This window comes from Protomyctophum parallelum (genome assembly GCF_964188405.1).
Source record: "Protomyctophum parallelum genome assembly, chromosome: 5".
Taxonomy (NCBI): domain Eukaryota; kingdom Metazoa; phylum Chordata; class Actinopteri; order Myctophiformes; family Myctophidae; genus Protomyctophum; species Protomyctophum parallelum.
This window is the reverse complement of record NC_139702.1, coordinates 15428707-15500795: the sequence shown is the minus strand read 5'-3', so window position 1 is coordinate 15500795 and position 72089 is coordinate 15428707. Positions and strand designations below refer to the sequence as shown.

The 72089-nt window shown below is 45.9% G+C and overlaps 3 protein-coding genes across 5 annotated transcripts in view; 1 reads left to right on the top strand and 2 right to left on the bottom strand.

Annotated features, from left to right (window-relative positions):
• Window positions 1-6960, bottom strand: part of eif4a3 (eukaryotic translation initiation factor 4A3) — a 17520-nt gene extending 10560 nt beyond the window's left edge. The window contains exons 1-6 of the mRNA XM_083766005.1: window positions 6674-6960; window positions 4955-5027; window positions 2886-2952; window positions 1658-1720; window positions 1043-1175; window positions 11-91 (exon numbers count right to left, since the gene is read on the bottom strand). Of these exons, the coding sequence (XP_083622131.1) occupies window positions 11-91; window positions 1043-1175; window positions 1658-1720; window positions 2886-2952; window positions 4955-5027; window positions 6674-6821 (565 nt within the window). The 5' untranslated portion in view covers window positions 6822-6960. The remainder of the gene's footprint in view (window positions 1-10; window positions 92-1042; window positions 1176-1657; window positions 1721-2885; window positions 2953-4954; window positions 5028-6673) is intronic.
• A 34196-nt stretch (window positions 6961-41156) lies between these two features.
• LOC310859453 (BTB/POZ domain-containing protein 3-like) lies at window positions 41157-64660 on the top strand. 2 transcript variants are annotated; one of them, XM_083766001.1, is made up of 10 exons: window positions 41157-41314; window positions 44059-44271; window positions 46044-46170; window positions 51404-51497; window positions 53886-54004; window positions 57462-57678; window positions 60487-60673; window positions 61308-61561; window positions 62280-62552; window positions 63009-64660. In XM_083766001.1, the coding sequence occupies exons 2-10, from the start codon at window positions 44205-44207 to the stop codon at window positions 63111-63113; spliced, it is 1443 nt and encodes a 480-aa protein (XP_083622127.1). In that variant the 5' UTR covers window positions 41157-41314; window positions 44059-44204; the 3' UTR covers window positions 63114-64660. The 2 variants fall into 2 exon arrangements, with proteins under 2 accessions (XP_083622127.1, XP_083622128.1); XM_083766002.1 differs by having other exon boundaries at window positions 44056-44271.
• Window positions 64661-68414: 3754 nt separating this feature from the next.
• The window catches only part of LOC310859448 (calpain-1 catalytic subunit-like), a 27283-nt gene continuing 23608 nt past the window's right edge, over window positions 68415-72089 (bottom strand). For both annotated transcript variants that reach the window (XM_083765990.1, XM_083765991.1), the window contains 3 exons: window positions 70814-70927; window positions 69616-69674; window positions 68415-69076 (listed from right to left, as the gene is read on the bottom strand). In XM_083765990.1, the coding sequence (XP_083622116.1) occupies window positions 69050-69076; window positions 69616-69674; window positions 70814-70927 (200 nt within the window). In that variant the 3' untranslated portion in view covers window positions 68415-69049. The remainder of the gene's footprint in view (window positions 69077-69615; window positions 69675-70813; window positions 70928-72089) is intronic.

Sequence of the window (72089 nt, the reverse complement as noted above, 5' to 3'; positions counted from 1 at the left end):
GACCTCTGACCTTTGTTGAGCATCTCGTCAGCCTCGTCCAGAACCAGCATCTTAATGGCTCTGGTCCTTAGGCTCCGCCTCCTGATCATATCTGCACACACGCGCGCGCACACAAACACACACACACACACACACACACACACACACACAGAGTAAAGTTAAACACTCTCTCTCTCTCTCATATATATATATATATATATATATATATATACACACACACACACACACACACACACATTCATTTAATAAATAGCAGATCTACAAGCTCATAGCACGGCACTCTAAACACTAAAACATTCCAGGTGACTAAAACTAAATGAAAACTATTCAAGGGAATAATGACTAAAACTAAAATCTAAATCTGCTGCCAAAAACAACACTGGTAACCAAACACCCTCCCGGTCGTTCATCGACATTTAGAAAATATCTTCTAAATCCTGACAGTTTTCTGAAATACCTCATGTTTCTGTATCAGTAGTGCTCAATATTTCATGTCAAGGACCCCAAAAAAATTATATGTAATATGCCGCCGACCCCCCCATCTGAAAACATGTTCCAGGGACCCCTCCAGAAGCAAAGATTTGAGTTAAAAACGTTCGCTCTGAAAAAATAATAATATATATATTCAAAGATTTTCACATTTTTTTCAAAAATAGACCTACAAGCTCGTAGCACGCCACTTGGTGGCCCGCTATGAGCTTGTAGATCTGCTATTTTTCAATAGCTAAAGCATAACATAACACCAAAAGGGGTTCCAACCCAAAATGGGTTTACCCATTCTGAACGGGAACCCATTTTGGTGTTAGCATCATGTTATGCTTTAGCTATTGAAAAATAGCAGATCTACAAGCTCATAGCGCGCCACCGAGTGGCGCGCTACGAGCTTGTAGGTCTGCTATTTTTGAAAAATCGAAGAGCGACTGACATTTTTAGAATCTGATCTCAGGTCAGAATGGGTTAATCAGACCAGTGTGTGTCCAGTGGAAACCTCGTATGAATCTGATCTCAGGTCAGAATGGGTTAAAAGGTGAAAGGTACTGACCAAACACCCTCCCGGGCGTTCCAGACACCACGTGCTGGCCGTAGTCCAGCTTCCTGATGTCCTCGCCCACGTTGGTGCCCCCGATGCAGGCGTGGCATTGGACGTTCATGTAGTCCCCGAGAGCCAATAGGACCTGGAGGAGGAAACGAAAAACACATGACTGACAGGCCCCGCTCGACCAATCAAACACCACGTACAAAACGTACGACGCGATAGGCTGTTTTCAGTTTAAAATCTACTGGATCTCTTCTCCACTAGTCCCTCCCTGACATTTAGTTCTACTGGATCTCTTCTCCACTAGTCCCTCCCTGACATTTAGTTCTACTGGATCTCTTCTCCACTAGTCCCTCCCTGACATTTAGTTCTACTGGATCTCTTCTCCACTAGTCCACGTCAGCGAGCTAATGGATATAGAGGTTTTGTCTTACAACATTCATGGCAAACGATCAAATGTTTTCCAAATGGTGTAGATGGAACTGTACGTGTGTGTGTGTGTGTGTGTGCGCGTGCGTGCAGGGTTGTGTGCGTGTCTGCAGGGTTGCGTGTGTGTGTGTGCGGGGTTGCGTGCGTGTGTGTGTGTGTGTGTGTGTGTGTGTGTGTGTGTGTGCGTCTAACCTTTTGGATCTGACCGGCCAGCTCTCTGGTTGGTGCGAGGATGAGAGCCTGAGTCTCTCTGACCTGAAAAACATTGATATTATTATTATTGGAGTAACATTAAAAACATTTATATTATTATTAACCATGGATTAACATGTTAAAAACATATTTATTAAGATTAAGATTAACACGTTAAAACAACAACACGTCTCTTTAGAAGCATTAATATTCCTTGTAGATCTGCTATTTTTGAAAAATCGTTCAATCGTCAAATCTTTGCTTCTGGGGGGGGGGGGTCCTGGAACTACATATTTTCAGATCGGCGGCCAATTACAGATAATGTTTGGGGCTCCCTGACCACTGATAGAGAAACATGAGGTTTTCAGAAAACATGATTTAGAAGGCATTTGTGACTAAATTTGACTGAGGGACTGCCATTGGATTTTTTTGATTTTCTTTTTTTTTTCATGTCATGTGAAAGCAGGGAACCATAGCTTCAAATCGACATATTGGTTGTTCAGTTTGACCCACAAGTTTTGGAGATATGGCTTATAGAGTAACGTCTTGCAGAAAACAGCGAGTTGAGAAAACAGGCTTGAAAGGTTCACTTCTGTGGTCTCTAACATTACACCTAGCTACATGTTTAAGCATTTATTTCATATTTACATGTCTTCTCTGGACTCTAACATTACACCTAGCTACATGTTTAAGCATTTATTTCATATTTATATGTCTTCTGTGGTCTCTAACATTACACCTAGCTTGCTACATGTTTAAGCATTTATTTTATATTTACATGTCTTCTGTGGTCTCTAACATTACACCTAGCTACATGTTTAAGCATTTATTTCATATTTACATGTCTTCTCTGGACTCTAACATTACACCTAGCTACATGTTTAAGCATTTATTTCATATTTACATGTCTTCTGTGGTCTCTAACATTACACCTAGCTACATGTTTGGGCATTTATTTCATATTTACATGACTTCTGTGGACTCTAACATTACACCTAGCTACATGTTTAAGCATTTATTTCATATTTACATGTTGATTTCAGCTCTGACACTTATTTCAGACATGCTCTAGTATGTGACGAGTCTGCCTGTGCTATTAACTCATTTAAAAAAGTTTTTCTCCTCTGGGGAAAAACTGTAATTTGCGCGATGGCAGTCTCTCAGTCAAATCTGGTCACATTTGTAGAATCGTTCAGGTCTAAATGTGTTAAAGGTCAAAGGTCGTCACCTGGATGTCCAGACACTGCAGAACAGACACGCAGAATGTGGCCGTCTTTCCTGTTCCTGACTGAGACCTGTGGACAGTGACATCATAATTACATCATCACATGTTCCTGACGTAGACCAGTGGACAGTGACATCATCAATACATCATCACATGTTCCTGACGTAGACCTTCCACAGCCTCTGTAGTTTAATTAGCCTCGATACCCAGGCTTTCATTTCGTCCGCGCGGAAAATTAAAGCCTGGATTTACGCATTGGCTGCACTGGTCTAAAAGTGGGATCGCTCAAAATAACACCGTGAGGACATTATTACCAGTGGAATTCAAACGAGGCTATGCGAGGAAAAGGAGGAGAATGGCTGAAGAACCCACCACACCGTCTAAGAAAAAAAACCAACGTTTGCCGACTCTGTGGAAATAACTTTGACAGTCTGTTAGAATGGTATACTCCAGCAAACAGTGGTTTCTGCTTCTGGTCGACACAATAGAGCGTCGCAGTCCCTCCCCCTTTCAGAACAACGAGTGGCCCAGGAAATAAATCCCAATGCATTTTTCCCATAGGCATTTCTTAAAGTATTTATTTAAAGACGGTTACGCCGCGGACAAAGCCAACTCGGATCGTGACAAATCATGACAATGAACACAATGTTTTGGGCCGATCAAATAATTTATAAGAAGAAAAACAAAACAAATAGTGTTGTCTCCTGCCTTTATTTTCTTCTTTCTAATGATTTGATCGGCCCAAAATATTGTGTTCATTGTCATGATTTGTCACGATCCGAGTTGGCTTTGTCCGCGGCGTAACCGTCTTTAAATAAATACTTTAAGAAATGCCTATGAGGAAAATGAACGGCGATTTCTTCTCCGGGTCTCTCGAGGGGGGAGGGACTGCGACGCTCTATAACAGTGGTGCACTGGATGGGGGGAGACCGGGGCTGACGGACAGATCGGTGAACCAATCAGGGTGCGCGTTTTTCTGAGCTTTTCCATCAGTCCAAAGACTATGACTAAACTAAAATAGAAATTTGCTGCCAAAAACAACACTGCTCTAGACTAGAGCTGTTTGGAGAAAGAGTGACGACAATGGAGTGATCAGTGACGCTCGCAGCCCGTTGCAGCCCCACCAATAAGCAGTGAGCGGAGAGTCACAACTCTCTCAGCTAAACGGCGCTGCCTCCGACAGAAAGATTCAGGGGAACATGTTTTAGCGTGACGAGCAGGCCCGATTCACAATAACACAGGCCAATACTGTTGTGTTTCTGTTGCGTGTGTGCATGTTGTGGTGCCACCACACATTAAAATGGCACCAAAGAAATTTCCAGAATCCAACTGCAGGGCAGCAGAAAATATCAGCAACGCTATTTTCTAAACCTAAATCTAAACCCAAGTCAACTGCTAATGACATCAACATTGATGCACTGTCAACAAACCATTTATTTTGGACTATGAGTCACTTTAATTGAGCTGTGCAGCAGTGCATTATAAATGCACCATACTTTAGCTCACTGATTGCACCACAAAGTTATTAACTTATTTTACATTATTTTGGTGCCATTATATTTACTGTTCTACCTACTTTGCACTGTTGTTCTGTTTGCATACTGTTGCAAACATCTTTGCAAATATTAAAGTTTTCAGATTTGGAATTGTGTTCACTTCTTTCATACATTTCTACATGAATATAACCACATTCAAAAATGAAATGAGAGTTAAATGCTGCAATTTGTAAAAATGACAAAATGTGACTCTTAACGTCGCTGAAGTGGGACTCGTCAAATGTCCCTGGGACTCATCTACAAAATCTAACTTCGGAGTCTGCATCACACTGTACTTGGTCAGGTCTTTTTCAGTCTACACCAAATCTCTTCGTCAAAAATACAATACATGGAGAGAGAGGAGATGGAGAGGGGAGAGGAGAGGAGAGGACCCGTCCCATTGGGTTTAATACATGGAGAGAGAGGAGAGGAGATGGGGTTTTTGGAGAGGAGAGGAGAGGAGAGGAGAGGAGAGGAGAGGAGAGGAGAGGAGAGGAGAGGAGAGGAGAGGAGAGGAGAGGAGAGGAGAGGACTTACTGTGCGATGACGTCTCTTCCTTTAATGATCTGTTTGATGGCTCTCTGCTGGATGGCTGAAGGTTTCTCAAAGCCTGGACACACACACACACACACACACACACACACACACACACACACACACACACACACAGTTTAGTTACAGCGGGGAAGAAAAAGGGGGGGGGGGGGGGCAGCTCGCAATGCATTTTCAATGGGAGGCTCAGAGGTTTAAAAAACAAGACCAAATAAACAACTACACTTTAGAAACAAGACCAAATAAACAACTACACTTTAGAAACAAGACCAAATAAACAACTACACTTTAGAAACAAGACCAAATAAACAACTACACTTTAGAAACAAGACCAAATAAACAACTACACTTTAGAAACAAGACCAAATAAACAACTACACTTTAGAAACAAGACCAAATAAACAACTACACTTTAGCAACAAGACCAAATAAACAACTACACTTTAGAAACAAGACCAAATAAACAACTACACTTTAGCAACAAGCCCAAATAAACAACTACACTTTAGAAACAAGACCAAATAAGAAAATAACTACACTTTAGAGACAAATCTAAAATCAGAGCTTCATGTCTACACTGTACACAGTGTACTATAAGAGCTGTTCCATTTATACAAATATAAATATCATTCAGTCATTCGTTTATGGACAGAAAACAATGCAAGCTAAGCTTTATAACTAGCATCACAAAGCTGCTCCAAAACAAGCCATCATCATCTACATTCACACCGTGTTGAAACTATACGACATAAACGCTGTTATTATTATTATTACGAATGTTTAAAGTACATCTCCGGCTCTATTAGCTGGTATATCAACACCAACAAGACACACAGTTCGACGGGTCACCAGTGTCGGTGCAACGCGACGCCGCCGGAGCCGCGGCTTCTCGCTGCAGCGCGGACATTGGTGACCTATCGAAGTGTGTGCCTCCAGAGGGAGGGACATCATGTTATATTATTATTCCTCCTGTTTGTTGTATTAATAGTCCTTATTGATTCACGTTAAATTCTGACACAAAGAGTTAAAAACCACAAGAGAACAACAACAACAACAACAACACACTTCTACACGGGTCACCAATGTCGGCGCAACACAAACTACGATTAAAATAGGCACCCAAGTTCCAACGTTGAAAATCCCAGAGAGGAGAGGTGCAGAACGGAACCAAACGGACCCGTACGGCTCTAGTCTCTCCATAGGATGTAAATCTATAGTTTCAACACTGTTTCTACACTGTTATTCTAAGAGTTGAGTTCCAGTTCCACCGCCCTAATGTAGATCTGGTCCATACTAGCTATTAAACGCATTAGAGCTATGGATCAGAGCTAGCCCTAGCATGAATCATGGCTAAGCTAGCCCTAATGCTCATCCCCGGCCTCACCGTAGGCATAGATCCCGCCCAGGAGGTCCTCTCTCCGGCATAGAGCCCTGACTCCTAACCCTACCCCGGCCGCTACCCATCCAGAAGGCCTCGGCCTGATCCCCGGCCTCACCGTAAGCATAGATCCCGCCCAGGAGGTCCTCTCTCCGGCATGGATACCTGACTCCTAACCCTACCCCGCTACCCATCCAGAAGGCCCCGGCCTCACCGTAGGCATAGATCCCCCGTAGGAGGTCCTCCCTCCGGCATAGCGCCCTATCCCTACCCCGCTACCACTCCAGGAGGAGACCCAGAGGGCCCCGGCACATCCCCGGCCTCACCGTAGGCATAGATCCCCCGCAGGAGGTCCTCTCTCAGGCCCATGGTGTCGAAGGTCGGCGTGACGTCCACCTCCTCGGAGGTCTCGAACTCCACCTTGGTCATGTCTTCCTCCTTCAGCAGCCTCTTCCTGACGGGGACTCCCTCCATCCTTAAACTAAAACTCCTAACGTTGGTTTATTTAGTAATTATTATTATTATTATTAGCGACGAAAGCAAAGCGGCGGAGACGAAAACAAACACGACGGATATTATCCTGGAGAAAGGAAGGAAGGAAGAAAGAAAGCGCCGGGGCCGCGTGTGTCGCGTTCCTATGACGTCATCGTCGGTGTTGCCAGGTTTTGCGAGAGAAAAAAGGCAGCCCCAGACTGTAATAATACATATTAAAATACAACGTTTTTATGAAACTTTAATATGAAATTGATTTTAATTGTGTTTTTTTCATGATTTACGTTACAGTCAGTTAATCACTGGTTTAAACAACAATAAGCAAACAACTACACTTTATAAACAAGACCAAATAAACAACTACACTTTAAAAACAAGACCAAATAAACAACTTCACTTTAGAAACAAGACCAAATAAACAACTACACTTTAGAAACAAGACCAAATAAACAACTACACTTTAGAAACAAGACCAAATAAACAACTACACTTTAGAAACAAGACCAAATAAACAGTTACACTTTAGAAACAAGACCAAATAAACAACTACACTTTAGAAACAAGACCAAATAAACATTTACACTTTAGAAACAAGCCCAAACAAGCAAATAACTACACTTTAGACTTTAGAGACAAGCAAAACAAATATGTCCAAAGTTGCTTATAATAAGCGGACTTGGCAACACTAGACATCATCGTCGTCGTATTGTCGTCGTCATTGTCGTCGTCACCAGGCAGCGTCTAGTGAGCTAATCTAGTGAGCTAATTTAAGACTTCCGGTGGACGATCTCTTCAAAATAAGAGTACCCTCTAGAGTATTGAAAAAAAGTTGCACATTAAAACTACAAATTAAGCATTTAAATGATGCTATATGATGCTATAAGACACACATTATGTTTCTGTGTAAGAATAAGTAATTAAATCATTATAATAATAATAATAAAGTTATCTAAATGGATAAATGCTATTCACTGGAGTGCATGGACTTTATAAAGTGGACACTGGACAAAAGACGGCTCTGCGAGGCAACTATCTGGACATACCCACGCGTTCGGGGAGATGTCCTGTACCACACCCCACTCTCCGCTAAGCGGGAGAGGTGTAAAATTCACAGCAGCAGACCTTCTACTGGGGTCAAGGCTGACAAAAAGTACCGTTTCCGGACCCAGAATGGACACTGGACAAAAGACGGCTCCGCGAGGCAACTATCTGGACATACCCACGCGTTCGGGGAGATGTCCTGTACCACACCCCACTCTCCGCTAAGCGGGAGAGGTGTAAAATTCACAGCAGCAGACCTTCTACTGTGGTCAACGCTGAAAAAAGTACCGTTTCCGGACCCAGAATGGACACTGGACAAAGAGGCCTCCGCGAGGCAACTATCTGGACATACCCACACGTTCGGGGAGATGTCCTGTACCACACCCCACTCTCCGCTAAGCGGGAGAGGTGTAAAATTCACAGCAGCAGACCTTCTACTGTGGTCAACGCTGAAAAAAGTACCGTTTCCGGACCCAGAATGGACACTGGACAAAGAGGCCTCCGCGAGGCAACTATCTGGACATACCCACACGTTCGGGGAGATGTCCTCTAACACACGACACTCTCCGCTAAGCGGGAGAGGTGTAACATTCACAGCAGCAGACCTTCTACTGGGGTCAATGCTGACAAAAAGTACCGTTTCCGGACCCAGAATGGACAGTGGACAAAGAGGCCTCCGCGAGGTAACTATCTGGACATACCCACGCGTTCAGGGAGATGTCCTCTACCACACCCCACTCTCCGCTAAGCGGGAGAGGTGTAAAATTCACAGCAGCAGACCTTCTACTGTGGTCAATGCTGAAAAAAGTACCGTTTCCGGACCCAGAATGGACACTGGACAAAAGACGGCTCCGCGAGGCAACTATCTGGACATACCCACGCGTTCGGGGAGATGTCCTGTACCACACCCCACTCTCCGCTAAGCAGGAGAGGTGTAAAATTCACAGCAGCAGACCTTCTACTGTGGTCAATGCTGAAAAAAGTACCGTTTCCGGACCCAGAATGGACACTGGACAAAAGACGGCTCCGCGAGGCAACTATCTGGACATACCCACGCGTTCGGGGAGATGTCCTCTACCACACCCCACTCTCCGCTAAGCGGGAGAGGTGTAAAATTCACAGCAGCAGACCTTCTACTGTGGTCAATGCTGAAAAAAGTACCGTTTCCGGACCCAGAATGGACACTGGACAAAAGACGGCTCCGCGAGGCAACTATCTGGACATACCCACGCGTTCGGGGAGATGTCCTGTACCACACCCCACTCTCCGCTAAGCGGGAGAGGTGTAAAATTCACAGCAGCAGACCTTCTACTGGGGTCAATGCTGACAAAAAGTACCGTTTCCGGACCCAGAATGGACACTGGACAAAGAGGCCTCCGCGAGGCAACTATCTGGACATACCCACACGTTCGGGGAGATGTCCTCTACCACACGACACTCTCCGCTAAGCGGGAGAGGTGTAAAAATCACACCAGCAGCCCTACTGGGGTCAATGCTGACAAAAAGTACCGTTTCCGGACCCAGAATGGACACTGGACAAAGAGGCCTCCGCGAGGCAACTATCTGGACATACCCACACGTTCGGGGAGATGTCCTCTACCACACAACACTCTCCGCTAAGCGGGAGAGGTGTAAAATTCACAGCAGCAGACCTTCTACTGGGGTCAAGGCTGACAAAAAGTACCGTTTCCGGACCCAGAATGGACACTGGACAAAAGACGGCTCCGCGAGGCAACTATCTGGACATACCCACGCGTTCGGGGAGATGTCCTCTACCACACCCCACTCTCCGCTAAGCGGGAGAGGTGTAAAATTCACAGCAGCAGACCTTCTACTGGGGTCAATGCTCAAAAAAGTACCGTTTCCGGACCCAGAATGGACACTGGACAAAGAGGCCTCCGCGAGGCAACTATCTGGACATACCCACGTGTTCGGGGAGATGTCCTCTACCACACCCCACTCTCCGCTAAGCGAGAGAGGTGTAAAATTCACAGCAGCAGACCTTCTACTGGGGTCAACGCTCAAAAAAGTGCTGTGCCTTGGGGCATTGACATGAAATCACTTTCTCTATGCAAGCTAAGTCAGGTCAAGGAGTTACCTCTAGCTTTGGAATGGGTGTCACTTGTGTGCGTTGATTGCATCTGTCTGTGCATTTATGCATTTGTTTGTCCTGACGAAACTTGATTCTTTCTCGACTGTTTATTTTCTCGTATGACACGACATAGAAACTACTTGTGACTACTGTCTTTGTGTGCTGTCGAGCGGATGTTCTTTGCATCAGCTCAAAGGTATAGCCTGCTGTGTCATTCGATTCATTTGTCCAGATATGCCATTTATGATCTTTAAGGATGTACAATGACGCATATGGTGGCCTGTCGAAAAATACACACATACTGGTCAAAGCATACTCATTTTGGTGGTACAGACAGGATAAATTGAACGTTTTTGGAATTTTTGTGCCAGCTCTTAACAGGAGAAGTAAGGTCTGTGGGCTGTTAATTACTTCATATGTTGATAAGCTCTTTTCCTGCTGACATGTTTCACATTGTTCAGATTGAGCAGGTAATATTTGTGCAATAGTGTCTAAGATGCCTTTTTGTGACACGTCAAGTGGCTGCACTATGAATTGTGACATGTTCTTTGTAGATGGTAAGGCCTTGTCACCACATTGAGTACAACTATACAGACTAAGACTTTTCAGGCAAAGCAGGTCATCTCCAAGGAAAGGAGACCGAAGTGTGTATTCTACAAAGCTGTTTAATATGGTGCATACTTCTGTCCTAGAACATTTCTGAGACACTAATGACACTGATGTGTTGGCTAGATTGAATTTCTCAAGTTTCCGTCTAAATGTTGAGTCCTGCGCTGCTGCTTCTTCAAGCCGTGTGTGACATTTTTTGATAGCAGATGTCTGTTGTAGAAATGTTAGAATTGGTAATGGTATAGCTTCACACATATTGTCATTTAGACTTTCATTGCATAAAACCACATCATCATCATCTTCTTCCAAATTGTCCTCCGTTATTGTTCTGTTAATTCCTTTCAACTGTCCAGGCACAGAATGTACAGATGTCTGTATGTTTTGCTTGAACAACTGTGTGGACACCACACATACTCAACCAAACTACTAGTTTGTGTATAAAATCTAATGGGTCATTGTGCACTCCTAAAGCCAAGTAAGATGCTATTCACTAGTTGTTGAGTGACACCACAGATTGTTTTGCAATCAAATGTGTGACCTGGATTTTGAAAAAACGCTTGAATGAGAGCTGCTAAATTCCCCGGCATAGATGACAACCGAACCATCGAAGTAGGTGTCAATGGTTTCAATTTATCTTGTACTACTTGTAGATGCAGTATACCCACGCGTTCGGGGAGATGTCCTGTACCACACCCCACTCTCCGCTAAGCGGGAGAGGTGTAAAATTCACGGCAGCAGACCTTCTACTGAGGTCAACGCTCAAAAAAGTGCTGTGCCTTGGGGCATTGACAATTATTTAATTAACGAATTAAATAACCTTATTTTATTCTGAAGACAACCGGATGTCTTAAATTAGCTAGCTCTCAGACAGGAAGTTCTAAATTAGCTCATAAGACGGAGCCAAATATCTGTCTGAGAGTGGAGCCTGCCTGGCAAATGACATGGGGGGTCCTTTTTGTGGGCTTGGCCGAAAGTGGGCGTTACCAAAAGGTGAGCGTGGCCATGGCCGCCAGAAGTCTGTCAGATTTTGACAGCTTCAAATTAGTGTTAAACATAATATAATATAATTGACTCCAGTCCTCTCTGTTTAATATATCTATAATGAAACTATATAAACTATGCATATACCATGAAGTGCTATGACTACTAGCTCTGGTCCATAGCTCTAATGCGTTTCATTGTCTCCACCAGGCCGAAGGCCTAGGGGGAGAGTATGTTTTGCACTCCGTCCGTCCGTGTGTCCGTCCGTCCGTGAGCAGCTAATCTCGGCCACCGTTAACCCGGTCGATGCCAAATTTTGCACACACACTCCCTGGATGCCAACGATGAACCTCTGCCCCAAACTTTCCAGAACGGCCTGTTATAGCGCCACCAGGAGGCCGCTTTGTGCAAAACACGTTTTTGCACAGTACACCTACAGATTTTGTCCAAACATCACGCAAATTGGTACACAGTCTCTCTAGAGCCATTCAACGAAACCAGTCTTTCAGATTTCTCAGACTCCATCCTGATTGGTTAAGATTGGCTTCCAAAGTTCACAGGAGTGCTCAGTTTCAAACAAAATGCTGCAAATCATGAACACATCGCGTGATTTCCGTGAAATTGTGCACGCACATTCCCACTAGGCCGAGGAAGAAATGCCACATGAACAATTTCAACTCAGCCTCAAGGTGGCGCTATAACTGGCCAAAAAGTGTTTTTACCTCTAACTGCACGGATCTGTGGATAACTTTGTATGCCAACTCCCTAGAGGCCAAGGAAAAACCTTTGTCTGGAATTTTTCACATCTGCTCTTTATAGCGCCACCAGGAGGCCGACATATGTAAAACACATTTTCTATTATTACTCCTTCAGATTTTATCCAAATTTCACGCAAATCAGTACACATGATCTCCATAGTCATGTGATCAAGACAGGTTTGTTTGATTTCTCATATTCCATCCTGATTGGCCACGATTGGCTCCTACAGTTTTCAGGAGTAGCAAATGGCCACAACTCCTCAACGCAGCGTCCGATTGCGATGAAACTGTGCACGCATATTCCCACTAGGCTGAGGAAGAATCCTGGTGGAGACCTGTGCCGATTGGCACTTTATCTAGTTTAGAGCTATGTTACTCTAAACTTCCCCGCTCGCATGAATGCAGACCAGCCTCTACTCTTTGGCGTAAATAAAAAGAACGTTTTTGCTACACATAAAAACAAAGGCGAGTTGTGTCATTAGAAAGCCTACTTTGGTAATTGGTTCTAGTTCTAGTGAACAGAAATAATAAATAAATAGACTTGGTAACCTAACTGTAGGGAGTGCAAACACATTAAAGAACCTGGGGGTTATCATCTATGAAAAGGCAACACAATGAGCAGAAAATAAAAATGAACCATGTAAATACAACAAATTGAGCAGAGCACTGCAGGGAGTTGAACCCCATTCCGGTAAACCAGAAGTACCACAACCAGTGCCTTGGTTTTTGTTTTGTTTTACGAGGTCCATTCGTTGAAATGTAAATTTTGCATTGCAACGGTAAAGTAATTTCACAATTGACATTGTAGGCAATAATTAATAACGGTATGGCACCAGGCCAAAGCCATGGGGACAGAGTATGTTTTGCACTCTGAGTGAGTGTGTGTGTGTGTGTGTGTGTGTGTGTCCGTCAGTTTGTTAACAGCTAATCTCCAGCACCATTAACCCGGTCGATGCCAAATTTTGCACACACTCCCCCTGGATGCCAACGATGAACCTCTGTCCCAAATTTTCCAGAACGGCCTGTATAGCACCACACATTTTTGTATGACCAGTATAAATGACCTTGACAAGTACAAATGACCTTGACCAGTATAAATGACCGTGACCAGTATATGACTGACCAGTATAAATTACCTTCATGAGACTAGTAAATGACCTTGACCAGTATAAATGACCTTCATAAGACTAGTAAATGATCTTCACCAGTATAAATTACCTTGACCAGTATGCGGTCCGTGACCATGGACTATAGCCTTTCGCTTTTCCTTGATTTTCACCTTTTTTTTAAATCCTCAACAATGATGAAGAATCGCACACAATAACGCTCAATGACCTGAGACCATGGACCAATGAACCATGTAAATATAACACATTGAGCAGGGCACTGCAGGGAGTTGAACCCCGTTCCGGTAAACCAGAAGTCCGACACCAGTGCCTTAGTTTTTGTGTTGTTGTTCATTTACAGGTCCAGGTGTGCATACGCATGTGCGCCTGTGCGTGTGTAGGTGCATTTGTGCATGTGTGTGCACGCTTCAATGACCACTGTTGGACCCCATGGGGATCAAGGACCTCAGGGAGCCACCCATAATTCACAACGGTCACAGCGAACTCTGTTGCATCACAACTGGTGGCCAACAGTCGTAACCAACACCGCCACCGACCCACAGGAGAATACCATCGCACAGTGGTATCAGACCAACCACAATCAGCCAGCCCTCAAACCAAACCCTTCGACCTAGAAGAACTCAAAACTGCAATGGGAAAGTTGAAACCCGGAAAAGCAGCAGGGATTGATGACATACTGGCAGAAATTATACAGCACCTGGAACCTAACGCAAAGACCTGGCTCGTAGGGATGCTGAATACATGCATGGCAAAGAAAACCATCCCTTCTGTCTGGAGAACGGCCAAAGTGGTTGCAATCCCTAAACCTGGCAAAGACCCATCATCCCCAAAGAGCTACCGACCCATTTCCCTCCTCTGCATCACCTACAAGAGAGGCTGCTACTCCAACGCCTCATGCCACTCATAGACACCAAGCTGACTAAAGACCAAGCTGGTTTCCGTCCCGGCCGCTCCTGTGCTGGACAGAGCTCAACCTCACCCAACACATTGAGGATGGGTTTGAGGGAAAACAAATAACTGGAGCAGCAACTGGAGGGCGAAGCAAGCACGCAGGCAGCTTGTGCCTGCCTGCGTGCCTGCCTGCCTGCCTTCCTCATGTGGAAGCTGCGTAGTTGAGTTTGTGTGTGTCTTTCTTTTTCTGTCTTTCTTTCTTAGGACGAAGATCAAGGTAGACGCCGTTGGAAGGCTCAACACAAGCCGATGCCCCTAGAGATCCATCCCAAAGCTTCCCTCAGGGAGCCCAGCAAGCCAGCTAGCCAGCAAGCCCGCCCAGTCAGCCAACGCAGCCAGCCAGCTCCGCCAGTCAGCCAGTGTAGAAAGTCAGGCTGCCAAGCCAGCGCACATCAGCCCTTGCAGTCAACCATTGTAGCCATACCAGCCTTGCTCAGTCAGCTCAGCCAGGCCTCTCTCGAGGCCTGGCTCTCTGTCTGCCTGGCCCGGTCTGCCCCGCCCTGCCTTGCAGCAACAGAACCAGCCTTGCTGGCAAGCCAGCCAGCTCAGAATACGAGCTCAGCAAGCCAGCGCAGCTGGCAAGCACGCAGTTAGTCTAAACCAGTTTCAGACTGGCAGGCCAAGGCAGACAGACAGGAAGACCGAGGCGCCTAGGCAGGCAGACAGGCCAGGAAGGCAACAAAGTGCAGGCAGGGGGACTATCCGGCCTACGGCTGCGCTGCAAGGGTTGGAGCCTGGCCAGCTCCTGCTGGTCTAGACTGAGTGGCTGTGGCTGCACAGTAAGGCTGCGGTAACCTAGTCTGGGCTTGCTGCTGCACTGGCTTGCTCAGCTCGCATTCTGAGCTGGCTGGCTTTCCAGCAAGGCTGGTTCTGTTGCTGCAAGGCAGGGTAGGGCAGACCGGGCCAGGCAGACAGAGAGCCAGGCCTCAAGAGAGGCCTGGCTGAGCTTACTGAGCAAGGCTGGTATGGCTGCAATGGCTGACTGCAAGGGCTGATATGCTCTGGCTTGGCAGCCTGACTTTCTACACTGGCTGACTGGCGGAGCTGACTGGCTGCGTTGGCTGACTGGGCAGGCTTGCTGGCTAGCTGGCTTGCTGTGCTCCCTGAGGGAAGCTTTGGGATGGATCTCTAGGGGCATCGGCTAGTGTTGAGCCTTCCTATGGCGTCTACCTTGATCTCCGTCCTAAGAAAGAAAGACAGAAAAAGAAAGACACACACAAACCCAACTATGCAGCTTCCACCTGAGGAACCGAGACGCGAGAAAAGAACTGAGCGTCACTTGGGATGGTCACAAACTCTCCAACCATACCCACCCCATGTATCTTGGAGTTACACTGGACAGGACACTCTTCTTCAAAAAAACACCTGGAGAACACAAAAGCCACGGTCAACACCCACAATAACATCCTGTGAAAACTAGTGAACTCCCAAGTGGGGCGCAGACCCACAATCAATCCGTGCAACTGCCATGGCCCTGTCTTTCTCTACAGCAGAGTATTCCTGCTCAAGCTGGAGCCGATCACGTCACACCAAATTGGTCGACACAGCCCTAAATGACACCTGTCGCATCATCACGGGATGGGTCAAGAAAACACCTGTCCCGTCCGTGCCTTTATGCGCTAGCCGGCACCTCCCCCCGCACATCAGACGACTGTGTAACGCTCAAGATGAATGGAAAACACAGGAGATAGACAGTGAAGTCTGGAATGAAATGATAGAGAACACCTCACACACACAGTTTCCTTTCGTGGCTGTTTACATTCGAGGGTCGCCGGTCCTCTCAAACGGAACAGTTTAACGTCATGCCCAGGACGAAAAGATATAGAGAACACCATAATGACAAATGACAAATAACAGCAGGAAGGCATGGGCCACAATCCACCGTCTTGGCAAAGACCACACCACCCATAATTCACAACGGTCACAGCAAATTCTGTTGCATCACAACTAGTGTAGGTATTGGATGGAGCCCGCACACCACAGGTATAAGAAAGACGTGATGCAGAGGAGGGAAATGGGTCGGTAGCTCTTCGGGGATAATGGGTCTTTGCCAGGTTTAGGGATTGCAACCACTTTGGCCTTTTTCCAGACAGAAGGGGTGGTTTTCTGTGCTGTGCATGTGTTCAGCATCCCCACAAGCCAGGGCCTTGAGTTAGGTCCCAGGTGCTGTATCATTTCTGCCAGTAGGTCATCAATCCCTGCTGCTTTTCCGGGTTTCAACTTTCCCATTGCAGTTTCAAGTTCTTCTAGGTCGAAGGGTTTGGTTTGAGTGATGGCTGATTATGGTTGGTCTGATACCACTGTGCGATGGTATTCTATGTGGGTCGGTGGCGGTGTTGGTTACAACTGTTGGCCACCAGTTGTGACCAAGACCGCCACCAACCCACAGGAGAATACCATCGCACAGTGGTATCAGACCAACCACAATCAGCCAGCCTTCAAACCAAACCCTTCGACCTAGAAGAACGTGAAACTGCAATGGGAAAGTTGAAACCCGGAAAAGCAGCAGGGATTGATGACCTACTAGCAGAAATGATACAGCACCTGGGACCTAACGGAAAGACCTGGCTTGCGGGGATGCTGAACACATGCATAGCACAGAAAACCATCCCTTCTGTCTGGAAAAAGGCCAAAGTGGTTGCAATCCCTAAACCTGGCAAAGACCCATTATCCCCAAAGAGCTACCGACCCATTTCCCTCCTCTGCATCACCTACAAGCCTATCCCGTCACACCAAATTGGTCGACACAGCCCTAAATGACACCTGTGGCATCATCATAGGATGCATCAAGACAACACCTGACCCTGTCCCAACACCTGTTTACATTCGAGGGTCGCCGGTCCTCTCGAACGGAACAGTTTAACGTCATGCCCAGGACGAAAAGATATAGAGAACACCAACATGACAAATAACAGCAGGAAGGCATGGGCCACAATCCACCGTCTTGGCAAAGACCACACCACCCATAATTCACAACGGTCACAGCAAACTCTATTGCATCACAACTGGTGTAGTTATTGGATGGAGCCTGCACACCACCAAAAAAAAGAAAAACAACATACTATAGTATGCCCTCCGTGACCATGGACTTTAGCCTTTCGCTTTTCTGCAATTTAACCTTTTTTCAAATCCTCAACAATGATGAAGAATCGCGCACTATAGCGTGCCACTTAATGACCTTGACCAATATCAATGACCTTGAGCAGTATAAATTACCTTCAATAAGACTAGTAAATGACCTTGACCAGTATAAATTACCTTGACAAGTACAAATGACCTTGACCAGTATAAATGACCTTCACCAGTAGAAATGACCGTGACCAGTATATGACTGTGACCAGTATAAATTACCTTCATGAGACTAGTAATTGACCTTGACCAGTATAAATGACCTTTAGAAGACTAGTAAATGATCTTCACCAGTATAAATGACCTTTAGAAGACTAGTAAATGATCTTCACCAGTATAAATGATCTTCACCAGTATAAATGACCTTGACCAGTATGCGGTCCGTGACCATGGACTATAGCCTTTTGCTTTTCCTTGATTTTCACCTTTAAAAAATCCTCAACAATGATGAAGAATCGCACACTATAGCGCGCCGCTCAATGACCTGAGACCATGGACCAATGAATGAAATACAACACATTGAGCAGGGCACTGCAGGGAGTTGAACCCCGTTCCGGTAAACCAGAAGTCCGACACCAGTGCCTTAGTTTTTGTGTTGTTGTTCATTTAAAGGTCCAGGTGTGCATACGCATGTGCCCCTGTGTGTGTAGGTGCATGTGTGTGCACGCTTCAATGACCACTGTTGGACCCAATGGCGATCAAGGACCTCAGGGAGCCACCCATAATTCACAACGGTCACAGCGAACTCTGTTGCATCACAACTGGTGGCCAACAGTCGTAACCAACACCGCCACGACCCACAGGAGAATACCATCGCACAGTGGTATCAGACCAACCACAATCAGCCAGCCCTCAAACCAAACCCTTCGACCTAGAAGAACTCAAAACTGCAATGGGAAAGTTGAAACCCGGAAAAGCAGCAGGGATTGATGACATACTGGCAGAAATTATACAGCACCTGGAACCTAACGCAAAGACCTGGCTCGTGGGGATGCTGAACACATGCATGGCACAGAAAACCATCCCTTCTGTCTGGAGAAAAGCCAAAGTGGTTGCAATCCCCAAACCTGGCAAAGACCCATCATCCTCAAAGAGCTACCGACCCATTTCCCTCCTCTGCATCACCTACAAGAGAGGCTGCTACTCCAACGCCTCATACCACTCATAGACACCAAGCTGACTAAAGACCAAGCTGGTTTCCGTCCCGTCCTGTGCTGGACAGAGCTCAACCTCACCCAACACATTGAGGATGGGTTTGAGGGAAAACAAATAACTGGAGCAGCAACTGGAGGGCGAAGCAAGCACGCAGGCAGCTTGTGCCTGCCTGCGTGCCTGCCTGCCTTCCTCATGTGGAAGCTGCATAGTTGAGTTTGTGTGTGTGTTTCTTTTTCTGTCTTTCTTTCTTAGGACGAAGATCAAGGTAGACGCCGTTGGAAGGCTCAACACAAGCCGATGCCCCTAGAGATCCATCCCAAAGCTTCCCTCAGGGAGTCCAGCAAGCCAGCTAGCCAGCAAGCCCGCCCAGTCAGCCAACGCAGCCAGCCAGCTCCGCCAGTCAGCCAGTGTAGAAAGTCAGGCTGCCAAGCCAGCGCACATCAGCCCTTGCAGTCAACCATTGTAGCCATACCAGCCTTGCTCAGTCAGCTCAGCCAGGCCTCTCTCGAGGCCTGGCTCTCTGTCTGCCTGGCCCGGTCTGCCCCGCCCTGCCTTGCAGCAACAGAACCAGCCTTGCTGGCAAGCCAGCCAGCTCAGAATACGAGCTCAGCAAGCCAGCGCAGCTGGCAAGCACGCAGTTAGTCTAAACCAGTTTCAGACTGGCAGGCCAAGGCAGACAGACAGGAAGACCGAGGCGCCTAGGCAGGCAGACAGGCCAGGAAGGCAACAAAGTGCAGGCAGGGGGACTGTCCGGCCTAAGGCTGCGCTGCAAGGGTTGGAGCCTGGCCAGCTCCTGCTGGTCTAGACTGAGTGGCTGTGGCTGCACAGTAAGGCTGCGGTAACCTAGTCTGGGCTTGCTGCTGCACTGGCTTGCTCAGCTCGCATTCTGAGCTGGCTGGCTTTCCAGAAAGGCTGGTTCTGTTGCTGCAAGGCAGGGCAGGGCAGACCGGGCCAGGCAGACAGAGAGCCAGGCCTCAAGAGAGGCCTGGCTGAGCTGACTGAGCAAGGCTGGTATGGCTGCAATGGCTGACTGCAAGGGCTGATATGCTCTGGCTTGGCAGCCTGACTTTCTACACTGGCTGACTGGCGGAGCTGACTGGCTGCGTTGGCTGACTGGGCAGGCTTGCTGGCTAGCTGGCTTGCTGTGCTCCCTGAGGGAAGCTTTGGGATGGATCTCTAGGGGCATCGGCTAGTGTTGAGCCTTCCTATGGCGTCTACCTTGATCTCCGTCCTAAGAAAGAAAGACAGAAAAAGAAAGACACACACAAACCCAACTATGCAGCTTCCACCTGAGGAACCGAGACGCGAGAAAAGAACTGAGCGTCACTTGGGATGGTCACAAACTCTCCAACCATACCCACCCCATGTATCTTGGAGTTACACTGGACAGGACACTCTTCTTCAAAAAAACACCTGGAGAACACAAAAGCCACGGTCAACACCCACAATAACATCCTGTGAAAACTAGTGAACTCCCAAGTGGGGCGCAGACCCACAAACAATCCGTGCAACTGCCATGGCCCTGTCTTTCTCTACAGCAGAGTATTCCTGCTCAAGCTGGAGCCGATCACGTCACACCAAATTGGTCGACACAGCCCTAAATGACACCTGTCGCATCATCACGGGATGGGTCAAGAAAACACCTGTCCCGTCCGTGCCTTTATGCGCTAGCCGGCACCTCCCCCCGCACATCAGACGACTGTGTAACGCTCAAGATGAATGGAAAACACAGGAGATAGACAGTGAAGTCTGGAATGAAATGATAGAGAACACCTCACACACACAGTTTCCTTTCGTGGCTGTTTACATTCGAGGGTCGCCGGTCCTCTCAAACGGAACAGTTTAACGTCATGCCCAGGACGAAAAGATATAGAGAACACCATAATGACAAATGACAAATAACAGCAGGAAGGCATGGGCCACATTCCACCGTCTTGGCAAAGACCACACCACCCATAATTCACAACGGTCACAGCAAATTCTGTTGCATCACAACTAGTGTAGGTATTGGATGGAGCCCGCACACCACAGGTGTAAGAAAGACGTGATGCAGAGGAGGGAAATGGGTCGGTAGCTCTTCGGGGATAATGGGTCTTTGCCAGGTTTAGGGATTGCAACCACTTTGGCCTTTTTCCAGACAGAAGGGGTGGTTTTCTGTGCTGTGCATGTGTTCAGCATCCCCACAAGCCAGGGCCTTGAGTTAGGTCCCAGGTGCTGTATCATTTCTGCCAGTAGGTCATCAATCCCTGCTGCTTTTCCGGGTTTCAACTTTCCCATTGCAGTTTCAAGTTCTTCTAGGTCGAAGGGTTTGGTTTGAGTGATGGCTGATTATGGTTGGTCTGATACCACTGTGCGATGGTATTCTATGTGGGTCGGTGGCGGTGTTGGTTACAACTGTTGGCCACCAGTTGTGACCAAGACCGCCACCAACCCACAGGAGAATACCATCGCACAGTGGTATCAGACCAACCACAATCAGCCAGCCTTCAAACCAAACCCTTCGACCTAGAAGAACGTGAAACTGCAATGGGAAAGTTGAAACCCGGAAAAGCAGCAGGGATTGATGACCTACTAGCAGAAATGATACAGCACCTGGGACCTAACGGAAAGACCTGGCTTGTGGGGATGCTGAACACATGCATAGCACAGAAAACCATCCCTTCTGTCTGGAAAAAGGCCAAAGTGGTTACAATCCCTAAACCTGGCAAAGACCCATTATCCCCAAAGAGCTACCGACCCATTTCCCTCCTCTGCATCACCTACAAGCCTATCCCGTCACACCAAATTGGTCGACACAGCCCTAAATGACACCTGTGGCATCATCATAGGATGCATCAAGACAACACCTGACCCTGTCCCAACACCTGTTTACATTCGAGGGTCGCCGGTCCTCTCGAACGGAACAGTTTAACGTCATGCCCAGGACGAAAAGATATAGAGAACACCAACATGACAAATAACAGCAGGAAGGCATGGGCCACAATCCACCGTCTTGGCAAAGACCACACCACCCATAATTCACAACGGTCACAGCAAACTCTATTGCATCACAACTGGTGTAGTTATTGGATGGAGCCCGCACACCACCAAAAAAAAGAAAAACAACATACTATAGTATGCCCTCCGTGACCATGGACTTTAGCCTTTCGCTTTTCTGCAATTTAACCTTTTTTCAAATCCTCAACAATGATGAAGAATCGCGCACTATAGCGTGCCACTTAATGACCTTGACCAATATCAATGACCTTGAGCAGTATAAATTACCTTCAATAAGACTAGTAAATGACCTTGACCAGTATAAATGACCTTGACAAGTACAAATGACCTTGACCAGTATAAATGACCTTCACCAGTAGAAATGACCGTGACCAGTATATGACTGTGACCAGTATAAATTACCTTCATGAGACTAGTAATTGACCTTGACCAGTATAAATGACCTTTAGAAGACTAGTAAATGATCTTCACCAGTATAAATGACCTTTAGAAGACTAGTAAATGATCTTCACCAGTATAAATGACCTTGACCAGCATGCGGTCCGTGACCATGGACTATAGCCTTTTGCTTTTCCTTGATTTTCACCTTTAAAAAATCCTCAACAATGATGAAGAATCGCACACTATAGCGCACCGCTCAATGACCTGAGACCATGGACCAATGAATGAAATACAACACATTGAGCAGGGCACTGCAGGGAGTTGAACCCCGTTCCGGTAAACCAGAAGTCCGACACCAGTGCCTTAGTTTTTGTGTTGTTGTTCATTTAAAGGTCCAGGTGTGCATACGCATGTGCCCCTGTGTGTGTAGGTGCATGTGTGCATGTGTGTGCACGCTTCAATGACCACTGTTGGACCCAATGGCGATCAAGGACCTCAGGGAGCCACCCATAATTCACAACGGTCACAGCGAACTCTGTTGCATCACAACTGGTGGCCAACAGTCGTAACCAACACCGCCACGACCCACAGGAGAATACCATCGCACAGTGGTATCAGACCAACCACAATCAGCCAGCCCTCAAACCAAACCCTTCGACCTAGAAGAACTCAAAACTGCAATGGGAAAGTTGAAACCCGGAAAAGCAGCAGGGATTGATGACATACTGGCAGAAATTATACAGCACCTGGAACCTAACGCAAAGACCTGGCTCGTGGGGATGCTGAACACATGCATGGCACAGAAAACCATCCCTTCTGTCTGGAGAAAAGCCAAAGTGGTTGCAATCCCCAAACCTGGCAAAGACCCATCATCCTCAAAGAGCTACCGACCCATTTCCCTCCTCTGCATCACCTACAAGAGAGGCTGCTACTCCAACGCCTCATACCACTCATAGACACCAAGCTGACTAAAGACCAAGCTGGTTTCCGTCCCGTCCTGTGCTGGACAGAGCTCAACCTCACCCAACACATTGAGGATGGGTTTGAGGGAAAACAAATAACTGGAGCAGCAACTGGAGGGCGAAGCAAGCACGCAGGCAGCTTGTGCCTGCCTGCGTGCCTGCCTGCCTTCCTCATGTGGAAGCTGCATAGTTGAGTTTGTGTGTGTGTTTCTTTTTCTGTCTTTCTTTCTTAGGACGAAGATCAAGGTAGACGCCGTTGGAAGGCTCAACACAAGCCGATGCCCCTAGAGATCCATCCCAAAGCTTCCCTCAGGGAGTCCAGCAAGCCAGCTAGCCAGCAAGCCCGCCCAGTCAGCCAACGCAGCCAGCCAGCTCCGCCAGTCAGCCAGTGTAGAAAGTCAGGCTGCCAAGCCAGCGCACATCAGCCCTTGCAGTCAACCATTGTAGCCATACCAGCCTTGCTCAGTCAGCTCAGCCAGGCCTCTCTCGAGGCCTGGCTCTCTGTCTGCCTGGCCCGGTCTGCCCCGCCCTGCCTTGCAGCAACAGAACCAGCCTTGCTGGCAAGCCAGCCAGCTCAGAATACGAGCTCAGCAAGCCAGCGCAGCTGGCAAGCACGCAGTTAGTCTAAACCAGTTTCAGACTGGCAGGCCAAGGCAGACAGACAGGAAGACCGAGGCGCCTAGGCAGGCAGACAGGCCAGGAAGGCAACAAAGTGCAGGCAGGGGGACTGTCCGGCCTAAGGCTGCGCTGCAAGGGTTGGAGCCTGGCCAGCTCCTGCTGGTCTAGACTGAGTGGCTGTGGCTGCACAGTAAGGCTGCGGTAACCTAGTCTGGGCTTGCTGCTGCACTGGCTTGCTCAGCTCGCATTCTGAGCTGGCAGGCTTTCCAGAAAGGCTGGTTCTGTTGCTGCAAGGCAGGGCAGGGCAGACCGGGCCAGGCAGACAGAGAGCCAGGCCTCAAGAGAGGCCTGGCTGAGCTGACTGAGCAAGGCTGGTATGGCTGCAATGGCTGACTGCAAGGGCTGATATGCTCTGGCTTGGCAGCCTGACTTTCTACACTGGCTGACTGGCGGAGCTGACTGGCTGCGTTGGCTGACTGGGCAGGCTTGCTGGCTAGCTGGCTTGCTGTGCTCCCTGAGGGAAGCTTTGGGATGGATCTCTAGGGGCATCGGCTAGTGTTGAGCCTTCCTATGGCGTCTACCTTGATCTCCGTCCTAAGAAAGAAAGACAGAAAAAGAAAGACACACACAAACCCAACTATGCAGCTTCCACCTGAGGAACCGAGACGCGAGAAAAGAACTGAGCGTCACTTGGGATGGTCACAAACTCTCCAACCATACCCACCCCATGTATCTTGGAGTTACACTGGACAGGACACTCTTCTTCAAAAAAACACCTGGAGAACACAAAAGCCACGGTCAACACCCACAATAACATCCTGTGAAAACTAGTGAACTCCCAAGTGGGGCGCAGACCCACAAACAATCCGTGCAACTGCCATGGCCCTGTCTTTCTCTACAGCAGAGTATGCCTGCTCAAGCTGGAGCCGATCACGTCACACCAAATTGGTCGACACAGCCCTAAATGACACCTGTCGCATCATCACGGGATGGGTCAAGACAACACCTGTCCCGTCCGTGCCTTTATGCGCTAGCCGGCACCTCCCCCCGCACATCAGACGACTGTGTAACGCTCAAGATGAATGGAAAACACAGGAGATAGACAGTGAAGTCTGGAATGAAATGATAGAGAACACCTCACACACACAGTTTCCTTTCGTGGCCGTTTACATTCGAGGGTCGCCGGTCCTCTCAAACGGAACAGTTTAACGTCATGCCCAGGACGAAAAGATATAGAGAACACCATAATGACAAATGACAAATAACAGCAGGAAGGCATGGGCCACAATCCACCGTCTTGGCAAAGACCACACCACCCATAATTCACAACGGTCACAGCAAATTCTGTTGCATCACAACTAGTGTAGGTATTGGATGGAGCCCGCACACCACAGGTATAAGAAAGACGTGATGCAGAGGAGGGAAATGGGTCGGTAGCTCTTCGGGGATAATGGGTCTTTGCCAGGTTTAGGGATTGCAACCACTTTGGCCTTTTTCCAGACAGAAGGGGTGGTTTTCTGTGCTGTGCATGTGTTCAGCATCCCCACAAGCCAGGGCCTTGAGTTAGGTCCCAGGTGCTGTATCATTTCTGCCAGTAGGTCATCAATCCCTGCTGCTTTTCCGGGTTTCAACTTTCCCATTGCAGTTTCAAGTTCTTCTAGGTCGAAGGGTTTGGTTTGAGTGATGGCTGATTATGGTTGGTCTGATACCACTGTGCGATGGTATTCTATGTGGGTCGGTGGCGGTGTTGGTTACAACTGTTGGCCACCAGTTGTGACCAAGACCGCCACCAACCCACAGGAGAATACCATCGCACAGTGGTATCAGACCAACCACAATCAGCCAGCCTTCAAACCAAACCCTTCGACCTAGAAGAACGTGAAACTGCAATGGGAAAGTTGAAACCCGGAAAAGCAGCAGGGATTGATGACCTACTAGCAGAAATGATACAGCACCTGGGACCTAACGGAAAGACCTGGCTTGTGGGGATGCTGAACACATGCATAGCACAGAAAACCATCCCTTCTGTCTGGAAAAAGGCCAAAGTGGTTGCAATCCCTAAACCTGGCAAAGACCCATTATCCCCAAAGAGCTACCGACCCATTTCCCTCCTCTGCATCACCTACAAGCCTATCCCGTCACACCAAATTGGTCGACACAGCCCTAAATGACACCTGTGGCATCATCATAGGATGCATCAAGACAACACCTGACCCTGTCCCAACACCCGTTTACATTCGAGGGTCGCCGGTCCTCTCGAACGGAACAGTTTAACGTCATGCCCAGGACGAAAAGATATAGAGAACACCAACATGACAAATAACAGCAGGAAGGCATGGGCCACAATCCACCGTCTTGGCAAAGACCACACCACCCATAATTCACAACGGTCACAGCAAACTCTATTGCATCACAACTGGTGTAGTTATTGGATGGAGCCCGCACACCACCAAAAAAAAGAAAAACAACATACTATAGTATGCCCTCCGTGACCATGGACTTTAGCCTTTCGCTTTTCTGCAATTTAACCTTTTTTCAAATCCTCAACAATGATGAAGAATCGCGCACTATAGCGTGCCACTTAATGACCTTGACCAATATCAATGACCTTGAGCAGTATAAATTACCTTCAATAAGACTAGTAAATGACCTTGACCAGTATAAATGACCTTGACAAGTACAAATGACCTTGACCAGTATAAATGACCTTCACCAGTAGAAATGACCGTGACCAGTATATGACTGTGACCAGTATAAATTACCTTCATGAGACTAGTAATTGACCTTGACCAGTATAAATGACCTTTAGAAGACTAGTAAATGATCTTCACCAGTATAAATGACCTTTAGAAGACTAGTAAATGATCTTCACCAGTATAAATGACCTTGACCAGTATGCGGTCCGTGACCATGGACTATAGCCTTTTGCTTTTCCTTGATTTTCACCTTTAAAAAATCCTCAACAATGATGAAGAATCGCACACTATAGCGCGCCGCTCAATGACCTGAGACCATGGACCAATGAATGAAATACAACACATTGAGCAGGGCACTGCAGGGAGTTGAACCCCGTTCCGGTAAACCAGAAGTCCGACACCAGTGCCTTCGTTTTTGTGTTGTTGTTCATTTAAAGGTCCAGGTGTGCATACGCATGTGCCCCTGTGTGTGTAGGTGCATGTGTGCATGTGTGTGCACGCTTCAATGACCACTGTTGGACCCAATGGCGATCAAGGACCTCAGGGAGCCACCCATAATTCACAACGGTCACAGCGAACTCTGTTGCATCACAACTGGTGGCCAACAGTCGTAACCAACACCGCCACGACCCACAGGAGAATACCATCGCACAGTGGTATCAGACCAACCACAATCAGCCAGCCCTCAAACCAAACCCTTCGACCTAGAAGAACTCAAAACTGCAATGGGAAAGTTGAAACCCGGAAAAGCAGCAGGGATTGATGACATGCTGGCAGAAATTATACAGCACCTGGAACCTAACGCAAAGACCTGGCTCGTGGGGATGCTGAACACATGCATGGCACAGAAAACCATCCCTTCTGTCTGGAGAAAAGCCAAAGTGGTTGCAATCCCCAAACCTGGCAAAGACCCATCATCCTCAAAGAGCTACCGACCCATTTCCCTCCTCTGCATCACCTACAAGAGAGGCTGCTACTCCAACGCCTCATACCACTCATAGACACCAAGCTGACTAAAGACCAAGCTGGTTTCCGTCCCGTCCTGTGCTGGACAGAGCTCAACCTCACCCAACACATTGAGGATGGGTTTGAGGGAAAACAAATAACTGGAGCAGCAACTGGAGGGCGAAGCAAGCACGCAGGCAGCTTGTGCCTGCCTGCGTGCCTGCCTGCCTTCCTCATGTGGAAGCTGCATAGTTGAGTTTGTGTGTGTGTTTCTTTTTCTGTCTTTCTTTCTTAGGACGAAGATCAAGGTAGACGCCGTTGGAAGGCTCAACACAAGCCGATGCCCCTAGAGATCCATCCCAAAGCTTCCCTCAGGGAGTCCAGCAAGCCAGCTAGCCAGCAAGCCCGCCCAGTCAGCCAACGCAGCCAGCCAGCTCCGCCAGTCAGCCAGTGTAGAAAGTCAGGCTGCCAAGCCAGCGCACATCAGCCCTTGCAGTCAACCATTGTAGCCATACCAGCCTTGCTCAGTCAGCTCAGCCAGGCCTCTCTCGAGGCCTGGCTCTCTGTCTGCCTGGCCCGGTCTGCCCCGCCCTGCCTTGCAGCAACAGAACCAGCCTTGCTGGCAAGCCAGCCAGCTCAGAATACGAGCTCAGCAAGCCAGCGCAGCTGGCAAGCACGCAGTTAGTCTAAACCAGTTTCAGACTGGCAGGCCAAGGCAGACAGACAGGAAGACCGAGGCGCCTAGGCAGGCAGACAGGCCAGGAAGGCAACAAAGTGCAGGCAGGGGGACTGTCCGGCCTAAGGCTGCGCTGCAAGGGTTGGAGCCTGGCCAGCTCCTGCTGGTCTAGACTGAGTGGCTGTGGCTGCACAGTAAGGCTGCGGTAACCTAGTCTGGGCTTGCTGCTGCACTGGCTTGCTCAGCTCGCATTCTGAGCTGGCTGGCTTTCCAGAAAGGCTGGTTCTGTTGCTGCAAGGCAGGGCAGGGCAGACCGGGCCAGGCAGACAGAGAGCCAGGCCTCAAGAGAGGCCTGGCTGAGCTGACTGAGCAAGGCTGGTATGGCTGCAATGGCTGACTGCAAGGGCTGATATGCTCTGGCTTGGCAGCCTGACTTTCTACACTGGCTGACTGGCGGAGCTGACTGGCCGCGTTGGCTGACTGGGCAGGCTTGCTGGCTAGCTGGCTTGCTGTGCTCCCTGAGGGAAGCTTTGGGATGGATCTCTAGGGGCATCGGCTAGTGTTGAGCCTTCCTATGGCGTCTACCTTGATCTCCGTCCTAAGAAAGAAAGACAGAAAAGAAAGACACACAAACCCAACTATGCAGCTTCCACCTGAGGAACCGAGACGCGAGAAAAGAACTGAGCGTCACTTGGGATGGTCACAAACTCTCCAACCATACCCACCCCATGTATCTTGGAGTTACACTGGACAGGACACTCTTCTTCAAAAAAACACCTGGAGAACACAAAAGCCACGGTCAACACCCACAATAACATCCTGTGAAAACTAGTGAACTCCCAAGTGGGGCGCAGACCCACAAACAATCCGTGCAACTGCCATGGCCCTGTCTTTCTCTACAGCAGAGTATGCCTGCTCAAGCTGGAGCCGATCACGTCACACCAAATTGGTCGACACAGCCCTAAATGACACCTGTCGCATCATCACGGGATGGGTCAAGACAACACCTGTCCCGTCCGTGCCTTTATGCGCTAGCCGGCACCTCCCCCCGCACATCAGACGACTGTGTAACGCTCAAGATGAATGGAAAACACAGGAGATAGACAGTGAAGTCTGGAATGAAATGATAGAGAACACCTCACACACACAGTTTCCTTTCGTGGCCGTTTACATTCGAGGGTCGCCGGTCCTCTCGAACGGAACAGTTTAACGTCATGCCCAGGACGAAAAGATAGAGAACACCATAATGACAAATAACAGCAGGAAGGCATGGGCCACAATCCACCGTCTTGGCAAAGACCACACCACCCATAATTCACAACGGTCACAGCAAACTCTGTTGCATCACAACTGGTGTAGGTATTGGATGGAGCCCGCACACCACAGGTATAAGAAAGACGTGATGCAGAGGAGGGAAATGGGTCGGTAGCTCTTCGGGGATAATGGGTCTTTGCCAGGTTTAGGGATTGCAACTACTCCAGCCTTTTTCCAAACAGAAGGGATGGTTTTCTGTGCTATGCATGTGTTCAGCATCCCCACAAGCCAGGTCCTTGCGATAGGTCCCAGGTGCTGTATCATTTCTGCAAGTATGCCATCAATCCCTGCTGCTTTTCCGGGTTTCAACTTTCCCATTGCAGTTTCACGTTCTTCTAAGTCGAAGGGTTTGGTTTGAGGGCTGGCTGATTGTGGTTGGTCTGATACCACTGTGCGATGGTATTCTATGTGGGTCGGTGGCGGTGTTGGTTACAACTGTTGGCCACCAGTTGTGACCAAGACCGCCACCGACCCACAGGAGAATACCATCGCACAGTGGTATCAGACCAACCACAATCAGCCAGCCCTCAAACCAAACCCTTCGACCTAGAAGAACTTGAAACTGCAATGGGAAAGTTGAAACCCGGAAAAGCAGCAGGGATTGATGACCTACTGGCAGAAATGTTACAGCACCTGGGACCCAACGCAAAGACCTGGCTTGTGGGGATGCTGAACACATGCATAGCACAGAAAACCATCCCTTCTGTCTGGGAAAAGGCCAAAGTGGTTGCAATCCCTAAACCTGGCAAAGACCCATTATCCACAAAGAGCTACCGACCCATTTCCCTCTGCATCACCTACAAGGCTATATGAGAAGCTGCTACTCCAACGCCTTGTTGCCACTCATAGATACCAAGCTGACTAAAGACCAAGCTGGTTTCCGTCCCAGCCACTCCTGTGCTGGACAGAGCTCAACCTCACCCAACACATTGAGGATGGGTTTGAGGGGAAACAAATAACTGGAGCAGCATTCAGAGATCTCTCTGCTGCCTACGACACTGTCCAACACCGCACAATGGTCAGGAAAAGCCTCCTCAACAACAGGCGCTTCTATGTCCAGTTAAATGACCAGAGGAGTAAATGGAAAGCCCAAAAGAACGGCCTCCAACAAGGTAGCGTGCTCGCCCCCTCCTTTTCAATATCTACACAAACGACCAGCCACTACCCAATGCCTAATGCCAGCGTTTCATCTACGCCGACAACCTCTGCATTACGACCCAACAAGCAGACTTCCAGAAGATTGAGTCTGTCCTTGAAAGTGCCCTCCAAGAAATGTCAAGCTACTACAATACAACCACCTGAAACCCAACCTATAGAGAACACCTCACACACACATAATTACCTTTCGTGGCCGTTTACATTCGAGGGTCGCTGGTCCTCTCGAACGGAACAGTTTAACGTCATGCCCAGGACGAAAAGATATAGAGAACACCAACATGTCAAATAACAGCAGGAAGGCATGGGCCACAATCCACCGTCTTGGCAAAAACCACACCACCCATAATTCACAACGGTCACAGCAAACTCTGTTGCATCACAACTGGTGTAGGTATTGGATGGAGCCCGCACACCACAGGTATAAGAAAGACGTTCTTTGTTGAAATACTGACAGCGTTTCGATCCATTTGATCTTCATCAGGTCATGTGTACACAAAACATACACTTTTATACTAAGGGAGTGCCCCCATTAAACAATCAAAATACCACATTTTGGTGCCCCTCCCATCACTGCAGGTGTGACACGTCAACCCTGAGTGAGTAGGTGGGGACCCAGACATATTGATGTAAATATAGTCTGTTCAGAAATTGTAGTGCCTCTCATAGAGCTTGTAGGTGATGCAGAGGAGGGAAATGGGTCGGTAGCTCTTCGGGGATAATGGGTCTTTGCCAGGTTTAGGGATTGCAACTACTCCAGCCTTTTTCCAAACAGAAGGGATGGTTTTCTGTGCTATGCATGTGTTCAGCATCCCCACAAGCCAGGTCCTTGCGATAGGTCCCAGGTGCTGTATCATTTCTGCCAGTATGCCATCAATCCCTGCTGCTTTTCTGGGTTTCAACTTTCCCATTGCAGTTTCACGTTCTTCTAAGTCGAAGGGTTTGGTTTGAGGGCTGGCTGATTGTGGTTGGTCTGATACCACTGTGCGATGGTATTCTATGTGGGTCGGTGGCGGTGTTGGTTACAACTGTTGGCCACCAGTTGTGACCAAGACCGCCACCGACCCACAGGAGAATACCATCGCACAGTGGTATCAGACCAACCACAATCAGCCAGCCCTCAAACCAAACCCTTCGACCTAGAAGAACTTGAAACTGCAATGGGAAAGTTGAAACCGGGAAAAGCAGCAGGGATTGATGACCTACTGGCAGAAATGTTACAGCACCTGGGACCCAACGCAAAGACCTGGCTTGTGGGGATGCTGAACACATGCATAGCACAGAAAACCATCCCTTCTGTCTGGGAAAAGGCCAAAGTGGTTGCAATCCCTAAACCTGGCAAAGACCCATTATCCACAAAGAGCTACCGACCCATTTCCCTCTGCATCACCTACAAGGCTATATGAGAAGCTGCTACTCCAACGCCTTGTTGCCACTCATAGATACCAAGCTGACTAAAGACCAAGCTGGTTTCCGTCCCAGCCGCTCCTGTGCTGGACAGAGCTCAACCTCACCCAACACATTGAGGATGGGTTTGAGGGGAAACAAATAACTGGAGCAGCATTCAGAGATCTCTCTGCTGCCTACGACACTGTCCAACACCGCACAATGGTCAGGAAAAGCCTCCTCAACAACAGGCGCTTCTATGTCCAGTTAAATGACCAGAGGAGTAAATGGAAAGCCCAAAAGAACGGCCTCCAACAAGGTCGCGTGCTCGCCCCCCTCCTTTTCAATATCTACACAAACGACCAGCCACTACCCAATGCCTAATGCCAGCGTTTCATCTACGCCGACAACCTCTGCATTACGACCCAACAAGCAGACTTCCAGAAGATTGAGTCTGTCCTTGAAAGTGCCCTCCAAGAAATGTCAAGCTACTACAATACAACCACCTGAAACCCAACCTATAGAGAACACCTCACACACACATAATTTCCTTTCGTGGCCGTTTACATTCGAGGGTCGCTGGTCCTCTCGAACGGAACAGTTTAACGTCATGCCCAGGACGAAAAGATATAGAGAACACCAACATGTCAAATAACAGCAGGAAGGCATGGGCCACAATCCACCGTCTTGGCAAAAACCACACCACCCATAATTCACAACGGTCACAGCAAACTCTGTTGCATCACAACTGGTGTAGGTATTGGATGGAGCCCGCACACCACAGGTATAAGAAAGACGTTCTTTGTTGAAATACTGACAGCGTTTCGATCCATTTGATCTTCATCAGGTCATGTGTACACAAAACATACACTTTTATACTAAGGGAGTGCCCCCATTAAACAATCAAAATACCACATTTTGGTGCCCCTCCCATCACTGCAGGTGTGACACGTCAACCCTGAGTGAGTAGGTGGGGACCCAGACATATTGATGTAAATATAGTCTGTTCAGAAATTGTAGTGCCTCTCATAGAGCTTGTAGGTGATGCAGAGGAGGGAAATGGGTCGGTAGCTCTTCGGGGATAATGGGTCTTTGCCAGGTTTAGGGATTGCAACTACTCCAGCCTTTTTCCAAACAGAAGGGATGGTTTTCTGTGCTATGCATGTGTTCAGCATCCCCACAAGCCAGGTCCTTGCGATAGGTCCCAGGTGCTGTATCATTTCTGCCAGTATGCCATCAATCCCTGCTGCTTTTCCGGGTTTCAACTTTCCCATTGCAGTTTCACGTTCTTCTAAGTCGAAGGGTTTGGTTTGAGGGCTGGCTGATTGTGGTTGGTCTGATACCACTGTGCGATGGTATTCTATGTGGGTCGGTGGCGGTGTTGGTTACAACTGTTGGCCACCAGTTGTGACCAAGACCGCCACCGACCCACAGGAGAATACCATCGCACAGTGGTATCAGACCAACCACAATCAGCCAGCCCTCAAACCAAACCCTTCGACCTAGAAGAACTTGAAACTGCAATGGGAAAGTTGAAACCCGGAAAAGCAGCAGGGATTGATGACCTACTGGCAGAAATGTTACAGCACCTGGGACCCAACGCAAAGACCTGGCTTGTGGGGATGCTGAACACATGCATAGCACAGAAAACCATCCCTTCTGTCTGGGAAAAGGCCAAAGTGGTTGCAATCCCTAAACCTGGCAAAGACCCATTATCCACAAAGAGCTACCGACCCATTTCCCTCTGCATCACCTACAAGGCTATATGAGAAGCTGCTACTCCAACGCCTTGTTGCCACTCATAGATACCAAGCTGACTAAAGACCAAGCTGGTTTCCGTCCCAGCCGCTCCTGTGCTGGACAGAGCTCAACCTCACCCAACACATTGAGGATGGGTTTGAGGGGAAACAAATAACTGGAGCAGCATTCAGAGATCTCTCTGCTGCCTACGACACTGTCCAACACCGCACAATGGTCAGGAAAAGCCTCCTCAACAACAGGCGCTTCTATGTCCAGTTAAATGACCAGAGGAGTAAATGGAAAGCCCAAAAGAACGGCCTCCAACAAGGTCGCGTGCTCGCCCCCCTCCTTTTCAATATCTACACAAACGACCAGCCACTACCCAATGCCTAATGCCAGCGTTTCATCTACGCCGACAACCTCTGCATTACGACCCAACAAGCAGACTTCCAGAAGATTGAGTCTGTCCTTGAAAGTGCCCTCCAAGAAATGTCAAGCTACTACAATACAACCACCTGAAACCCAACCTATAGAGAACACCTCACACACACATAATTTCCTTTCGTGGTCGTTTACATTCGAGGGTCGCTGGTCCTCTCGAACGGAACAGTTTAACGTCATGCCCAGGACGAAAAGATATAGAGAACACCAACATGTCAAATAACAGCAGGAAGGCATGGGCCACAATCCACCGTCTTGGCAAAAACCACACCACCCATAATTCACAACGGTCACAGCAAACTCTGTTGCATCACAACTGGTGTAGGTATTGGATGGAGCCCGCACACCACAGGTATAAGAAAGACGTTCTTTGTTGAAATACTGACAGCGTTTCGATCCATTTGATCTTCATCAGGTCATGTGTACACAAAACATACACTTTTATACTAAGGGAGTGCCCCCATTAAACAATCAAAATACCACATTTTGGTGCCCCTCCCATCACTGCAGGTGTGACACGTCAACCCTGAGTGAGTAGGTGGGGACCCAGACATATTGATGTAAATATAGTCTGTTCAGAAATTGTAGTGCCTCTCATAGAGCTTGTAGGTGATGCAGAGGAGGGAAATGGGTCGGTAGCTCTTCGGGGATAATGGGTCTTTGCCAGGTTTAGGGATTGCAACTACTCCAGCCTTTTTCCAAACAGAAGGGATGGTTTTCTGTGCTATGCATGTGTTCAGCATCCCCACAAGCCAGGTCCTTGCGATAGGTCCCAGGTGCTGTATCATTTCTGCCAGTATGCCATCAATCCCTGCTGCTTTTCCGGGTTTCAACTTTCCCATTGCAGTTTCACGTTCTTCTAAGTCGAAGGGTTTGGTTTGAGGGCTGGCTGATTGTGGTTGGTCTGATACCACTGTGCGATGGTATTCTATGTGGGTCGGTGGCGGTGTTGGTTACAACTGTTGGCCACCAGTTGTGACCAAGACCGCCACCGACCCACAGGAGAATACCATCGCACAGTGGTATCAGACCAACCACAATCAGCCAGCCCTCAAACCAAACCCTTCGACCTAGAAGAACTTGAAACTGCAATGGGAAAGTTGAAACCCGGAAAAGCAGCAGGGATTGATGACCTACTGGCAGAAATGTTACAGCACCTGGGACCCAACGCAAAGACCTGGCTTGTGGGGATGCTGAACACATGCATAGCACAGAAAACCATCCCTTCTGTCTGGGAAAAGGCCAAAGTGGTTGCAATCCCTAAACCTGGCAAAGACCCATTATCCACAAAGAGCTACCGACCCATTTCCCTCTGCATCACCTACAAGGCTATATGAGAAGCTGCTACTCCAACGCCTTGTTGCCACTCATAGATACCAAGCTGACTAAAGACCAAGCTGGTTTCCGTCCCAGCCGCTCCTGTGCTGGACAGAGCTCAACCTCACCCAACACATTGAGGATGGGTTTGAGGGGAAACAAATAACTGGAGCAGCATTCAGAGATCTCTCTGCTGCCTACGACACTGTCCAACACCGCACAATGGTCAGGAAAAGCCTCCTCAACAACAGGCGCTTCTATGTCCAGTTAAATGACCAGAGGAGTAAATGGAAAGCCCAAAAGAACGGCCTCCAACAAGGTCGCGTGCTCGCCCCCCTCCTTTTCAATATCTACACAAACGACCAGCCACTACCCAATGCCTAATGCCAGCGTTTCATCTACGCCGACAACCTCTGCATTACGACCCAACAAGCAGACTTCCAGAAGATTGAGTCTGTCCTTGAAAGTGCCCTCCAAGAAATGTCAAGCTACTACAATACAACCACCTGAAACCCAACCTATAGAGAACACCTCACACACACATAATTTCCTTTCGTGGTCGTTTACATTCGAGGGTCGCTGGTCCTCTCGAACGGAACAGTTTAACGTCATGCCCAGGACGAAAAGATATAGAGAACACCAACATGTCAAATAACAGCAGGAAGGCATGGGCCACAATCCACCGTCTTGGCAAAAACCACACCACCCATAATTCACAACGGTCACAGCAAACTCTGTTGCATCACAACTGGTGTAGGTATTGGATGGAGCCCGCACACCACAGGTATAAGAAAGACGTTCTTTGTTGAAATACTGACAGCGTTTCGATCCATTTGATCTTCATCAGGTCATGTGTACACAAAACATACACTTTTATACTAAGGGAGTGCCCCCATTAAACAATCAAAATACCACATTTTGGTGCCCCTCCCATCACTGCAGGTGTGACACGTCAACCCTGAGTGAGTAGGTGGGGACCCAGACATATTGATGTAAATATAGTCTGTTCAGAAATTGTAGTGCCTCTCATAGAGCTTGTAGGTGATGCAGAGGAGGGAAATGGGTCGGTAGCTCTTCGGGGATAATGGGTCTTTGCCAGGTTTAGGGATTGCAACTACTCCAGCCTTTTTCCAAACAGAAGGGATGGTTTTCTGTGCTATGCATGTGTTCAGCATCCCCACAAGCCAGGTCCTTGCGATAGGTCCCAGGTGCTGTATCATTTCTGCCAGTATGCCATCAATCCCTGCTGCTTTTCCGGGTTTCAACTTTCCCATTGCAGTTTCACGTTCTTCTAAGTCGAAGGGTTTGGTTTGAGGGCTGGCTGATTGTGGTTGGTCTGATACCACTGTGCGATGGTATTCTATGTGGGTCGGTGGCGGTGTTGGTTACAACTGTTGGCCACCAGTTGTGACCAAGACCGCCACCGACCCACAGGAGAATACCATCGCACAGTGGTATCAGACCAACCACAATCAGCCAGCCCTCAAACCAAACCCTTCGACCTAGAAGAACTTGAAACTGCAATGGGAAAGTTGAAACCCGGAAAAGCAGCAGGGATTGATGACCTACTGGCAGAAATGTTACAGCACCTGGGACCCAACGCAAAGACCTGGCTTGTGGGGATGCTGAACACATGCATAGCACAGAAAACCATCCCTTCTGTCTGGGAAAAGGCCAACGTGGTTGCAATCCCTAAACCTGGCATAGACCCATTATCCACAAAGAGCTACCGACCCATTTCCCTCTGCATCACCTACAAGGCTATATGAGAAGCTGCTACTCCAATGCCTTGTTGCCACTCATAGATACCAAGCTGACTAAAGACCAAGCTGGTTTCCGTCCCAGCCGCTCCTGTGCTGGACAGAGCTCAACCTCACCCAACACATTGAGGATGGGTTTGAGGGGAAACAAATAACTGGAGCAGCATTCAGAGATCTCTCTGCTGCCTACGACACTGTCCAACACCGCACAATGGTCAGGAAAAGCCTCCTCAACAACAGGCGCTTCTATGTTCAGTTAAATGACCAGAGGAGTAAATGGAAAGCCGAAAAGAACGGCCTCCCACAAGGTAGCGCGCTCGCCCCCCTCCTTTTCAATATCTAAACAAACGACCAGCCACTTGAAACCCAACCCATCAAAAACCCAACTATGCAGCTTCCACCTGAGGAACCGAGACGCAAAAAAAGAACTGAGCATCACAAACTCTCAAACCATACCCACCCCATGTAACTTGGAGTTACACTGGACAGTTTAACGTCATGCCCAGGACGAAAAGTTATAGAGAACACCAACATGACAAACCCTACACTTAAACCCTCTATATTTAATAAAAAACAATTCTGGACAGGAATCCTGTATTGCAGGGGTGCCCAAAAGGTACATCGTGATCTACCAGTAATCACAAAGGCTGTGCAGGTAGACCATATGGCATGCCCCTGTATATAATCTATCACTTGAATTAAGGTGACTTGACACCAGCTCAAATGTTGCACACAAACATCAGTAGCAAAAGTACAAAGTTATTGTGACAGTAATAATTGCTATAGTGTGTGTTCAGTAACAGGAATATTCCTGTCTCTCCAGCTCTTTAATAAATAGAAAAGGGTTTAATCAGGAGTTGTAGTAGCCACAGGATAATCTAAGCGGTGGATATTGCTCTTTTCTTCATGTCTTTATGTATGTAAATTGTCTTGTTGTTTGTGTTATGTCAAATGCGTGTATATGTGTTCTGCATATACTTGGCTGCTGTGTTGCAAGTTACTGAACACACACTATAGCAATGATTACTGTCACACTATAGAGCTATTTAACACTGTTACTGAACACACACTATAGCAATGATTACTGTCACAATATAGAGCTATTTAACACTGTTACTGAACACACACACTATAGCAATGATTACTGTCACAATATAGAGCTATTTAACACTGTTACTGAACACACACTATAGCAATGATTACTGTCACGATATAGAGCTATTTAACACCGTTACTGAACACACACTATAGCAATGATTACTGTCACACTATAGAGCTATTTAACACTGTTACTGAACACACACTATAGCAATGATTACTGTCACAATACAGAGCAATTTAATTTAGGTAACCAAATTGACCCCAATAGTAGATCTTTACACTCTCAATAGTTCAATTGTTGTTAAGCATCTGCTTAATTTCCAAAAAAACTACACAATTAGAGAATGTAGAAGATTGCTACTTTTGATTATATAATGCTGATTGTATCATAGTGGTTAGTGACTGAGCTTTGTTAACATGAGTGCCCGGGATCGTTTCCCACCAATTTCAAAGAATGTTTGTTGCTTCGTGCCAATTTTCACAGAATGTCTGTCCTTTTACCTACCAAACAATACTATTTTCACCTCTAGTCGATTATTTATTCAGCGTTTGAGCCACGGACCACCATTTGAGGCCATCTAGTCTCTCAGACCCATTTGAGCCACTGACCACCATTGTGAGAGTCTATTAATGTGAAATGGTGGTCCGTGGCTCAAACATGTTATCACTTTTGAAGTTACTTGTTGTGTTTAGATATGTAAATACTACTCTTTAAAGCCGTGTTTCGGTAGTCGAGTGGGTACTGTCGACGGTTAGTAAACATTGAGGCCGGGCATAGTTGTTTATAAACCTTAGACACTAACCATTCGGCTACTGAAACACTGTTTTACAGTTTCGTACAAACATCATATATAAACATCATAACAAGTAACTTCAAGTGATAGACGTTTGAACACACAAACAACAACAGCGTTAAGTATTAAATAACATTTAATCACTTACTTGCTCCGAAGACGGACCCGCGATGGTGGCGTGGCACGTTCCAAACAAACACTGACCAAACCTACCTCCACGCGTCTCTTCCGTATTTGAGGGCGGCGGCACTTCCTTCCGGTGTGAGGCCACGCCCGCGAGATTTAACCGCGAATCTATTGTAGTCATTGTAGTCCTCTTACGTTACATCCGGGTCCCTTGGTCCCATCCGCTTCTAATGCAAAATAGCTACATATGAACGCGTGAATTTTTTTTTTTTTTTTTACAATAACGTTATTTGTCAGAAAGGAAGCCATTGAGGGTTAAAATGGGTCTTAATGCTTCCAACTCATATAACTGTCACCAACAACACTTTTAATGATATTACATGAAGCAGACAGCCCTGTGATGAAACCTTTAGCATTACACTGTGGTTAATAGGTTTTTATTCACAATGGAATGTTATTGTACTTAATATATCATGGTGTAGCACAGCACAGTAGATTCATATTTCAATCGATCTGGGATGTTAAAATTGTGCAAAACTCTGTTCAATGAATGGCCTCTTCTGCTACATTAAACATTACTAAACATTAAACGTTACTTATACCTGTTATTGAGACTCCTATAGAGCATGTTGACATGGATAGCTTGGTTAGTAGTATCTCTGTTAGTTAATGCAGTTTGATTGATTAAATTAATAGCCTATTTTATTAGACAAAAATGTAGAACAGTAGTGTCATAGAGTGGAAAATGCCATTGTTTAATGTCACAGAATGCAGTGCCACGTAGAGCAGCATGATAAATGGTTAACTTTATAGTGTGTTCAAAAATGGCAGATCTGCAAGTTCAGTGTCTTGAATGAGATGTGCTGTGAGTTTGCATATCTGCTATTGTCCAGCATAGGACCGTTGCACAGTGAAGTATAAACAAGGCTTTAGGATTTATAAGTCGTTTTTAGAATATAATAGAATATTCACTCCAATGAATAGCATTTATCCATTTAGATAACTTTTATGTTATTTAATTACTTATTTTTACACAGAAACATAATGTGTGTCTTTACAATAACTGTAATGTAATAATAATACTAATAATGTAATGTAATAATTATTTAATTAACGAATTAAATAACCTTATTTTATTCTGAAGGCAACCGGATGTCTTAAATTAGCTAGCTCTCAGACAGGAAATTCTAAATTAGCTCAAAAGACGGAGCCTCGTCACCAGACGTTATGTATTTATTTTTTGGTGGCGCAATGCTGCCACCTGCTGTCGCGGAGGATGTAGTGTGAGTCAAGGAATTAGAAAAATCGTTTGAACAGTCTTTCTTGATTGATGGATTGAAATATGTATTAACAGTTTGCAGAATTACAGTACATTTCAAGCACAAACTCAATACAAAGACTGTTAACTGTGAGTGGACGACCCAATTAAGCATTACACTTGTTTACAAGAGGGTCCACCATGTTCAATTCATCAAAACATTTAGAGACGTACAAATAGACACTTCTATATAGTTAAAGAACAGAACAGGAATTCATCATAAAGGAAGCAAAAAGGGAAAAGAAACATATACAGTGAGGGGAAAATGGGGGCGGTGGGACGTGGTGTGAGCTTGTAGATCGGCTATTTTCAGCAAGTGTAAATTCAGTCATTACGATGGCGTCAAGGCCCGCCTAAACACATTTCACAGATCATTGGTCGACTAAAATCTCATGACATTTAGTCTACAAAAACTAAACTAACACTAAACACATTCCAGCCAGGTGACTAAAATGTGACTAATACTAAGTGAAAACTATTCAAGAGACTATGACTAAAACCAAAATGTGACTCAGCCTTTAAACCATAAACTGTATTAAAACAATGGGGAAAGTGTTGTTTTAATACAGTTTAAAGGCTACAGCCATTTCCATCTGTTTCATTAAATAATGTTGACACTGTTGCTTTGGCAACATTGTCAATGTTTTCTTCTGCCAATAAAGCTCATTTGAATTGAAGATGTTGAATGGTGTCACCGCTTGTTTCTGCCGCACTGGCAGAACCTGGCAACCCAGTGTTAGTGTGTAAACAGCAGAGGGTAGCAGCTAGCCTAGCCTAGCATAGCATAGCCTAGCATAGCATCCAGCTGCTGTTAATTACTCTTAATTACAACTAATTAACACCTAATGGACGCTCACCGCTCCGTCCTATCAACGTGCTGCTGCCGCATCACGTGACTTCAAAAGGTTTGTGTTTTTTAATAAATAAACAGTGACTAGTTTAATTAGCTCAGTTAGCCGCTATGCTAACGCGTATCTGATTGGTGCTGCCGAAAAGCACTGATTTACAAGTTAATTTTTTCTGCTCCCACAGCTTGTAGATCAGTTGCTTTGTTGCTACTCGCGGCACGGCTTGTAGATCAGCGCGTCCGTTGATGCCCCAGACAGTTTGTAGATCAGTTGTTGTTCTGCTCAGCTTCAAGTGTTTGTTTGTTTGTGTTTTTCTTTCTGTTTTGATTGATTGATTGAAATCTTTATTAACAGTTTGTAGAATTTACAGTACATTTTAAGCACAAACTCAATACAAAGACTGTCAACTGTGAGTGGACGACCCAATTAAGCATTACACTTGTTTACAACAGGGTCCACATTGTTCAATTCATCAAAACATTTAAAGACATACAAACATTTAGAGACATACAAATAGACATTTCTCTGTAGGTAAAGAACAGAACAGGAATTCATCATATGGGAAGCAAAAAAGGGAAAAGATCAGAGCCGAAGAGTTTGATCAATCCTCATGGGGGCCCGTCCCCCCCCCCCCCCCGCAGCCCCGCCTCCCCGCACCCCCGTCCCCCCGTCCCCCCGCCGCAGCGCGGAAAAAAATAAGTTGTTTTCGCTGGTACTTTTAAAGCAGCTTCTATAGGCCAATGTCCAAGCCAAGGTGAGGACTTTCAGGACTATATTATTTTTATTATGAGAGAGAGAGAGGGAGATATAGAGAGATACGGAGAGAGAGAAAGAGAGATCATAGCTGGCGGCGGGTGCGTTTTACCTTTGGGTAGTCTACAGAATTGCGTTGGAGGGGGACTTCGGCCGAGCGAAGCGAGGCCGCCGCCGCGGATTTATTTATTTATTTATTTCCCAAATGGTCTAAAAATGAGTTATTTAGCATACTTTTACCAATGAATTAGCCTATACACAGACAGCGACTGATCAGCCTATTTTGGATGATATGGGTCTTTCTCGAGTCAGTGTGTAGTCTCACTAGTCTGTGGTTAGGTCTCTTTGGTGAATTCTTGATCAGTGCAATTGGGCGCGTTCGGAAATAGCGCACTGAGCCCACTGTGCAATGCAAACTAATAGGCGAGTGTGCTCCGGTGTGGTATTTCCGAACGCGCCCTTTATGTCACGCCTCAAGAACAACTACAAAAGAAACCCGATTAGCACTTTTTAACACCTCTTGGACGGCCGGTGTCTCTCAAGACAGACTGTTGCCTGAGGAACAACAGGGGAGGCGCTGTTTTCCCGAATATTTGACGATGGGATTCTCAGATTGCCGGCGGAGAGGTCCAAAATGTTCGGAATTCCCAGAAAATATGTAATGTAAATGTAAAATGTCCACGAAAATCTTCATGGGGGCCGAAAGGGGCCCTAGGATTCTTCATGGGGGCCATGGCCCCGTGGCCCCCACAGACTCTACGTCGCTGGAAAAGATACTATATACAGTGAGGGAAAATGGGATGGGGGGGTGGGGGGGATTCAGATTTTACAGAGGCCAGTTTCGAATTGCAGCCATCCGTAGGTGCCCTTTGAGAGCGGTTTTGAAGGAGTCAAGGGATTCACATGTCTTAATGACTGTTGGTAGGGCGTTCCACATTTTGGTGGCATAGGAGCTTGTAGATCCGTTCTGCGATGCTTTACAGCTTGTAGATCAGTTATTGACCTGCTTACACAGGAAGGCCCCATAAAGCTTGTAGATCAGTTATTATTTTCTACTTCTACAACTTCTAGACCAATAAGTTCATGCTTTCAATAGCTTGTAGATCAATTACTTTGCTTCTATAGCTTGTAGATCAGTTATTTCCCCCCTAGTGTATCTCATAGATCAGCCATATCGCTTGTAGATCAGTTATTTTGCTTCTATAGCTTGTAGGTCAGTTATTTCCCCCCCTAGTGTATCTCATAGATCAGCCATATCGCTTGTAGATCAGTTATTTTGCTTCTATAGCTTGTAGATCAGTTATTTTTGCCAGGCTAGCTTCAAGTATGTTTGTTTGTGCTTTTCTTCTTCTTTGAGGGCTTGTAGATCAGTTGTTCCCCCTAGTGTATCTATCAGTTATGTTTTTGCGTCTACAACTTGTACACACGTCAGCTGCGGTCTCCCCTTTTATAGGAGTGAGACATACCAAACCATATCACAGCAAATTGGCAATTTGACTAACTCACCATAAGCATACAAAGGCCAATGAGTTAACACACCCTTACTGAAGGTTTTAACCTGAACTTAAACATGAAATTCCGGACGTCCATTCATAAACAAACTATAGTTTTGTTTTAAATAAGATTTGCTCTCGAATCAAACACCCCTCCTCCTCTGCAGCACTTGGCACCTTCCCAGTCAACAGGAATGCCACTGCAGAGGGAGAGGTGACTCACCATCAATTCCACTTCAAATCAATAAATACATTTAAAACAATTAGTTTACTTCAGCAATGAATTTCTGTTACAGTATCAATAAATAGAACACACACTTCACCCGCCACTTCCAAGCCGGCTAATTGATGATTAATTGGAAGCAGGTGTAGTAAAGTTTATGTCCCCAATCATAGTCTGTGTATAGGGCACGGGCTGCCCCGTGACAGTGGTCAATGCTCTTTGGCCACTCAGAATAGCCAAACGGCATTGATCACGCCTCCGGGTCTTAAGTTATGAAATAAGACCTAATAAGACGCAAAATACAGCCCAGTGTGTTTAAATGCTTGCAGCAGCAGACGGACGTTGTGCATCTTTAAAGCCACCGTCCGAAGGTTCCTAGAAGCCAGGACCTGGCAGGACCTTTGCAGAGCCTCCGAGGAGCTTCCAGGACCTGCCATGCCCCGAGCCGCGGTCTCCTCATAGAGCGTTGTGGGTCGCCATGGCCGCCGAGCTGGTCCCCACTAAGAAGACGCTTCCTTCCTCGTCCTCTTCCTCGTCCTCTGAAGGTAGGAGTGCCCTCGACACGAGATCTCAGCCCCCCTGCCTCTGCACGCAGGCACGCACGCACACACACAGTCACACACACCCACACACAGCACGAGCACAGACACGTACGTTTTAAATCGACTAACTGTAAGTTGGTTTTGGTGAATACATGTTTGAATATTAGATGAATATTCTCAGTTCTCAATTCTCAAGTCAACACCCTGGAATGTCTGTGGTGTAACATACACTAATAGGGTACTACCGGGTATTCATAGGGTAAAAGTTCATGCATAGTCTGGATTTTCGGTGGTGGGGTGACCACCGAACTACAACATGACGTCACTGAGGTGACCACCGAACTACAACATGACGTCACTGAGGTGACCACCGAACTACAACATGACGTCACTGAGGTGACCACCGAACTACAACATGACGTCACTGAGGTGACCACCGATCTACAACATGATGTCACTGAGGTGACCACCGAACTACAACATGATGTCACTGAGGTGACCACCGAACTACAACATGACGTCACGAGCCGCGGTGAAGAGCAAACCACCGCCACTGCTCCAGCCCTTCTCTCTGTTTTTACTCACCACCGCTCAATGTTATTTCGCGGTGGTCCGCTCACCACCGAAAATCCAGACTATGAATAGGCCTTAATACCGCAGCCATAGATCACTCCTGTCTGCTCACATTCAGCATTTCAAGTTCTATAGTTTTTAGAATAGTCTTACCAGATGACTAAAACACCAGACTAATACTGAGACTAAATTAACTCTTGTGTTTTCAGATGACTAAAAACACTGACCACACTAAAACTAAGACTAAATTAACTCTTGTGTTTCCAGATGACTAAAAACACCAGACTAAAACTAAGACTAAATTAAGTCTTGTGTTTCCATGATGACTAAAAACACCAGACTAAAACTAAGACTAAATTAAGTCTTGTGTTTTCAAGATGACTAAAAACACCAGACTAAAACTAAGACTAAATTAAGTCTTGTGTTGAAAGTTGACTAAAAACACCAGACTAAAACTAAGACTAAATTAACTCTTGTGTTTCCAAGATGACTAAAAACACCAGACTAAAACTAAGTGTGCTATTTACACGAGGATGGTGTTCATATAAAACGTCAAAATAAAGTATCGTTTGCTGCTGTCATTTAGACGAGAACCGTGTTCTCGGGAGGTGAAAACGCAACGAAGTGAAACCACCTCCCAGAGTGGAAATCATTCAGAACGCCGTTTCCTATGGTCTCCATATAAACAGGCAAAACGGTGAATCCGCAAAACTTATGACATCATGGCTCACGTTGGCTCACAGCGCATATGTTTATTACATTGATGCAGAGCCATATCATTATGATATAATGGAGTTCCTGAACAAGCCTCCCTCCTCGCCTACAAAGTGCTGCTCATCAGCGATGTTGAATGTAAAACCATGATGTAAATAAAAAGCCTTGTGATAGACGGCAGCCGCGGCAGCAGCGTTTATGTAGCCTAATGTATTATAAAATATATACCATCCCGTGGCGCGCCCAGAGCCGTGTTGCGCAGGCTTGCGTGAAGGTTTCTTCTTCTTGTACGTGGGTGACCTGTCTATTTGGCAGCCCATTATCGCCACCTAGCGACAGTATAGCATAATAGCACATCATATCATAACGTGTGCGTTCTCGTGTAAAGGGTAAGAAAAAATGAGAATGCAACGGGACTTTGACGTGTTATATGGAGATGGTCGCCGTCTAAAAGAGGCCTAAGACTAAATTAAGTCTCGTGTTTTCAGGCACCAGTCTTTCCGGCTCCGCCCTCCAGCAGAACCCCGCCCACAGAGACCTGTCAATCAACAACCACGTCCCCGGACACCAGCACAGCAGCACCTGGCAGGCGGTGTACCCCACCATCCGAGAGAGGTACCCTATTACACCCACCTGGCAGGGGGTGTACCCCACTATCCGAGAGAGGTACCCTATTATACCTGATTTTACCCACCTGGCAGGGGGTGTACCCCACCATCCGAGAGAGGTACCCTATTATACCCACCTGGCAGGGGGTGTACCCCACCATCCGAGAGAGGTACCCTGATTATACCCTGATTATACCCACCTGGCAGGGGGGGTAACAAGACTACTCGCCCCGTTTCTGTTTTCCTCCCAGAATTTTCCCCAGTGAGGGGTGGGAGAGGCTGGACAGCAGACGGCTGGACTTTGAATTTCTCCAACTATAAACTTTCATGACAGCAGAACAGCCTAAGTACAAATATAATTTATGACAAGCTACTACAGTGAAGTCTGTTCACAGAAGTTGTTGTAGGATATGTTGGGATTATCTGATGAGGTACCATTTGAGGGGGCAAAACCTTACATCCTCGGTTGTTACCATTGCCATTTTAAAATCATCTTTACAAACACCAAGGTTTTTGTAGAAGGCTTTGATGTGCTCTACACCAAAACGCCCAGAGTGGGAGGGCAGTTTGCTAACCAGCTTTGTTGCAATGTTTGTAAAGAAGATGTTCAAGTGGTTGGCTACATCGAGTTTGTCAGTGATGAGGGTGTTATTCGATTTTATGTTTATGTTAGTAAACCTGGTTTTTAGTTTCCGACCACAGCCTAGTTGGTTGTTTAGTAACTTCCATAGCTCCCGAGGATTGTTTTTGATTTCCTCGGCTTTATCATTGATAAAGTTACATTTGGCTGATTTGGTCATGGCAATTACCCCGTTTCTTAGCTTGTTACACTGGGCTTTTAGGTTGCACAGTTTGGTTTGGAGATCACTGTCGAAGCGCTTGCACTTGGCTAGTTTGGACTTGCATTTAAGAAGTTCAGAGCATTTGTTGTCTCTGGCTTTCATTGCAGTCAGTATGTCCGAATTCATCCATGGCTCCGAGCGGGTTTTGACCCTGACGGTTCTCAAAGGAGCCATGATGTTTAGTACTGATGTAAATTTGGTTCGACTAGTGAGCTCCTGAGCACATCGGACCAATCCAGACTCTCCAGTTTAAGGTTAAAGGCCTCACTAGAGTAGGTTTTGAGGTCCCTAGATATGACTGTTTTGTGACAGTCAAACTTTAGTTTTTGTATTTTGCGGGTACAGAAAATCATAAAATGATCACTGAGCCCACATACAATAACCCCTTTCTTTGAGATTCTGGATTTGTCCAAGGTCAGAATGAGATCAATGACAGTTTGAGTAGAATCACACACTCTTGTGGGTTGGGTAATTAGCTGACTTACACCATGCAGATCACAAAACCGACTAAATGACTTGAACACAGGAGCTTCCTTACGACGCATATCCGTATTGTAGTCGCCAATCAGGATTTTCTCTACACATTCCTCCCCAGCTAAGCACCCCTCAAGTATATCATAGAACTCATTCTGATCAGGGGGTCTATAGACGGTGCCCACTAATACTGATTTAGCATTTTTGAAAATGAATTCAACCCACACAGTTTCAATTTCATCATGCTGCAAGTCAGTACGAGTAATGTATTCAGTATCTTGGTGAATATACATGCACACGCCACCACCATGCCTGTTTCTGTCATTTCTAATGACTGAGTAATTTTCTATTTCAATCTCTGGGTCTTTAGTAGACTCATCAAGTTTAGTTTCAGAGAAACACAGTATGTTTGCCTTACCGTTTTGGAACAGATGTCTGATCTCAGCTAGTTTGGGACTCAAGCTATTCACATTCAAATGAAACAGATGAAGGCCGTTGGATGCGACGATTGTGTTAATTTCGTCTGTGTTGAAGTAGTCTGAGGTGTGACTGAGGATGGGCGGTGGAATGTCGGCTGAGGTGTGAGTGGGGAGGGGCGGTGGAATGTGGTGGGTGGTGCCGTTGAACATGACTGAACATGTCTGATCATGTCTGGACATGTCTGTAGGCCAGGTCAAATCCATCCTGATGTCTGGGTCCGTGGCTGGGGTGGGAATGGGGGAGGGTGTTGGTCTATTATCCTCTGTAGTCCTGGGTTGACTGTGGGTGTGGGGGAGGGGGTGGTGGTCCTCGTTCAGTTCGATGATCACTGCCACTGGGGTGGCTTCGGCGAACAAGACGCCTGCGGTGGTATGTGGGGGTCCGCTGGCGTTGATTGTCTGCAGTTCACGGGCTGATCTTGAAGTTGCGTCCGTGGTCCGTTCCGTGGGGGAGGCGCTCGAGGCGCTCTGGAAGGCGTGGAAGCCGTGACGCGTTGCGATGGGAACGTTCGTTGTTTGCGGAAGCACCAGTTGCTGCTGGGAGTGCAGTCTTGCTTGTGATCGGGTAACCGGTCCAGGATTGAAGTGAATATCTCCCGATAGTAACAAGAAAAGAATAATCACAGTTCTGCGATCCATCTTGCCAGTCGGGGGCTTGTACTTGCGATTCGGGTTTGCTGTTAACAGGCCATGAATCGCTGCTGATCCAAAAGAAATGTGCTTACATTCAACGCCAGTTAGGAGGTAAAAATCGCTGTGAAACTCCTCCGCTTAGATTCCGTGACGTTCCATCTCTTCTTGGTGGTGTAAGGTCCATGTTGAATTAAGGTATGCGTCCGTAATCCATAGCATGAAGAGGAGGAAAAAGGCGGAAAAGGTTGAAAACATAGCTAAAAATCTCTGTTGTCTGGGGAGCTCTCTGAAGTGCGACCGGTCCGTTCGAGGGTCAGCTTTGTACTGGTAACAACCGAGGAGGTACTTAAAGGAGGTACTTAAAAAACTGAGTGCCCTCCAACCCCACAAGGCCACTGGCCATGACAATATTCCCTCCAAATTTCTCAGAGACTCAGCCTTTTCCATAGCTCCAGTCATCACCCACATAGTTAACCTCTCCATCAAACAGGGACAGGTCCCCCAAGATTTTAAACTGGCCAAAGTAACCCCCTTGTACAAAAAAGGGAGTAAATTAGAACCCGGCAACTACCGCCCTATTTCTATTCTAAGCTCCATCTCGAAAGTGATGGAAAAAATAGTCTATGAACAGGTTGAAAAGTATCTTGCCACTAATAAATTGCTGTGCGAGTTCCAATCTGGTTTCAGAACATCCCACTCCACTGACACATGCCTCCTCTATTTGAGCGACCACATCAAACACGAGGTGGATGCTGGAAAATACTGCGGCATGGTCATGCTGGACCTCCAAAAGGCTTTTGACACCGTGAACCACTCCATACTGGTTAACAAGCTTAAAGCTATTGGTTTTGATAGCACATCAGTGAGCTGGATGCAATCCTACCTGGAGGGGAGAGAACAGATGGTGGAGGTGAACGGAACACTGTCCCCTCCCCTCCCAGTGAGCTGTGGCGTCCCACAAGGAAGCATACTAGGGCCTTTACTGTTCCTAATTTATGTTAACGACATGACTTCAGCTTGTGACTGCAACTTGTTCCTGTTCGCAGATGACTCAGCACTGCTGGTCTCGGACAGGAACAAACTGCAGGTTGAAAAGACCCTCAGCTCTGAACTCGGTAGAATCTGCACCTGGCTCGCTGATAACAAACTATCCTTACACCTGGGAAAAACTGAATCCATCCTCTTCGGATCAAATAGTAAACTCAGCAAGGCAGATAGATGGCTTCTTGGTTAGAGTGGGTGACAATATTATCACACGAAAAGATCAAATTACCTACCTAGGTTCCATCCTGGAGGCCAATCTTTCCGGTGATAAAATGGCCACCAACGTAATCAAAAAAGTCAATCAAAGAACAAGATTCCTTTACAGGATCTCCTCACTGGTCAGCAAAAACACCTTGAAGACCTTAACAGGAGCCCTCGTACAAGGTTTCTTTGACTATGCATCCACCTCTTGGTACCACAGCACCTCAAAGGCCCTTAAAACAAGGCTCCAGACCTCTCAAAACAAACTGGTCAGGCTCCTACTTGGCCTCACCCCCCGAACCCACCTCACCCCTGCCCACTTTGACAGGCTGGGATGGCTTAGGGTCGACGACAGAGTACAGCATCTTGCAATGGGTCTGGTCCACAAGATTCGATACACCACCAAGATACCCATGTACCTGTCTAAATACTTCCTTAATGTAAACGAAGTCCACACCCACAACACCAGAGGGAGTGCAACAAACCATGTACAACCCAGATTCGGCACAAACAAGGGACTAAATTATTTTCGCTCCTATGCCACCAAAATGTGGAACGCCCTACCAACAGTCATTAAGACATGTGAATCCCTTGACTCCTTCAAAACCGCTCTCAAAGGGCACCTACGGATGGCTGCATTTCGAAACTGGCCTCTGTAAAATCTGAATCCCCCCCCCCCCCCCCCCCCCCATTTTCCCTCACTGTATATTGTATCTTTTCCCTTTTTTTGCTTCCCATATGATGAATTCCTGTTCTGTTCTTTACCTACAGAGAAATGTCTATTTGTATGTCTCTAAATGTTTGTATGTCTTTAAATGTTTTGATGAATTGAACAATGTGGACCCTGTTGTAAACAAGTGTAATGCTTAATTGGGTCGTCCACTCACAGTTGACAGTCTTTGTATTGAGTTCGTGCTTAAAATGTACTGTAAATTCTACAAACTGTTAATAAAGATTTCAATCAAAAGATTTCAATCAATACATATACTAAATAATACTAAATTGTTTATAGGTTCAATATAAGTCAAATAATATAGCCTTTCCACAGGAGTATCTTTTTATATTTTTCCAAAAAGAATACAAACAGCCAATAGCATATTACAAAGTTATCCCCCTCACTGGGGAAAATTCCGGGAGGAAAAACGGGCAAGCACCGGGGCGAGTAGTCCAGTATTCGCAGGGGGTGTACCCCACCATCCGAGGGAGGTACCCTGATTATACCCTGATTATACCCTCCCACAACCTGATCTACATCGACGTAAAATGACGATGTCGATGGGCCCTACCAGGGCCCAGACTAGCAGATCTACAAGCTCGAGTGCCGCGCTACGAGCTTGTAGATCTGCTATTCTTTCAACAGCTAAAGCATAACATAATGCTTTAAAACACCAAAAGGGATTCCGGTCCTGAATGGGTTAATGTTTGTGTTGGACATTTTGTGGGGACCAACAGCTGTACATAGGGGGCGCTAGCACGCCCCTCACAGACAGAATGTAACAGGAAGTTATGTCATAATGTGTGTGTGTGTGTGTGATGTAACAGGAAGTGATGTCATTGTGTGTAACAGGAACTCAGTCATGTTCAACAACGAGGTGATGGCGGACGTGCACTTCGTGGTCGGACCTCCAGGGGGCGCCACTCAGCGAATTCCAGGTCACAAGGTATGACATCACTTCCTACCCCATAAGGGTCCATTTGGTTCCATTTGTACACTCTCAGAGTTACAGACCCATAAGGGTCCATTTGGTTCCATTTGTACACTCTCAGAGTTACAGACCCATAAGCGTCCATTTGGTTCTATAACTATCATTTTGCTGGGGACCCCCTGGAACTCCTCAATGAACCCCTGGGTGTCCCCGGACCCCATTTTGGGAACCACTGCTGTAGATAACGGTACTATCGTGAGCTTGTATATCTGCTATTTTGATCAAATAACAGCACTATTGTGATGCCATGTTTCATGTGTGTCCTGTGTAGTCAATTCAAGATTCAATAATTTATTTGCCAAGTTGATAGGAATTTGTCTTGGTTCATACTCAACATATACAGACAACCATAGATACACAAACAAGAAGGACAATACAATACTAAAACCAACAGCATAGGGAATTACATTCAGTGCTATATGCATATTGCTTCATACATACATCAGCCCAACTGTGCCTAATGAGTCAAGTTCAGATGTCTAATGGCTACGGGGTAAGTGCTATCTCTGAAGCCAGATGTTGAGCTCTGGATACTGCTATATCTCCTTCCTGATGGGAGGAGATTGAAGAGGTGATGTGCAGGATGGGAGTTGTCTGCAATGATTTTGTTTGCCTTCTTATTATTATTCTGGTGGAATAGAGTGAGGAAAGTGTAGGGAGGCTACATCCTATGTTTTTTGATGTGCGACGTACTACTCTTTCCAGCTTCGATTTGAGATTGTGTGACCAAACCAGACAAGCATGGAGAAGGTAAGAACACTTTCAATAGTGGCCCTATAGAAGTGAGTCATGACTGTGTTGGCTGACTTTAAACTTCTTAAGCTGCCGCAGGAAATAGAGACGCTGGTGTGATTTACTTATTATGAGACTGGTGTTAAGATCCCAGGATTCATGGATGGTGGTCCCGAGGAACCGGAAGGAGGAAACTCTTTCTACCTCTTCCCCATTGATGAAGAGGGGGGGGGGGGGGGACTCGAGATATTTTTCCTAAAGTCAATGAACATCTCTTTGGTTTTAGAGATGTTTAGAATCAAGTTGTAACTCTCACACCATCTCACCAGCTCCTCTACTGCTCTGCGGTAATCGGATTCATCCTCGGTAATAAGACCTACTAAAGATGTGTCATCAGCAAACTTATACATCATAACTGTACTAAAGTGAGATTGACAGAAATTAGTATATAACGAGTAAAGAAGTGGAGAAATGACACACCCCTGGGCATGGCAGACTGAGCAGCGGCGCTCGGAGGGATATAGACCACAGATAGTGTGACAGAAGAAATAAATATACTGACCCTGATCTACGTTGCGACGCGTTGTGAGCTTGTAGATCGGCTATTTTCAGCAAGTGTAAAAACACTCAATACGACGGCATCAAGACCCGCCAAAATATTTTTTATTGGACTAAATCAACTGTGGATTTAGTCGACTAAAATCTTATGACATTTAGTTGACTAAAACAAGACACTAAGACATTCCAGGTGACTAAAATGTGACTAAAACTAAATGAAGTTTCAGTCCAAAGACTATGACTAAACTAAAATAGAAATTTGCTGCCAAAAACAACACTGCTGTGCACCAGCTCCTGTTGATATAGCAGCAGACACCGCCTCCATGTTGTTTTAGTGAGTCGGTGGTGCGGTCCACACGACGAAGAGAAAAGCCGGCTTGCTGTAACGTAGAGTCCTCATTTAGCCACTAGCCAGGTCTAGGTCTCGGTTAGACGGCGGCAGCGTCTCTAAAGTCTCTCTGTGATCCGATGAGATGACAGCTCATCTCTCGGACGTTGGCGAGGATCAGGCTGGGTAAGGCTGGGCGGTGGATGCGGCGTCTTAGGGCCGATTCATACTCCTATTCTACCGCTGTTTCGGCGCTGTAGTGCCGAAATGATTTCGGCTCGTCAGAAATTTTCAGTAGCACCGAAGAGACGACTTTAGCACGGTACCCCCCCCCCCCCCCCCCCCCCCGAACCTAAAATGACGTCACATTGTAGGCTCTACAGAGCCAAATGACGTCACATTGTAGGCTCTACAGAGCCGAACCGACTTTTATTCGGCTCTAAAGTAGGAGTATGAATCGGCCCTTAGTCGCACCTCCTCTCGCCCCTCGCCTCCGTGGCCGCCCGCGGTGTTTCAGCCGCTCTCCGTGTAGTTGGAAGTCCGGTGGAAGGTCGGGCAGGTAAACGGGCATGTTTGCCTGAACGTTCAGTCCTGTCGTACTGAACGAGACCAACGCTGGGTTACAAAAACCAACAAACAAACAAAAAAACAAACCATGTCGCCATCTTGTTCTTGCGATGGGCAGCTCCGTACTCCATGCCATGTTTTATGTGTGTCCTGTGTAGTATGTCCTTGCGGTGGGCAGCTCCGTATTCCATGCCATGTTTTACGGAGAGCTGGCTGAAGATCAGGAAGAGATCCGCATCCCCGACGTAGAACCAACGTCCTTCCTGAACATGCTCAAGTATGTACAAATACACCTTAAATACACCTAAATACACCACAAATACACCTTAAATACACCTTAAATACACCTTAAATACACCATAAATACACCATAAATACACCACAAATACACCTTAAATACACCTTAAATACACCTAAATACACCACAAATACACCTTAAATACACCACATACACCTTAAATACACCTTAAATACACAATTTACAATTTAGGCATTTAGAAGACGCTCTTAATCCAGAGCGACTTACATTTAAGCAAGAACAAAAGCATGGGAATACATCACATAAAAGTATTTAGCATGAAACATTCGTAAGCTAAGAAAGTAACAGTGGAATATCTATATAATGAAACTATACATACACTATACATATAAACTATACATATTTACTACTATGCTATACATATGTACTATGGCGTGCTATGACTAAATACAATACAATTATAGTGCTGTCTACATACACCACAAATACACCTTAAATACACCACAAATACACCTTAAATACACCTAAATACACCACAAATACACCACAAATACACCTTAAATACACCACAAATACACCTTAAATACACCTTAACCCTCTGAAGTGTTCAAGTCAAATCCCATGTTGTTATTGCTTTTCTCTATGGGAAATATGCGTTTTTGAATGATTTATTGAAAATTCTCTGTTGTGACTCTGCGACAATAAAAGACCTTCAGAGAAAGCTTGACAAGTTTGCTTCCAGGAAAAAAATGAATTGAGTTGATACAATGTATAGTTTTTGTGTTGGAAGCCATTTAAAAAAACGTGCGCTTACACCATGTAGTGTTTTTAGCACATGAAAAAAAGATACAGCGATTTTAAGGTTTATTTTGGTAACAACTTTTTTTCTACAGGGAGCACATACCTATGACATATCTCATTTTAAAGGGTGAGTTGTCTAGTTCAATAATAAAAAAATAAAAAGTTTGCCACATGTACCACTGTAGATATTTTGCCATCTATAAATAGCATAGTCACTCCTGACCAAACTGCACCAACCCATATAAAACTGCCTACTGCCCCCTACTGGAACAAGATAGAAACTCATTGTTCTTTTTTCATCAAACTTGACTAAATTACGCATATTTTGATATATAATATGTTTACATTGTCTTACCAGTACCCTAGTCTATTCATTCATGCATCTCAAAAACCTGTTATGAAGAAACACAGTTTTGATAAAAAACACATCCAATGACATAGTTTTCCGGACTTGGTGCCTATGATATGTATAGAAATGTAGACTTGAATGTATACTGTATTATATTTAAAAAAAAATGGGTTCTTACCATCTACCGTTACAGAGTAAATCACAGTTGAAACTCGCTTAGTCAGAACATAAACCTCAGAATAGTGTAAAAAAAATGACATGTATCTCGGATTGAAATAGTGCATTTTTATTTATTCTGACTACCAACATAATAAAATTATAATACATATTACAGAAAATAAATAGGCCTACAGCCTAAAACAATTTAAAAAGAGGCTCAAACAGGAATTATTGCATAGATATAACCTGGAATGAGGCGGGGAGCTGAGCCTTGTTTATGCCATGTATAGTGTTGGACTAAGGTATAACATTGTAGCTGTTTGTCTTTTTTCCCCTCCTTGTTTTGTTTTCTCGTTGTCTGTTTTGTTTTGTTTGTTTAATTTTCTATTCTTCTATAAATGTCATTTGCTTTTGTTGTCATGTTGATTGTTATGCATATCTTCAACAGTATTTTGGAATACGTTGAGATAAGGATAGGCACTAATAAGCTTTAACTTCTGCCTATGCCTTTTCGATCACAAAAGAAAAAGTAAACTGTTTTTGTGTAATGTCTCCCTCTCAAAAGATCGAAATAAACTATTCATTCTACATACAAAACAGTTACGCCTCCCCCAGTGTCCCCAAACCACTGCAGTCCAGTTATTGACGGTGTGTACTGTGTAGGCTAAATAGAAATCACAACTGCCCCCTGAAATGAATGAATGTATCTGGTTCAGTGTCGAAGTCCATCCCAGCCTCTTTTTCTTCTTCATCATCATCATCATCATCATCATCGTCGTCGTCGCGACTCGCCTGATGTATATACAAATAAAGAAACATTTAGCTGTAGTCAGTGCTCGATCGCTACGATGTCCATTACATGGTGTTTTTTACCCGCCTGGTAGCGATCAAATACATTTATTGTGCTGCCGTGGGCCGATGCTACAAATAGCTAATAGTAATGCTAACTAATTAGCAGCTACATGGTCGGTTTGGGCTAATACCGACCCTTATATATTCTCCGATGACTGCTAGCGATCAAATGATTTTATTGTGCCGAGTCGTCGCTACAAATGGATGATTGTATAATTAGTATCACGTATGTATGTAACCATTTGTGCAGCGTTTGTTTTTTTTAACTTTGCAGAGCTTCTGGAGCGCAGGCCGCAGCCTGTAACGCTAGCTACGCTCCAGAGGCTCGGCAAAGAAAAAAAAACAGCGATCTTAAAATAGCGATCTGAATATATGGGAGGGGAGGGGGAAGTATTTCTCATAATATATAGCATATAAACCACGGTACAATACGTTCATTTGATCATGTAAGCTCAATACAGATCTATTGGTTATTGGTTATACATTAGCTCAGCGGCCTGCCTTACCCCAGCGGCGCGGCAAACAGCGATTAGAAACTATAATACACACTGAATAGATATAGCATATAATGTTTCAGACAATAAGATTCTTACCATAGAAAAATCTGGTCACCCGTCCAGATCGTAGTACGGTGTCATCGCTCGAGCCAGGCCGGGAAGAGCGAACTCGGAAAGCCCGCAAGCAGCTGGCTTGCTCCCCATGCAGGCCAGGCATGCAGATCCCCAGGGGGCGGGCACGTTTTATAGCCAAGATGTGCGCGCGTGTTACGTGACACGGGATTTCTGGGTATTGTAGTTGGAATTTCAACAAAGGGACTTCACACAGCGATGCGGAGGTTATTAATATATCGATATTAATCAAGAAACAGAATCACGGGTTTTCCAGTGATTCCCCATTTACGGAACGCTATTACTTCACGGGTTTTCCCGTGATTGCTCTTCTAAGGGTTAAATACACCTAAATACACCACAAATACACCTTAAATACACCACAAATACACCTTAAATACACCTAAATACACCACAAATACACCTTAAATACACCTTAAATACACCTTAAATACACCACAAATACACCTTAAATACACCTTAAATACACCACAAATACACCTTAAATACACCTTAAATACACCTAAATACACCACAAATACACCTTAAATACACCACAAATACACCTTAAATACACCTTAAATACACCTAAATACACCACAAATACACCTTAAATATACCTTAAATACACCTTAAATACATCCCAAATACACCCAAATACATACATAAGTATCATTATTATCATTATCATTATTATCATCATCAGGTACATCTACTGTGATGAGATCGAGCTGTGTGCCGACACTGTCCTGGCCACGCTGTATGCCGCTAAGAAGTACATGGTCCCCCACCTGGCCCGAGCCTGCGTCGCCTTCCTGGAGACCAGCCTGAGCGCCAAGAACGCCTGCGTGCTGCTGTCCCAGAGCTGTCTGTTCGAGGAGCCCGACCTGACGCAGCGCTGCTGGGACGTCATCGACGCACAGGTAGGTGTTTTACTGTCTCTGACGCAGCGCTGCTGCTGGGACGTCATCGATGCCCAGGTAGGTGTTTTACTGTCTCTGACGCAGCGCTGCTGCTGGGACGTCATCGATGCCCAGGTAGGTGTTTTACTGAGGAGCCCGACCTCACGCAGGGCTGCTGGGACGACATCGATTGGTTTTCAGAGGTAGCGCGTTCTTCCCACTAGGGGGAGTTAGTGCTGCGCTCTGATAGGTTTATTAAATGTATCATTACCAGGCAGAGTTAGCGCTACGCTCCTATAGGTTTATTCAATTAAATGTCGTATCGTTGTTGCCACTAGGGGGAGCTAGCGATACGCTCCTATTGGTTTCATTTAGGCCTGACATCGAAATAAAAAAAAAATCTTCTAAATCATGACAGTTTTCCCAAAATACCTCATGTTTCTATTAGGGCTGACCCAAAAAAATCGATTAATCGACGTTCAATCGATATGCACGGGAATCGATTTTGAATCGAATAGTCATAAAAAAAAAAACGTCCGCTTTTGGTCCGCGAGACGGCCCCATTTGGTCCGCGAGCCATGCTTGCGCTTCGCAGCACCTCGCAACGCCTCCTCTTTCCCCGTGTTAAAAACAAGGAAGTCAACTGAACAGTAGCCTCGATAGCCAGGCTTTCATTTCGTCTGCGCGAAAGATGAAAGCCTGGAAAAAGCCGTGGGCTGAACAAGTCTAAAAGTGGGAGTCAACCCTTCCGGGTGGGCGTCGCTCTAAATGATGTGACGTAGCGCTGCACTAGGGGGGAGAGGAGGGGCCGGGGGTGACGGACAGATCGATGAGATCCAATCAGGGTGCGCGCATTTCTGAGGCGCGACCCGCCCCTCTAGACGAGAAATGTCTCGCTCTGGGTCAGGCTAACTGAACAGTGCAGCTGCAGTCCCAGGAGCCAGGAAAAATATATCGAAAGTGTGGTTGCATTTTAAAATACCCTATTTGAATAAAGTTTGTAGGCTACACGAGAGTGAAAATGACCGCTGGGAAAATCCCTAATTGAGAGTGTAGGCAAGCGCACCACAGCTCAGTGGACATTAAATATAGGCTACCATGTTTGATAAGTCATATAAAAACATTACTTACACCCCAATGAAAATATAAACTTCACAGATTATAGATCACTTGGAATTATAACAATCTGTTGAGTATTGCCTGAATAATGCCACTATAAAATCTCAACTTTTATCGATGCGCCATTGTTGCGCTGAGAACCTTGTGGAGCCTGGCAGTGTACATTATATTTGTGAGGACATGCTTGGATTCACATGGTCAGTGCGCGCACCGAATTGATTTTGATTTTGCCGTTTCCAGCGATATCTTTTTTTTTTCTTGTCTGAAGACTGACCTGTTCCATCACTGTGAACTCCCATGCAGCAGAGCAGCTCCTACAGACCCAGACCGAATCTCTACTGAAATCACACCTTTTCTCTTTGGCATTTAATTGCACCTGAGAGTATTATTGAAATTATGTAGCCTATACTATTTTGTTTTTTCTTTTAATTATGTTTTTTTTTGTGCGCCGATGGTGATGCTCCACTTGTTTCAGCCTGTAGGCCTACAGCACTTTGGTCAGCTTTTATTGTTTTAAATGTGCTATATAAATAAAGTTTGATTTAGGCCTATATTGGAGCAGGTGCTGGCAAATAACTATAATTACTGTAATGCCATGCAGTGAAGTTGCGCAAATGTCAACTCAATTGGCAAGCGGAGCTGCAGTCTGCAGCACAATGACTGCAGATCTCTTCTTAAAGTTTACTTATTATGGTTTACTTTCAACCATAAACCATAATATGATTGACAAACCTTGGATTATAATTCTTCATCTACCAACAGCGCATGCAGCATGACTATGAGGTAATTTAACTATGTGGGATTTCTCCATCGGCAAAAAAAAAAGGGATTTCACTAGTGGCATTATTCAGGCAATACTCAACAGATTGTTATAATTCCAAGTGATCTATAATCTGTGAAGTTTATATATATTTTCCCATACGCACACTCACAGTCACATTCACTTTATGATCAATCAAATCAACCGTGGTTGATTTTATTTCTGACAAGTGCCAGGCTTGAAGAGTTCATTCATGTTACCGTTCGTTTACATTTATTTGACAGAGGAGTTTGGATTATATATATTTTTATTTGATGGAGAGGTAATGCCTGTTTCAGGCGCTGTTTAATTGTTAAATAAAAGACCAATCCAATATGCGCTCCTCTCTATCTTCTGCAGCTATATCGCTGTTTTATTTTAAGCCTAATTCATTGTGCGTCAGCGTCACTGCTCGCCTTGCGCGCCCCCACCCAGTTTATAAGATGCCCCACAACTTTTGTAAAAAGCCTTACCTTAAGTTTTTTGTTCCATAGAGAGCCCAGAGGGTTTGATTGATTTAAGAGTTGCATTCATCTTACGGTTGGGTGGTGCTTTTTTTGGTGTTTTAACATCTGAGTTTCAATCGGAAGAGAAGCTAAATCCCTACATTTTCTGGATTATATATTTTTTTATTTGAGAGGTAATGCCTGTGTCAGGCAGTTGACTTGTTACGGTCGGATGTTTTATTAAGCCTAATTATTTGTGCGTCACTGCTTTCATGAAGGCTTATCGTTTAAAATAAATGATACCAATCCAAGCATGCCTTTCTCTCCGCTATAGCGTTGTTTAAACCAAAGAGCCACTGCTCGCATCGCGCGCCTCGCATCGCGCAACATTGTTGTCGCCACTAGGCGGAGCTGGCGCTACGCTCTGAGGGTTTATTAAATTAAATGTATCGTTTTCTCCACTAGGCGGAGCTAGCGCTGCGCTCCGAGGGTTTCTGCGACATCGACGGCGAGACGCTGGAGAGCATCCTGCGGCGAGAGACGCTCAACGCCAAGGAGATGGTGGTGTTCGACGCCGCCCTCTGCTGGGCGGAGGCCGAATGCCAACGCAGAGACCTGGAGCCCAGCGTGGAGAACAAACGCCTGGTGCTAGGTGAGTTAACACTTGAATTGCCCGGGGTTATTTAATCCATTAAATCAGAGGTTATTTAATTATCTCCTGTAGACAGTGTACTCTAAATGGTTTCTCTCCTGTAGACAGTGTACTCTAAATGGTTTCTCTCCTGTTAGACAGTGTACTCTAAATTGTTTCTCTCCTGTTAGACAGTGTACTCTAAATCGTATCTCTCCTGTAGACAGTGTACTCTAAATGGTTTCTCTCTCCTGTTAGACAGTGTACTCTAAATGGTTTCTCTCCTGTTAGACAGTGTACTCTAAATGGTTTCTCTCCTGTTAGACAGTGTACTCTAAATGGTTTCTCTCCTGTTAGACAGTGTACTCTAAATGGTTTCTCTCCTGTTAGACAGTGTACTCTACATGGTTTTTCTCTCCTGTAGACAGTGTACTCTACATGGTTTCTCTCCTGTAGACAGTGTACTCTAAATGGTTTCTCTCCTGTTAGACAGTGTACTCTAAATGGTTTCTCTCCTGTTAGACAGTGTACTCTAAATGGTTTCTCTCCTGTTAGAAAGTGTACTCTAAATGGTTTCTCTCCTGTTAGACAGTGTACTCTAAATGGTTTCTCTCCTGTTAGACAGTGTACTCTACATGGTCTTTCTCTCCTCCAGGTAAATCCATCTACCTGATCCGCGTCCCCTCCATGGGTCTGGAGGAGTTTGCCAACGGCGCGGCCCAGTCGGGCGTCCTGACGCTCAACGAGACCAACGACCTCTTCCTGTGGTTCACGGCGGCCAACAAGCCCCGCCTCCTGTTCCACGTGGCGCCCCGCCAGGGTCTCGCCCCGCAGCGATGTCATCGCTTCCAGTCCTGCGCTTACCGCTCCAACCAGTGGAGATACAGGGGGCGCTGTGACAGCATACAGGTTATAATAATAATACTACCAGTATGGAGATACAGGGGGCGCTGTGACAGCATACAGGTTATAATAATAATAATACTACCAGTGTGGAGATACAGGGGGCGCTGTGACAGCATACAGGTTATAATAATAATAATAATAATACTACCAGTGTGGAGATACAGGGGGCGCTGTGACAGCATACAGGTTATAATAATAATAATAATACTACCAGTGTGGAGATACAGGGGGCGCTGTGACAGCATACAGGTTATAATAATAATAATACTACCAGTGTGGAGATACAGGGGGCGCTGTGACAGCATACAGGTTATAATAATAATAATACTACCAGTGTGGAGATACAGGGGGCGCTGTGACAGCATACAGGTTATAATAATAATACTACCAGTGTGGAGATACAGGGGGCGCTGTGACAGCATACAGGTTATAATAATAATAATAATACTACCAGTGTGGAGATACAGGGGGCGCTGTGACAGCATACAGGTTATAATAATAATAATAATACTACCAGTGTGGAGATACAGGGGGCGCTGTGACAGCATACAGGTTATAATAATAATAATACTACCAGTGTGGAGATACAGGGGGCGCTGTGACAGCATACAGGTTATAATAATAATACTACCAGTGTGGAGATACAGGGGGCGCTGTGACAGCATACAGGTTATAATAATACTACAGTGTCTCATAGATATAACCGATATGTCTCTTCCAGTTCGCGGTGGACAAGCGGGTGTTCATGGCCGGCTTCGGCCTCTACGGCTCCTCCTGTGGCTCGGCGGAGTACTGCGCCCGCATGGAGCTGAAGAGGCAGGGCGTGGGGGTCATAGGTCACCGCCAGGTGAAGTTCTTCTCGGACGGGTCAAGCAGCACCTTCGCCGTGCGTTTCGAACACCCGGTGCAGATCGAGGCCGACACGTTCTACACCGCCAGCGTCGTCCTGGACGGCAACGAGCTCAGCTACTTCGGACAGGAGGGCATGACAGAGGTGAGACAGGTTTAACCCATTCTGAGTCTGACCTTAGATCAGATTCATACGAGGTTTCCACTGGACACACCCTGGTCTGATTAACCCATTCTGACCTGAGATCAGATTCTAAAAATGTCAGTCGTTCTTCGATTATTCAAAAATAGCAGACCTACAAGCTTGTAGCGCGCCACTCGGTGGCGCGCTATGAGCTTGTAGATCTGCTATTTTCCAATAGCTAAAGCACGACATAATGCTAACACCAAAATGGGTTCCCGTTCAGAATGGGTTAATCTAGTTTTTATTTGTCGACGAAATTGTCAGTATATTCAGTCTTAGTTTTGGTCATCGTAGCTTAGTTTTCATTTAGTTTCCGTCAGTGGAAAAAAGGTAGTCGACGAGCATTTTTTGTCTTAGTTTTAGTCGAGGGAAAACAACACTGCTAGACCGTCCACTAACCAGCGCTGCCCCCTACAGGTGCAGTGTGGTAAGGTCACCTTCCAGTTCCAGTGCTCGTCAGACAGTACTAATGGAACCGGAGTTCAGGGAGGACAGATCCCCGAGCTCATCTTCTACTCCTAGACAGAACTAATGGATCGCAGAGCTCATCTTCTACTCCTAGACAGAACTAATGGATGACAGAGCTCATCTTCTACTCCTAGACAGAACTAATGGATCACAGAGCTCATCTTCTACTCCTAGACAGAACTAATGGATCACAGATCCCCGAGCTCATCTTCCAGGGGGTGTGTCCACACAGCCAGGGGGCGTGTCCACACAGAAAGCAGCACCTCGGGAAAATGTGGTGCAATCTTTGAATATATATATTATTTCAAAGCGAACGTTTTTACCGGTAACTCAAATCCCTGGAACTCTGCTAAAAAAACGCTTTGGTCTGTTATGGAGCGGTCTGTTATAGAGCAGAGCGGTCTGTTATAGAGCGGAGCGGTCTGTTATAGAGCGGTCTGTTATAGAGCAGAGCGGTCTGTTATAGAGCGGAGCGGTCTGTTATAGAGCGGTCTGTTATAGAGCAGAGCGGTCTGTTATAGAGCGGAGCGGTCTGTTATAGAGCGGTCTGTTATAGAGCAGAGCGGTCTGTTATAGAGCAGAGCGGACTGTTATCCAGAAATAACTCGCCGCTGAATTCAGCGATTGACCAATCAGAATCGAGCATTCAACCAAGCCGTGTAATAAAGGTTGATAAGAACATGGTGGTTCATAAAAACACTCAAAACTACGACATCAAATGTTAAAACAAATATAAATAAATCGTGCCTGAACTGAAATCTAAAGTACAAATAATGATCCTACAGAAATAGCTTTACCTGTTGAGACCAGACTCTACAAAATGTCTTCTGGAAAAAAAAAAGTGGTGCACTGGGGGACCCTAGAATTATCTGTACTTTGAGTTAAAAAACGCTGTGTGATCGAATATATATATATATATATATATTCAAAGATTTGTGCCACATTTCCAAGATTTTTCAAAGATAACAGATCTACAAGCTCGTAGTGCGTTTGTTTTTTAGGAGCGAATTTTTTTTTGGGGGGGGGGGGGGGATTTGTAACTTTTGATATTTCTGATATGAAGGTTTTTGACGGTATTGTACATGAAATACACTGCATGAGAACTGAACAATACAGCAATATTACATAATGATGACATTAATATCTATCTATCTATCTCATATCGTTGATGTCTGGAGAAAACCTCCTAACTCCATTTTTGTAATATATATAAATCAGTGCTATTGAACACCCTTTGCATCTGTAGTGTTGTTTCAAAAGATATTGAACCAATGGAAAGTAGTAAAAAAAATGCTTTGGACAAAACCTCTTAACTCCATTGGACCCTCAAACTGTCTGCTAAAGCAGCTAACTCCACCACCTCCCCCTCTCAAACTGTCTGCTATAAAGCAGCTAACTCCACCACCTCTCCCCCTCTCTCCTATGAAGCAGCTAACTCCACCACCTCTCAAACTGTTTTCTAAAACAGCTAACTGGAAAGTGAACATTTTGGAGTTAGGTGGTTTCCTCCCAAAAGCAGAGATATGATGTGATCGTTGCTGTCTTGAGGTTTTGGATTTTCTTTTCTTTTAATAAATCAGTTCTATTGAACACCCTTTAAACGTCTGTGTGTGGGTCTATAAATCAGTGCTATTGATCACCCTTTAAACGTCTGTGTGTGGGTCTATAAATCAGTGCTATTGATCACCCTTTAAACGTCTGTGTGTGGGTCTATAAATCAGTGCTATTGATCACCCTTTAAACGTCTGTGTGTGGGTCTATAAATCAGTGCTATTGATCACCCTTTAAACGTCTGTGTGTGGGTCTATAAATCAGTGCTATAGAGCAGGGGTTCGGGGGGGGGGGGTCGCCAAATAACGAGACACGGCCAAAGCATTTCTGGGGGTCCACGGCCATAGAGAGTCCACACACCAGTGTTGATAAAAACGAATGACTAAAACTTTTTTCATAGAGAGAGAGAGACGGAGAAAGAGAATGGAATGGAAGCACCTTAAAGGGCAAGACCACTTTTTAGGTTTAGGTTGTGTAGTTACCTTGCCATGATGTAACTCCAAATGTGGACAAGAAATTTAAAAAAATAATTGCTCCAGTGATTATAAATTGATAATTCTGGTGGGTGCCTGCCATGCAATGGCAGAAACACAGGTTGAAATCCGCAACACATACTTAATCGTAATAATAATATTTCGGAGCAAAAACGTTGACCTCTATGGCCGGCCGCACGGTTTACCAAAGCCCCACAATATATACATCAATGGGGAAACGCGTGGAAAAACAGAAAACGACACGTTACTTTGGAGCCACATTACTCTGGCATACTGTTACGTAGACACACGATTTAAACGCCAAACAGCACACGAGGCCATCGACTTTGTCGTGTTTCAGACGGAATTCGAATACGTTGCACGGTGTGCCCGCTATCGCAGTTCAAAGTGTGTGTGGTCTGAGCAATAATCTCGACTCAGAGAGAGACCGGGTCAGAGTGAGAAGCCACTGTGTACAACAAATCATCCTCACAGCCAAAATATTCACTTTAAACGCATGGGGTTTGGTAATTTCGTAGCCACAGTCATCCTCTTTCACCCAATGTCACAACCACAGCCCAGATACATACGGTACGTGAACTACAGCCCTGAAAGCGACAGGTGTACCATCATAATGTGTCATGAAACTTTTTTCATCACAAACACAATTTCTTAACTCGCTCTTATAACCATGTATAACCACGTACCAATACCACGATCGCACACAGCGTACCTTAATGTCTCGGGTCACTCACGGCGAAAACCAAAATCGCATTCGACTTTTACTTTTTGCGATTTGTTCGGACATACGTTCTGTCATCGAGACACATAGTGTTCTTTTAACTTTCAATAGTGGTTGCATTCGCATAGACTAGCCCCACCACCTCTCACACGCGTACGCACACGCACGCACATGCACGTCTTCCTATTGGCTAACTTTGGTTTGCAACATGTTACAGCCTCGCAATTTGGTCCATAGATGTAGACCACGTGACTACTCTATGCCGAATGCAAGTGGACTCGGACCCAGACTACTCTATGACAGATTGAAGTGGACTCGGACCCAGACTACTCTATGACAGATTGAAGTGGACTCGGACCCAGACTACTCTATGCCAGATTGAAGTGGACTCGGACCCAGACTACTCTATGACAGATTGAAGTGGACTCGGACCCAGACTACTCTATGACAGATTGAAGTGGACTCGGACCCAGACTACTCTATGCCGTATTGAAGTGGACTCGGACCCAGACTACTCTATGACAGATTGAAGTGGACTCGGACCCAGACTACTCTATGACAGATTGAAGTGGACTCGGACCCAGACTACTCTATGCCGTATTGAAGTGGACTCGGACCCAGACTACTCTATGCCGTATTGAAGTGGACTCGGACCCAGACTACTCTATGACAGATTGAAGTGGACTCGGACCCAAACTACTCTGACAGATTGAAGTGGACTCGGACCCAGACTACTCTATGACACATTGAAGTGGACTCGGACCCAGACTACTCTATGCCGTATTGAAGTGGACTCGGACCCAGACTACTCTATGCCGTATTGAAGTGGACTCGGACCCAGACTACTTTACTCTATGACAGATTGAAGTGGACTCGGACCCAGACTACTCTATGACAGATTGAAGTGGACTCGGACCCAGACTACTCTATGACAGATTGAAGTGGACTCGGACCCAGACTACTCTATGCCGTATTGAAGTGGACTCGGACCCAGACTACTCTATTAGGGGATTCACACTGAGACGGACTGAATCCGTTTCATTGGAACCGTTTCCGAATACGGTTGCCTGGTCCCCGATGGCCATGATTCACATTGCCCGAGATTCAACAGCGCACCCGGGTACACTTGCATAACACACTTTAATCCTCCTGATGACGGTGTGCTTGATGGCTGGCGCGCCCGGACACTGACCATCAACTGTGCGACAATTGTCTGAAATAAATCCAGACACACTGAATTGCATTGCCTCTTTGGCTTTTTGCCGTTATACTACTTCACTGTCAGCCTGCCTGCTATTCACTGTGTCAGTCAGTTCTGTGCTCCAGTGTATTAGTTTGCTATGGATTCTACTTCAGCATTATTATTATTATTTTGTTTTACTTTGGAAACTGTGCCAAGCAAAGCCCAAGAGCCACGTGTAGTCCGCAGAATAAGATCAGCGCGCACTGCGGTGCTGCGTGTATACAACAGGAGAAGGGCGGCGTTGAGAAATGCGCTGGTGTTACGCGTCGTGCAGCGGCTGTGTTTTTTTTTTGTTGACGCTTGGCTCGTCGACTAGAGATAATGTCACGTTCTTTAAAAAAAACAGTCCACTTCCTTCTTTAGGTACACATGCATTCACATTGGAACGATCCGTATCTGAATACACTTCAACGGTCCAGAGACCCGCCCCCCATGCGGTCCCGGGGACGGTTGGGCGATCCGCTCCCGGGAACGGTACGCATCATTCACACTACCACAACATCTGCCAAGTGGTCCCGAGTGCGCACCCGGGACCATAGTGTGAATCCCCTATATGCCGTATTGAAGTGGACTCGGACCCAGACTACTTTACTCTATGACAGATTGAAGTGGACTCGGACCCAGACTACTCTATGACAGATTGAAGTGGACTCGGACCCAGACTACTCTATGACAGATTGAAGTGGACTCGGACCCAGACTACTCTATGCCGTATTGAAGTGGACTCGGACCCAGACTACTCTATGCGAGATTGAAGTGGACTCGGACCCAGACTACTCTATGCCAGATTTAAGTGGACTCTGACCCAGACTACTCTATGACAGATTGAAGTGGACTCGGACCCAGACTACTCTATGACAGATTGAAGTGGACTTGGACCCAGACTACTCTATGCCGTATTGAAGTGGACTCGGACCCAGACTACTCTATGACAGATTGAAGTGGACTCGGACCCAGACTACTCTATGACAGATTGAAGTGGACTCGGACCCAGACTACTCTATGCCGTATTGAAGTGGACTCGGACCCAGACTACTCTATGCCGTATTGAAGTGGACTCGGACCCAGACTACTCTATTACAGATTGAAGTGGACTCGGACCCAGACTACTCTATGACAGATTGAAGTGGACTCGGACCCAGACTACTCTATGCCATATTGAAGTGGACTCGGACCCAGACTACTCTATGACAGATTGAAATGGACTCGGACCCAGACTACTCTATGACAGATTGAAGTGGACTCGGACCCAGACTTAAATAAAAACGTCTGGGTTTCCGAGGCTAATAGGAGACAGACAGCACATCCATTCCTGATAAACCAATAGGAGACAGAGAACGCGCACACACCTTTTATCTTTTATTTTTTCATAATTTAATTAATATTCAAAGTGTTCTACAGAATGACATCATCAGTAACATCATCATTACTGCAGTGTTTAACCCATTCATGGCGGGAATCCCTTTTGGTGTTTTAAGCATCGTGTTATGCTCAATATGCTTTAGCTGTTGCAAAATAGCAGATCTACAAGCTCATAGCGCGGCACCGAGTGCCGCACTATGAGCTTGTAGGTCAGTTTTTCTTTCTTTCTTTACAAATGATAAATAATAAATAATAAATAAATAAATACAAAAAAAAATTAATAATACATTTTGGCGGTGAAGGTAGTTTAAAAATAGTTACATTTGATGGTTATTAGTGGACTAATAGTTTATTAGTGGAGCGTAACGTACACTCATTATAATAATGTAAATTAATCTCTATGGATATTAATATATGTGGAGCGTCATCATGCTAACTGTTGCTACTAGTGCTCCCTCTACAGGTCAGGCATGGCATTGCAGCGTCGTTGCAGAGGCACAGAGAGAGAGAGAGAGAGACACAGAGAGAGAGAGAGAGAGAGAGAGAGAGCACCCAGAGGTTGCTGCTGTCATCTACTTCCTGTTGACTCGTAGAGGTCCCGGCCAATCACAGAGCTCGGTCAGCCACACATGGTCATGTAGAGCCACTGTAGACACAACACCAAATATGGTCATGTAGAGGAGTGGTCCCCACACCGCTCAACCTTCTTTTTGTCCACACAGTCACATGCATGACATGAGTCACATGACACAGCCTAGTGACGAGTGGTTTTGTTTGTGAGTGGAGCGGCTGTTGCACTCAGACTCAACTACATACATGTGTTCAGCGGAGCGGCTGTTGCACTCAGACTCAACTACATACATGTGTTCAGCGGAGCGGCTGTTGCACTCAGACTCAACTACATGCATGGGTTCAGCTTGTTTACGTTTGGTTTCCATTGTGTGTATAATTCTACTTTGTTGCGCGGCGGCATGGCCGATCTACAAGCTCACAACACGTCACGCTGTGACATGTTGTGAGCTTGTAGATCTGCTCTAATTCTGCGGCGCAGGCCTGCACGTCGGGTGCGATGTGCGCCGCTGATGATGCGGCCAGGCAGGTTCAGAGCCCCAGAGGGGGACAACAGGGCGTGCGTGCGTGCGTGCGTGCGTGCATGTGTGCGTGCGTGTGTGCGTGCGTGCGTACCTCAGTGATGTTAAGTTGTGCCGTCCCAGTTTTCTCCCGATCTAACTGTTGAAATGCCTCTGAAAAAAGAAACATTAAAAACATACATCAGCCTAGAATCCAACATACATGTACCCTGAATCAGCCTAGAATCCAACATACATGTACCCTGAATCAGCCTAGAATCCAACATACATGTACCCTGAATCAGCCTAGAATCCAACATACATGTACCCTGAATAAGCCTAGAATCCAACAACATACAACTACAGCTGTGGGTGTGGCTTCAGTTCAGGTGGATCACCACCCATCACCACCCACCAGGCAAACATAAAAACAACATTTTAACAAATACTGTACACTTTTTTGAAAAAGTTCTTCCTCCTTATATTATAATACCTGATGATCATGTTTTAGGGTGGAAAAAAATCACGGCTCTCTCTCTCTTTAACTTGTAATAAACCAGTATCTAACTAGTACCAGTAATTAACTACTAATAAACCAGTATCTAACTAGTACCAGTAATTAACTAGTAACTATTACCAGTAATAAACCAGTAGCTAACTAGTAACTAGTACCATTAATAAACCAGTATCTAACTAGTACCAGTAATAAACCAGTAACTAGTTAGTAACTATTACCAAACCATGTACAACCCAGATTCGGCACAAACAAGGGTCTAATTTATTTTCGCTCCTATGCCACCAAAATGTGTAACGCCCTACCAACAGTCATTAAGACATGCGAATCCCTTGACTCCTTCAAAACCACTCTCAAAGGGCACCTACGGACGGCTGCAATTCGAAACTGGCCCCTGTAAAATCTGGAACCGCCCTTTTCCCCTCACTGTATATGTTTCTTTTCCCTTTTTGCTTCCTTTATGATGAAATCCTGTTCTGTTCTTTAACTATATAGAAGTGTATATTTGTACGTCTCTAAATGTTTTGATGAATTGAACAAGGTGGACCCTGTTAAACAAGTGTAATGCTTTTATTGGGTCGTCCACTCACAGTTAACAGTCTTTGTATTGAGTTTGTGCTTGAAATGTACTGTTATTCTGCAAACTGTTAATAAATATTTCAATCAATAAAAAAATAAAAAAACAGTAATAAAGCAGTAATTAACCAGTATCTAACTAGTACCAGTAATTAACCAGTGATTAACTAGTACCAGTACTAAACCAGTACTTAACTAGTACCAGTAATAAACCAGTACTTACTGAACATGGCCTCCAGTTTCACCAGGCAGCAGGTGAAGTTGTCAAAGTCGATGGTTTCTCCGTCAGAATATCTGGCAACCAGCATCTGGTACAGTCTGTTGTTGAGCTTAAACCCTGAAAAACACACACATATCTGGCAACCAGCATCTGGTACAGTCTGTTGTTGAGCTTAAACCCTGAAAAACACACACATATCTGGCAACCAGCATCTGGTACAGTCTGTTGTTGAGCTTAAACCCTGAAAAACACACACATATCTGGCAACCAGCATCTGGTACAGTCTGGTGTTGAGCTTAAACCCTGAAAAACACACACATATCTGGCAACCAGCATCTGGTACAGTCTGTTGTTGAGCTTAAACCCTGAAAAACACACACATATCTGGCAACCAGCATCTGGTACAGTCTGTTGTTGAGCTTAAACCCTGAAAAACACACACATATCTGGCAACCAGCATCTGGTACAGTCTGTTGTTGAGCTTAAACCCTGAAAAACACACACATATCTGGCAACCAGCATCTGGTACAGTCTGTTGTTGAGCTTAAACCCTGAAAAACACACACATATCTGGCAACCAGCATCTGGTACAGTCTGTTGTTGAGCTTAAACCCTGAAAAACATACACATATCTGGCAACCAGCATCTGGTACAGTCTGTTGTTGAGCTTAAACCCTGAAAAACACACACATATCTGGCAACCAGCATCCTTAAAAACACACATCTGGCAACCAGCATCCTTAAAAACACATATCTGGCAACCAGCATCCTTAAAAACACACATCTGGCAACCAGCATCCTTAAAAACACATATCTGGCAACCAGCATCCTCAAAAACACATATCTGGCAACCAGCATCCTTAAAAACACATCTGGCAACCAGCATTCTCAAAAACACACATCTGGCAACCAGCATCCTTAAAAACACATATCTGGCACAGTGGCGGAACAACATTGGCCCGGGCCGGGGTGTGAGCCTCACCGAACCTGACCTAACTCTCAACAGCACCCCCCCCGACGGAAAAAAAAAACATTTACGCAAACAGTTGCTGCTAATTTGAGAGAGGAGTTGTGTGTGAGGAGCTGATCACAGTCACAGATAGAGGGAAAGTGCTATATTTTGCCTATTATATTTATGCTATATATTATTGATCGCGCCTGTGTCTGTGACATTGCGCAGCAGTGCACACACGAGAGAGAGAGAGAGAGACGTAGAGAGAGAGAGAGAGAGAGAGACGTAGAGAGAGAGAGAGAGAGAGAGAGACGTAGAGAGAGAGAG

Excerpts from the sequence above, each read along its gene's own strand:
- LOC310859453 (XM_083766001.1), top strand. The coding sequence starts at position 44,205 with ATGGCCGCCGAGCTGGTCCCCACTAAGAAGACGCTTCCTTCCTCGTCC. Across the intron at positions 46,171-51,403 it reads TACCCCACCATCCGAGAGAG|GAACTCAGTCATGTTCAACA; the intron begins GTACCCTATTAC and ends TGTGTGTAACAG. Across the intron at positions 62,553-63,008 it reads GACAGGAGGGCATGACAGAG|GTGCAGTGTGGTAAGGTCAC; the intron begins GTGAGACAGGTT and ends TGCCCCCTACAG.